General features: G+C 36.1%; 9 protein-coding genes across 14 annotated transcripts; 3 read left to right on the forward strand and 6 right to left on the reverse strand.

Annotated features, from left to right (window-relative positions):
- Positions 1-4,130: 4,130 nt before the first annotated feature.
- On the forward strand, positions 4,131-6,960 carry LOC116130942 (3-oxoacyl-[acyl-carrier-protein] synthase II, chloroplastic-like). The gene is made up of 13 exons (XM_031416624.1): positions 4,131-4,308; positions 4,486-4,703; positions 4,787-4,990; positions 5,133-5,243; positions 5,363-5,458; positions 5,571-5,616; positions 5,711-5,790; positions 5,975-6,043; positions 6,128-6,212; positions 6,299-6,453; positions 6,535-6,615; positions 6,699-6,758; positions 6,838-6,960. The coding sequence occupies exons 1-13, from the start codon at positions 4,131-4,133 to the stop codon at positions 6,958-6,960; spliced, it is 1,506 nt and encodes a 501-aa protein (XP_031272484.1).
- A 5,931-nt stretch (positions 6,961-12,891) lies between these two features.
- On the forward strand, positions 12,892-15,791 carry LOC116130937 (3-oxoacyl-[acyl-carrier-protein] synthase II, chloroplastic-like). The gene is given in 13 exon segments (XM_031416621.1): positions 12,892-13,016; positions 13,274-13,467; positions 13,550-13,753; positions 13,884-13,994; positions 14,113-14,208; positions 14,320-14,365; positions 14,468-14,547; positions 14,757-14,825; positions 14,913-14,997; positions 15,086-15,240; positions 15,322-15,402; positions 15,497-15,556; positions 15,642-15,791. Coding segments are annotated over 13 exon segments (1,371 nt in total). The 5' UTR covers positions 12,892-12,943; the 3' UTR covers positions 15,759-15,791.
- Positions 15,792-16,058: 267 nt separating this feature from the next.
- Positions 16,059-19,211, reverse strand: LOC116131014 (25.3 kDa vesicle transport protein). 2 transcript variants are annotated; one of them, XM_031416679.1, is made up of 6 exons: positions 19,107-19,211; positions 18,421-18,647; positions 17,732-17,892; positions 17,473-17,619; positions 16,943-17,019; positions 16,059-16,458 (listed from the first exon to the last, which is right to left on the reverse strand). In XM_031416679.1, the coding sequence occupies exons 2-6, from the start codon at positions 18,606-18,608 to the stop codon at positions 16,375-16,377; spliced, it is 657 nt and encodes a 218-aa protein (XP_031272539.1). In that variant the 5' UTR covers positions 18,609-18,647; positions 19,107-19,211; the 3' UTR covers positions 16,059-16,374. The 2 variants fall into 2 exon arrangements, with proteins under 2 accessions (XP_031272539.1, XP_031272540.1); XM_031416680.1 differs by lacking the exon at positions 19,107-19,211 and having other exon boundaries at positions 18,421-18,669.
- A 3,367-nt stretch (positions 19,212-22,578) lies between these two features.
- LOC116130987 lies at positions 22,579-26,097 on the forward strand. 5 transcript variants are annotated; one of them, XM_031416654.1, is made up of 6 exons: positions 22,580-22,841; positions 23,672-24,034; positions 24,113-24,206; positions 24,348-24,640; positions 25,020-25,364; positions 25,587-26,097. In XM_031416654.1, exons 1-6 carry the CDS (start codon positions 22,752-22,754, stop codon positions 25,860-25,862), a joined length of 1,461 nt encoding a protein of 486 aa, XP_031272514.1. In that variant the 5' UTR covers positions 22,580-22,751; the 3' UTR covers positions 25,863-26,097. The 5 variants fall into 5 exon arrangements, with proteins under 5 accessions (XP_031272512.1, XP_031272514.1, XP_031272513.1 ...); XM_031416652.1 differs by having other exon boundaries at positions 22,579-22,841; positions 23,672-24,206; positions 24,321-24,640; XM_031416653.1 differs by having other exon boundaries at positions 23,672-24,206.
- LOC116130989 lies at positions 26,059-27,224 on the reverse strand. The gene is made up of 3 exons (XM_031416655.1): positions 26,988-27,224; positions 26,834-26,903; positions 26,059-26,755 (listed from the first exon to the last, which is right to left on the reverse strand). Exons 1-3 carry the CDS (start codon positions 27,172-27,174, stop codon positions 26,179-26,181), a joined length of 834 nt encoding a protein of 277 aa, XP_031272515.1. The 5' UTR covers positions 27,175-27,224; the 3' UTR covers positions 26,059-26,178.
- A 1,647-nt stretch (positions 27,225-28,871) lies between these two features.
- On the reverse strand, positions 28,872-31,305 carry LOC116131006. The gene is made up of 5 exons (XM_031416672.1): positions 31,168-31,305; positions 30,373-31,062; positions 29,942-30,178; positions 29,762-29,853; positions 28,872-29,676 (listed from the first exon to the last, which is right to left on the reverse strand). The coding sequence occupies exons 2-5, from the start codon at positions 31,033-31,035 to the stop codon at positions 29,049-29,051; spliced, it is 1,620 nt and encodes a 539-aa protein (XP_031272532.1). The 5' UTR covers positions 31,036-31,062; positions 31,168-31,305; the 3' UTR covers positions 28,872-29,048.
- A 1,399-nt stretch (positions 31,306-32,704) lies between these two features.
- LOC116130986 (ABC transporter B family member 19-like) lies at positions 32,705-38,315 on the reverse strand. The gene is made up of 9 exons (XM_031416649.1): positions 37,170-38,315; positions 37,002-37,056; positions 36,717-36,892; positions 36,343-36,507; positions 35,940-36,235; positions 35,524-35,840; positions 35,206-35,429; positions 33,190-35,115; positions 32,705-33,104 (listed from the first exon to the last, which is right to left on the reverse strand). Exons 1-9 carry the CDS (start codon positions 38,313-38,315, stop codon positions 32,757-32,759), a joined length of 4,653 nt encoding a protein of 1,550 aa, XP_031272509.1. The 3' UTR covers positions 32,705-32,756.
- Positions 38,316-39,737: 1,422 nt separating this feature from the next.
- Positions 39,738-44,952, reverse strand: LOC116130943 (the record flags this gene model as incomplete). Its single annotated transcript, XM_031416625.1, has 4 exons — positions 39,738-40,147; positions 40,694-40,777; positions 41,219-42,629; positions 42,772-44,952. Coding segments are annotated over 4 exons (3,741 nt in total), but the record flags the coding sequence as incomplete, so codon positions are not given.
- A 1,203-nt stretch (positions 44,953-46,155) lies between these two features.
- On the reverse strand, positions 46,156-57,949 carry LOC116130991 (COP1-interacting protein 7). The gene is made up of 11 exons (XM_031416657.1): positions 57,809-57,949; positions 57,051-57,176; positions 56,777-56,959; positions 56,586-56,685; positions 56,466-56,496; positions 53,811-53,850; positions 53,084-53,236; positions 49,195-51,397; positions 47,642-49,052; positions 47,120-47,203; positions 46,156-46,565 (listed from the first exon to the last, which is right to left on the reverse strand). The coding sequence occupies exons 2-11, from the start codon at positions 57,107-57,109 to the stop codon at positions 46,501-46,503; spliced, it is 4,329 nt and encodes a 1,442-aa protein (XP_031272517.1). The 5' UTR covers positions 57,110-57,176; positions 57,809-57,949; the 3' UTR covers positions 46,156-46,500.
- Positions 57,950-69,758: the final 11,809 nt, after the last annotated feature.

Genomic DNA, 69,758 nt, shown 5'->3' on the forward strand with positions numbered 1-69,758 from the left:
ACGGGCGTCCTTTAAATGGGGATGCCCGTCCCTTGTATACGGACGCCCGTCCATATAATATGGACGGGCGTCTATGTGAATGAACGGCTGTCTAAATTTGATAGACGGCCGTTTACTAGAAAAAAATTGTAAAAAAAATCAGACACACGTTACACGTAGGCCGGTACAGAATTTTGGTGTAACTTTTTCGGTGTCCGTAGTGTTAGGGAAATCTCTCTAGTTTCTAGCCAGGCATGATTCGGTGCGATTTCGACCACCTGCTTTTTTCAGGAGAACGACTTTTTCTCCCCAAAGGTTAGGCGAAACGACACTTTCCCACCCACTAAGTTCAAAACGACATTTTCCCACTCTTCGTCAGGTTCTGTTAGTGTTTTCCGTTTTGAAGAAGGGTAATATGGTTAATTTATATCAAGCCACAAAAATGAAAAATAAAAAATTGAAATATAAGTTTTAGTTGTTGAATGGTTGCCACATGGCAGGGAGGTTGACTTTGAAAAAACAAATAACACCAAAAAGTTGATTGTATTCTATTGTAACTATATCTCTCTCTCTCTCCTCTCTGAAACTAAAACGCCCAGGCTTCTATTGCAACTCTCTCTCTCTGCTCCCTGGAACTGAAACGACTGACCCAAAGTTCTATTGTAACTCTCTTTGGTCTGTAAAACTGAAGCGTCTTCTCCCTCTCTTCTATTGTATCCCTTTCTTTTACTCATGGTACGTATTGGCTTCTTTTCCAAACTCAGTTGCCTTCTATTTTGGTGTCTTCTTGGACTGAGATAGAGTGATCATGGTTGTGGTTTGAATGCACAACAATTCTATTGACTAACAAAAAGCTGATTTTGTGTTCTTCCTGTTCTTGAAACTGAAGCAATTGGGGACTTAAGGTTGGCGACTAAGGATGACGACGGACAAAAAAAAGTTTGAAAGGGCGACCGACGATTGGCTACGATAATGAGTGAGAGAAAAATAACGACGACGACTAAGCCGAAAGTTGTGGGTAATCTTCTTCTTCTTCTTTGTTTTTGTCTTAGTTTAAAACAAAATTGTTGTGTGTTTTTCGTTTGGTTCTTAGTGGTTAAATTATAGAGCTTTTAGAAGGAACAAAAAAAAGGTTACTTTCTAGAGTGAAGTCCTTTTTGGTGCAAAATATGGATTCTTATAACGTCTATTAGTTTGTGGGGCAATTGTTCAACTTCTATCCCATTTCTGCTTAAGGAATTTCAGATTTTGCATTGCCATTGGTGCCTTTTGTCTTGATGAGAATCTTCACTTGAAGGTCCTGTGAAATTTTTGTTGCAACATTTTAAACCATTTAGTCTTTTGGATAGGAATATTGAAGCTGGACTTCTATGTTCAAATTAATTACATATAAGATTTATTGATAGATAATGGGAAAGACACATCTTGCATCAAATGTTTTACCTATATGATTACTTTCCACTTCTCAATGTATCAACATCCTAATTAACAAACAGTTATTGATAGATTATTCAAAAAAGTATACGGGATTTCTTGTAATAAGCCAATGAAGTCAAGAACTCGTCTCTAATCAATATGTTATCTCACTTTGAGCATTGTTATTTTTTATTTTTATCTTGTTTTGGTTAAGTAATTGTCTTGACTAAAAGACTTGTCTTTTTGTCAAAAAAAAAAAAAAAAAAAAAGGGTTTTGGGTCCCACTGATCTCTTTGTAATCCTTTGGTATTAAATTCTCTTTGACAAATATTAAAGAATGATATATTTTTTGTGTAGGGTTCATTCTAGCGATGATTTCAAGTGTAAAGCTAATTAAAAAGGAATATCATAAAGGCAGGAGATTGAAGTATTCTAGGAATTTACGGTTTTGGCAACATAAATTATTTTCGGAACAACTTTTGAAAGCAACAAGTAGAAGGGGAAATATATGAAATTTTTGTAATTTGGCTACTTGGTTTTACACTTTGCTTCTCTTTTAATTCTACAGTTTTTTGTCTTTGCACAAAGTTTGTGGAAACCTACTTTCTTGGTACTGAATTCCCTATCTTAGTGGTTTCAATTGACAATTTTTTTTTTATATAATTCGTTAGTAATACTAGTACTTTGTTTTATTTAGGTTTAATTGACAAAATTGAAATATAAATGAATGTGGTTGCAGCAACTATAAGGATAAAATGGTAATTTTACGAGTTTTAATATTTAAAAATCCCAGATAACTTCATACATTTGAAACATATTTTTAATAAAAAAAGTATAATTGTAACTTAATTTTCATAAAAGTTGAGGGCATACTAGTGATTTCTTTTTAAAGAGTGGGTATTTTGGTAATTGGTTTGTTGATATTAAAAAAATAAAAATATAAAGTCAATATATAAGGATTTTTTGTCTTTTAGTCAAATATTAACAGAAAACACTAACAGAACCTAACAGAGAGTGGAAAATGTCGTTTTGAAACTTAATGGGTGGAAAGTGTGTTTTGCCTAACCTTGGGGGTGAAAAAGTATTCTCCCCATTTTTTCCAGTTTTTTGATTATTTTTTCAAATTTTTTATAATTTTAATATTTTCGAATCTTTTTATTTTATAACTACTTTATTTTTAATTTTTTTTTCATTTTTTTTAATTTATTAATCTAAAATTTCCATAAAAACTAGAGGTGAAAAATGCATTTTAGTAAAGTTTGGGTGATAAAATGTTATTCAACCTCGTTAAAAAAAGGTAGAGTTAACGACATGTTCCCACCCAAAAAATAGCCCATTGACAAATTCATACCCACCCAAATTTTAAATACCATTTCAGTATCCAAAAAATAATTTTATTAGTAATTTTTGTTGTCAGGAAGGGCAAAATGGTCAAAAGCCCATAATTAATTAGGGCAGAATGGTCACCAAACAGTGGCTATCGAAGAAGATCGGTGCACATTAGCAGATGGCGTATGTTAGCAACATCAGATTCGAGAGTTTTTACCATTTTTCAGTCGATCTCAGCATTCAAAATCACTTCTGATACCACCCAGAGAATCCCCATCACCTCCTCTACAAAGCCCAAGCCTCCATTTGTCGTCATCACTCACCATTTCCTACCACCACCTCCATTCGCACGACTAACTCTTCAAGTCAGATTTTCAGTCAATTCCTTTGCCAGAAATTCACCCAGACACCACCATCACACTCCCCACAACCCACTCTACAAAACTGTTACCTCCATCACCGTCCCTTGCTTGCCAATCGCCGGCCATGAACAACACTACCTTTCAACTTCCAAGCCGATTTCTGGTTGTTTCCGATGTCAAAAATCATCCCTACCGCCACCAATCGACTCCCTAAATCTTCCTCTCCAAAAGCCCCAGCATTCTCGATCTCATTTGCTCACCAATCGCTGGCGATTGAAGCTTCCCCAATTTAGAGTTTTTTGAGTTTTAATTGGATTATTTGGGTTTTATTCATACCATTTTTGTGTTTGTTAGGTTGAAATACAATTGAAGAATGTTTGTTTGTTGATTTTCTGGTCGTCGGCGACAATTGCTGGCAATGGAAAAGGCTAAGAAGAGAAGAAAGAAGAGAGGGGTTTTTTAGTAAAAAACTTTGTTTTCCACCCAAATCAGAGGATATCCTAATATTTGAGTAGTAAAAGGGTGTTTTAAAAGTTTAGGGTGGGAAAATGCCAATGGGCCATTTTTTGGGTGGTAACATGTCGTTAACTCGAAAAAGGTATTATAATCTTTTTATAGTTTTACCCCCGTCAGGTAACACCGTAATAGATTCCATTGACGAATTGATGATGCGTGCAAAAAAAATAAATTTCAAAGCTACTGGTGAAAAAGTAATTAAGGAAACTTCGGGTGGGTAAATGTAATAAATATTGGTGCATGGATTTCAAATATTGGTGCATGAACTGACTAAAATTTGTAAGAACCAAACGTTACTTGCCAGCCAACTTTATTTTTCTTCCTTTTGTTTACTTAGATTCAGTTCAGATAATACATCCTGTTCATTTTGTCTTGGTTTGTTATTTGTTTTAGTTTCATGCTTATTCTATGATCTTCATTCTTACGTGGGAGGCCGGCACCTCTCTCCGTATGGGATTTTTGCTTTGTATTCATTCATATCATTTCACTTGATTCATGAATAATTAAGAACTAATCTTGTGTTCCTCAATGGCCGCTTATTCCTCTCTAACCTCTCCCATTTCTACGTGGCCTGTTGCTAATTACATATCATCTGTCGCTTATCAGAAAAACCACAACACTTTGAATTCCTCTACGTTCCAGTCTCCAATCAGACACAAGAAGCTTATGTCAAGATCAAGATGCAGCAACATTAATGGTTATTCCAGTAAGTGTTCTTATAGATCATAAAGTCTTGATTGTTTGTTAATGTAATAATTGACACTCCTGAGATATTATATAGAGTGGTCGATATGGATTAAGTAAAGGTGGATTCAGATTTCTGCTTCATCTCGTTACCATGGAACTAGACCTGTGTTAAATGTATCTAATATCTCGTAATAAGGACTATTATGCTATATTCTTTTAGGCAAAACTATAGCTGTTTCTTTGCAACCTGAGGAGGAGCTGAAGACGGAGAAGCAACAGAGGAAAGTTGCAGTGACTGGGATGGGAGTAGTGACACCACTTGGTCATCATCCAGATGTATTTTACAGTAACCTTCTTGAAGGTGTCAGTGGCATAAGTGAGATAGAGGGCTTTGATTGTTCAAAGTTTCCCACTGTATGTTTTTCAGTTATTTCAATTTCAATATCATAACTTCGTGTACAATATACATTTTAACTATACTGTTCTTAATCTCATAGAGAATTGCTGGAGAGATCAAGTCTCTCTCAACAGATGGTTGGGTTTCACCAAAACATGCTAAGAGGGCAGACAAATTCATGCTTTATATTCTTACTGCCGGCAAGAAAGCCTTGGTAGATGGTGGAGTTACAGAACAAATCAATGAAGAGTTTGATAAAATTAAATGTGGGATTCTAATTGGCTCTGCATTTGGAGGCATGAAAGTAAATTACCTCCTTTAACCATCATCTGTACGTCTATTCAATAAAATCTTGTAAAACGTGACGAGATTTGATTGAATAGATGATTTGTACTAGTTTTCACTTAAAACTCTCTCATTCTGACGGTATTCGAGCTTTTGAACAGACTTATCACGAAGGAATAGAAGCATCAAAGATTTCATATAAGAAAGTACGCCCCTATACGATACCTTATGCAACAACCAATATAGGCTCTGCTGTTTTAGCAATGGACCTGGTAAGTTCGATCTCTGAGTTCAATTCTTACCAAAAAAAAAAAAAAAAAAAATAATAAAAAGAAGAACAACAGCTTTTGCAAGTTGAAACCTTACCCTCTTACAAGCTTCAAATTTTCAGGGATGGATGGGACCAAACTATTCAATTTCTTCAGCTTGTGCAACAGGCAACTCTTGTATACTCAATGCAGCACATCACATAATCAAAGGTGACGCAGTAAGCAACTCACTTTCATCTCATTTTTCCATTAGTTAGAACTAATATTCAATTTATTTTAACACCATCTCTTTTGGATGAGATTAAATCCTGCTTTCTGAAAAAATTTCAGGATATCATGCTTTGTGGGGGTTCTGATGCAGCAATTATTCCTGCAGGTATCGTATTAATACTTCAAGTACTGGGGGTTCTCAAATCTTTTTCTAGTGCATGAACTTATCATTTTTAGTTTCTTGATTATTGGAGCTGCAGGTTTAGCAGGTTTGGTGGCCTTTAGAGCTCTTTCAGGGAGAAATAACGATCCAACTAAAGCTTCCCGCCCGTGGGATACTGTAATCCATCCATCATCTCTTCTTTTCTTCTTTGCATGACGTTCTATGGAAATCAGCATTGTTTTTAAAAGCATATTTCCTTAATAGGCATCAACAAGCATTAAAAGATAAAATTTATGTTGATATTTGAGAACTATCAGATTTCAATTAAGTTTGAGATAATTAAGATTTTGCAACTGAGCAGGATCGCGATGGAATGGTTGTGGGAGAAGGAGCCGGAGTTCTGCTTTTGGAAGAGATGGAACATGCTAAGGTGAACTTGCTATGAATCATTTCTGTAGTTGAATGGGGTTTTCCCTGTCATAAGGTCATGACTTTACTCTCAATAAAATGACAGAGAAGAGGTGCAAATATTTATGCAGAGTTTCTGGGTGGAAGCTTCAGTTCTGATGCTTATAATATTGTTGAGCCTCATCCTGATGGTTAGTAATAGTCTTGTCTTTCTAAAGTTCCGAGAACCTCATATCATGTAAAACACTTTTTATCTAATGTTTCTTTCTAAATTCAGGACTGGGTATAGTTTCCTGCATAGAAAAGGCCTTGACACAATCTGGGGTTGCCAGAGAAGATGTAAACTACATAAACGCACATGCTTCATCAACACCAATTGGTGATCTGATAGAATACCAAGCTTTAATGCAGTGTTTTGGCCAGAATCCTGAGGTAATATAAAAGCAACTCAGTCACTTAAGTTTCATATTATTTACTTCCTGCCATGCTTTATTTGATACCTAAAATTTCCAGCTAAAAGTGAACTCCTCAAAATCCATGATTGGTCACCTTCTAGGAGCTTCAGGTGCTGTAGAAGCAGTTATCACAGTTATGGTAATCAAATAGCTTGTGTTTAGGCAAAGTACTTTAGTTATTTCAACACTTTTTCTTAATTGGGTTTTTGTTTCTCAATGCAGGCAATAAAGACTGGATGGCTACATCCAAACCTCAATCTTGAAAATCCGGACAAATGTGTGGTATGCTCTCTGTATTTTAATCCATAATAAAGGTCTTTGTTTTTAGAGTATCTTAAACTGATTACTTAAAACATTTCAGGATAGGGAAGTGCTTGTTGGCTCCAAGAAGGAACGTTTTAACATAAAAGTTGCACTGTCTAACTCATTCGGACCTGGTGGACACAACTCATCCATCTTATTCGCACCTTACAAACAAATTTGATGTGTAAACTCATTGTATATGAAGGAAAATTAAGCATATTTTCAGCTTTGTAATCACTTAGCTGATGGATTACATTTTAATGGCAAATCCACCTCATAATTTCTGTTAACCATGCATGCCACGCTTCTCTTTTATCCCTTTCCTTTGTACCTTATAAATCTGAAGGACAATACTACATTTACAACTTAATCTCACAACTCTGATATGACAGTTCATAATGGATCCTACTTACGCAACAATGGGTCTCGTCTATCCAATTACAGGTTGTCACGTCGGAATTGTAAGAAAAAATTTGTAAGAGTAGGTTATGAGTCAATCTTTATTGAAATCTTAATGGCTTACAGATTCTCATTCAAATGACCAAATTGGAAACATCAACTAGTTTAAAATAATAAAACAAATATACTATGCTCAGGTGTTAGTTCCACATTGCCTACCAAGCCTAACACCCTAGCGTGAGCTTTCCCACATGTTGATCGTGAGGGAGCGTGTTATACTCAGGTGTTAGTTCCACATCGTCTATCAAACCTAACAGTCGACTGTGAGCTTTCCCACGTACTGAGCGTGAGGGAGCGTGTTACGCTCAGGTGTTAGTCCCACATCATCTACCGAGCGTCGCCTACTTACTAGGCTAGTGTTTGAGTTATCACCTTATAACATAAAATATAGACAATTATTCCACCAACAGTTAAAAAATTTGTCAAAGTTATTTTATAAATAAAAATTTGAGTAAATTTTAGAAGTTTTTAACCAACTTTCATAAATACTCAACTTAATCTTAAAATTAACAATTGAATAATAATACTCTTAATAAATATTGGTGCATGGATTTCATAATTTCAGAATTTGGTATAGAGGTGGGAAAGGCCTGGTCCAGTCGTTCCTGGGCCTGGGCCCTCAAGATCCAGAGAAAATTTGGGCCCCTTTTTGAGGGTTTGAGCCCAAATATTCAGGAACCGATCATGGGCCCATGAGATTACTTAGGGCCCCTCATGGGCTCCTATGGACCTAGACAATATCTACCATAGATCTAAACTTGGGATCCTTAGATGGCAACTTTTTGGGACTATGATTGATTTAATTTGAAATGAGTAATGACAGCTTACAACTAAATCGTACAACCCTTTTTCACAAGATGAAATAGTTTATAATTGGTCAGCTTATAAATAGGTTTCACTTGTTTGCTATGAGTTTTTTTATCTAATTATGAGCTGACTAATTATGAGCTGTCACGTCTAAAGTTATAAAAGAAAGTTATAAGAATAGGTTGTGAACCTAGCATTAATGATTTAAAATATAACTCTTGTTATTAAAAATAAATAGTAATAGTAATACTAAGGGAGGTTATCTATTTGATTTTATTTTTTTGTTATAATTTGACAATTCTTAAGAGAGACTGGAGCAACAATCTATGTCATAGCCCTCATTTAAATCACAGATGCTCAAATGTAAAATCTCATAAAAAAGTATACGTATATCCACACTATCCCTTATTTGTCCTAACCATTTGGATAACTCATAAATGGGTGGAGTTACCAAAGTTCATTAGTCATAAATAGAGTAAAAGACTTATTGGCCTCCTCTCGTCAAAAGTTCTAATAGTTTGGACCAAGTTTGTTTTCTGTTTGTTGGAAAATAAATTTGGGTAATAAAATGGTATTTTGAAAATGTTTAGTAGAAAGAGTGATTAAGCTATTATTTGGGTTGAAAAAAAGTCATTAACTCATCATAAATATTATATCCATTCTGTGCATGAAGGGACTAAAATTTATAAGCATGAACTGCCAACTTTCAGTGCATATAATGCATCCTGTTCATTTCGTCTTCGTNCGAGCGTGAGGGAGCGTGTTACGCTCAGGTGTTAGTCCCACATCGCCTATCGAGCCTAACACATGAGCGTCGCCTACTTACTAGGCTAGTGTTTGAGTCATCACCTTATAACATAAAATATAGACAATTATTCCATAACCAACAATTAAAAAATTTGTCAAAGTTATTTTATAAATAAAAATTTGAGTAAATTTTAGAAATTTTTAACCAACTTTCATAAATACTCAACTTAATCTTAAAATTTAACAAATGAATAATGCTATTCTTAATAAATATTGGTGCCTGGATTTCACAATTTCAGAATTTGGTATAGAGGTGAGAAAGGCCTGAGCCCAGTCGGACCGGGGAAAATTTGGGCCTGATTTTTTAGGGCCCGAGCCCAAATATTCAGGGACTGATCTTGGGCCCATGAGATTTCTTACGGCCCCTCATGGGCTCATAGGACTAGTTTTGGGACCGGTCCTATGGGCCTAGACAATTTTTTTTTGTAAAATTTCATTTAACCCCTACATTTATTGTTATTTTCATATTAAATATGAGGGTTTTGCATATTTTATAGTGGTTAAAAGGAAATTGGGGAGGGGGGTTTGGGCCAGGCCTGCGAACGGTCCCAAGCCGAGGCCTTCCTCCCTTGAGGGCCCAAGGCAAATTTGGGCCCGATTTTTGAGGGCCTGAGCCAAAATATTTAGGGATCGATCCTGGGCCCATGAGATTTCTCAGGGCCCCTCATGGGCCCATAGGACTGGTCCTATGGGCTTGGACAATTTTTTTTTTGTAAAATTTCATTTTAACCCCAACATTTATTGTCAATTTCATATTAAAAATGAGGGTTTTGGATATTTTATAGGGGTTAAAAGGAAATTGGGTAGTGGGGTTTGGGCTTGGGCCTACGAATGTTCCCAAACAGGGGCCCTCCTCCCTTGGGCTTGGTCCGATCCTAGGACTAATCCTTATAGGACTAGTCCTAGGACCGATTTTTTAGGCTGGGCTTTTTGTTTGTTATTGAATGGGCTTTCAATTTTGTGGTTTAAAGTTGCGGGGACTAATATAGTGAGTTTTACAAATTTTGACGATCGAGGTTTTCTTTGACAAAATTTGACCCATTTTTTGTGTTAGGTCCACAAATCTTCTATCCTTAGGTTGTCTTGTATTAAGTGACCTCACAATCCCATAAAAGAAGACAGAAGAAAAATGCATTTAGAAGTTATATTATAAGCGGGTAAATTTCATCCGCTCTTAACAAATCACAAAATTCAAAGTTTTATTGATTTTCAGAAAATATTAAATTCTTCTTTTATTTAGGGTTTTTGCTATACTTGGCGGTTTTTTTTTTTTTTTTTAATTTTTAATATCATTATAGTTTTTTAAAATGATTAGGCGATTAAGACTTAACGATCTCTAGGGAGGCCATGAAATTAACCTTTTTTATGATGAAAAAAAACACATTTTTAATATGTATAAGGAAAGCATTTTTATTATTTTAAAAGTATTAAATTCCGCTTTTATTTGGAGTTTTTAATTATATTATAATTTTTCATGCGTATCTAATAGTTATTAAAAAGATTAGGCGATTAGCACTTAATGATCTCTAAGAATGCGATGAAATTAACCTTTTTCACAATAAGAAAAAACACATTTTTAACATATATATATATATATATATATAAAGTGTTTTTATCAATTTACTCCTTTAAATATTAGTCTATAACATAATAAGTCAATCATACACATAAGAAGAAAATGCTCGGAAAGCACTTCGTATATATTTTCAATATGTTAACCTGACACTAGGGAACAGACAAAAACACTTTTAAACAACCCACCACCACAGCCACACGGCCCCACTTAAATCGGGATGATCAGATGAAAAATCAAACTTTAGACCGTACGTTTATGTATACTGTTAGGGCCAAAAATCGTCCTTGACCCAAATAGGGAAATAGGACTATTAGCGAAGACGGACCAGGCCCAGTCCTGCAAAGGCCCAAGCCATGTTAGTTCTCTTTTAACATGAGGTACAAACCGGCCCAAATCAAGTGGGCACAAGCCTCTCAAACCTAGCCCATTTCCTAGGTCCACGGATGAATCCAGAGCCCACAGCCCTGTCATAGTACTTTCATATTCCTAATCAACCTCCAATTCAAAGACGCCTTCCTATTCTTGACCACTTTCCTACTTAGCGAATTCTCTGATACAGAGTTACCTTCCTATTTGGACATGGGTAAGACAACTCACCACGACCCTAATTCTTCTAGGGTTTACATCAGAGTCAGATGAGGACTCCTGATCCTACCAGGATTGGGAGACCAGACGACCACTATATAAGCAGAGGCCTGCCCTCTCATAAAGAACATCGACATTACACCTTCACACCCGAGACTCTTTACTCGAGAGTTTCACTGATTCGCCGTAGTCACAGTCCCCGACTAGACTTCCGGTAATTTCTTATTCCTTAGCCCTCACTAAATTAGCCCCTTTCAGCCTTGCTGACTTGAGCGTCGGAGTGCGTACGGCAAACACCACCCTGGTGTTTCCCGTTCGCTTCACGCGAGTGTTTCTCTATGTGTGCAGGTATAACAGATCGCTAGTGGCCTCAACCTCACGGGATCAGACCCCCCTTTCCGTACAGGTAGATTTTTACATCTACATATACTATATCTAATTCGTCCTAACCAGTTGGGTTACCCACGGATGTGTCGCTTTTAAAGTTATCTAACAAAGAAAACCAATTCCAAATTTAATAATAGTGATATGTAATACTTATTAATAATAGTGGATACATTTTATATAAAACAATTTCACAGGGATAAATCAAAAAAACCTATATTGAAGATAATATCTCAAATCCAAAATGTGTAGTAAAAAATTGGTGATTGGGTAGACCCATGATAGTAAACTAGGACCATATGCACACGAACATCTCACCAAGAACCCGATATTGATTTAACTGGATAATTGAAATAGAATGGTAGGTCAACGAATGACTGTCTGCCATTAAGTAACAAATAAATACTCATAAAATCTGCTAAACTACGGACAACCATAGCGTAGCAGATTTTAATGAGCAGTTAATCTTGACAGCATAAATCTTTATTGCGGACCCACTACAATATCTACGATAGATCTAAACTTGGGATCCTTAGATGGCAACTTTTTGGGACTGTGTTTTGAAATGGGTAATGGTACGTCACCGCTTAATTTCACAACTTCCTCTCACAATCTTTGATATCACAGTTCTTAATTGGTCAGTTTGTAAATAAGTTTTACTTATTTGTTATGAGTTTCTCTACCTAATTACAAGCTGACTAATTATGAATTATTACATCTAAGGTTATAAAAGAAGGTTGTAAAATTGGGTTGTGGATCTAGTATTAATAATTTAAAATATAGCTCTTGTTATTAAAAAAAATATATTAATAGTAATACTAAGGGGAGGTTACCAATTTTATTTTACTTTTTTGGTATAATTTGACAATCCTTGAGGGAGATTGGCGCAACAATGCACTGCCATAGCCCTCATTTAAATCGCAGATGGTCAAATGGAAAATCTCCTAAAAAACCATCCTAACCATCTGGATAACTCACAACCGGGTAGGGTTACCAAAGTTCATTAGTTATAAATAGAGTAAAAAAACTCATTGGTCTCCCCTCTTCAAAAGTTCTAACAATTTAGATCAAGTTTATTTTCTGGTTGCTGAAAAATAAATTTAGGTAATAAAATAATATTTTAAAATTACATAGGTAGGAAAGTGTGATTACGCTATTATTTGGGGAGGAAAAAGTCATTAACTCATCATAAATATTATCATTCTGTGCATGAACTGACTAAAATTTATAAGCATGAACTGCCAACTTTCAGTGTACATAATGCATCCTGTTCATTTCGTCTTCTTCTGTTATTTGGTCTACTTGCATGCCTATTATATGATCTTCACACTTCCGTGGGAGGCCGGCACCTCTCTCTCTGCGGGATTTTTGCTTCGTATTCATTCATATCATTTCAGTTGATTCATGAATAATAATTAATCATCCAATCTTGTGTTCCTAAATGGCCGCTTATTCCTCTCTAACCTCTCCCATTTGTACGTGGCCTGTCGCTAATTACATATCATCTGTCGCTTATCAGAAAAACCAAAACACTTTGAATTCCTCTATGTTCCAGTATCCAAAGAGACACAAGAAGCTTATGTCAAGATCAAGATGCAGCAACATTAATGGTTATTCTAGTAAGTATTCTTATAGATTATAAACTGTAAAGTCCTGACTGTTTTTCAATGTAACACTCAAGACTTGACACTTGTGAGATATTCTATAGAGTGGTCGATATGGATTAAGTAAAGGTGGATTCAGATTTCTGCTCCATCTCATTACAAGAGCCACTGATATAACTCAAAACCATGGAACTAGACCTGTGTTATTTGTTACTGATGTATAAGTGTATCTAATATCTCGTGATAAAGGACTATTATACTATATTCTTTAGGCAACACTATAGCTGTTTCTTTGCAACCTGAGGAGGAGCTGAAGACGGAGAAGCAGCAGAGGAAAGTTGCAGTGACTGGGATGGGAGTAGTGACACCACTTGATCATCATCCAGATGTATTTTACAGTAACCTTCTTGAAGGTGTCAGTGGCATAAGTGAGATAAAGAGCTTTGATTGTTCAAAGTTTCCCACAGTATGTTTTTCAGTTATTTCAATTTCAATATCATAACTTTGATTACAATAACAATTTGACAATACTGTTCTTAATCTGACAGAGAATTGCTGGAGAGATCAAGTCTCTCTCAACAGATGGTTGGGTTTCACCAAAACATGCTAAGAGGGCAGACAAATTCATGCTTTATATTCTCACTGCTGGCAAGAAAGCCTTGGCAGATGGTGGAGTTACAGAACAAGTCAATGAAGAGTTTGATAAAATTAAATGTGGGGTTCTAATTGGTTCTGCATTGGGAGGCATGAAAGTAAATTACATCCTTTAACCGTTACTTGTACCTCTATTCAATAAAATCTTGTAAAACGTGACGAGATTTGATTGAATAGATGATTTGTAGTTTTGTACCAGTTTTCACTTATATTCTAGCTTTTGAACAGACTTATCAAGAAGGAATAGAAGCATAAAAGATTTCATAAAAGAAAGTACACCCCTTTACTATACCTTATGTAACAACCAATATAGGTTCAGCTGTTTTAGCAATGGACCTGGTAAGTTCGATCTCTGAGTTCAATTCTTCTCCCAGAAGGTTAAGAGAGTTTACTGGTATATAGTAGAACAGCTTTTGCAAGTTGAAACCTTACCCTCTTATAAGCGTCAAATTTTCAGGGATGGATGGGGCCAAACTATTCAATTTCTTCAGCTTGTGCAACAGGCAACTCCTGTATACTCAATGCAGCACATCACATAATCAAAGGTGACGCGGTAAGCAACTCACTGTCATCTCGTTTTGCCATTAGTTAGAACTAATATTCAATTTTTTTGGGCACCAACTTTTTTGGATGAGATTAAATCCTGCTTTCTGAAAAATTTCAGGATATCATGCTTTGTGGGGGTTCTGATGCAGCAATTATTCCTGCTGGTATCATAGTAATACTTAAAGTACTGGAGCAATTAGCATTCTCAAATCTTATTCTAGTGCATGAACTTATCATTTTTAGTTTCTTGATTATTGGAGCTGCAGGCTTAGCAGGTTTTGTGGCCTGTAGAGCTCTTTCAGGGAGGAATAAAGATCCAACTAAAGCTTCCCGCCCCTGGGATACTGTAATGCATCCATCATCTCTTCTTTTCCTCTTCTTTATACAACATTGAGTTTTTATAAACTAATAATCTCTCTTCTATGGAAATCAGCATTGTTTTTGAAAGCTATTTCCTTAATATGCATCAACAAGCGCTCAAAGATAAAATTTATTTTGATATTCAAGAACTATCAGATTTCAATAAGTTTGAGATAAGATTTTACAACTGAGCAGGATCGCGATGGATTGGTAGTGGGAGAAGGGGCTGGAGTTCTGCTTTTAGAAGAGACGGAACATGCTAAGGTGAACTTGCTGTGAATAAATCATTTCTGTCATTGAATGAGGTTTTCCCTATCATAAGTCATGAATTTACAACCAATAAAATGACAGAGAAGAGGTGCAAATATTTATGCGGAGTTCCTGGGTGGAAGCTTCAGTTCTGATGCTCATAACATAGCTAGGCCTCATCCTGATGGTTGGTAATAGTCTTTTGTCTTTCTAAAGTTCCCAGAACCTCATATTATGCAAAACATTTTTTATCTTATATTTCTTTCTAAATTCAGGGATGGGTATAGTTTCGTGCATAGAAAATGCCTTGACACAATCTGGGGTTGCCAGAGAAGATGTAAACTACATAAATGCACATGCTTCATCAACACCAGTTGGTGATCTGATAGAATACCAAGCTTTAATGCATTGTTTTGGCCAGAATCCTGAGGTAATATAAAAGCGCTCAGTCACTAATGTTTTCATATTATTTACTTCCTGCCATTGTTTATTTGATACCTAAAATTTGCAGCTAAAAGTGAACTCCACAAAATCCATGATTGGTCACCTTCTAGGAGCTTCAGGTGCTGTAGAAGCAGTTGCTACAGTTATGGTAATCAAATAGCTTGTGTTTATGTGATTCGGTGTTTTCCAGTACTCAGTATTTCAAAACCTACTCTTAATTGGGTTTTTCTTTCTCAATGCAGGCAATAAAGACTGGATGGCTACATCCAAACCTCAATCTTGAAAATCCGGACGAACGTGTGGTATGCTCTCTATACTTTGATTCATAATAAAGGCCTTTGCTTTTAGAGTATCTTAAACTGAATATTTGAAACATTTCAGGATGAGGAAGTGCTTGTTGGCTCCAAGAAAGCACCTTTGGACATAAAAGTTGCACTGTCTAACTCATTCGGACTCGGTGGACACAACTCATCCATCTTATTTGCACCTTACAAACAACTTTGATGTGTAAACTCAATGCCTATGAAGGAAAACTAAGCATATTGTCAACTTTGTAATCACTTAGCTGACGGATTTTATTTTAATGGCAGATCCACCTCATAATTTCTGTTAACCATGCATGCCACGCTTCTCTATTATCCCTTTCCTCTTACAAATTCTTAATCTATTGCGAATTCATTCAAATGAGCACTGACCAAATTGGTTCCAAACATCAATAAAGCACTTGGATAGTCACATAAATAGAATAGGATGAGAACAATAAGGTCGCTAGGGTGTTGAATGTAATGAAAAGAAGATATCGGATAGTATCAATAAAGCATGTTAAAGCCCTCAGGCTATAGAATTCTCTAAAATTTTGTATAAAATATATTTTCGCTCCTTAAAATATTCCTAAAGAAGTCCCTCTTTCACAATTCTAAATGATAGATTTAGCCCCACTTCTATGAGGTACCAACCGAACAACTCATCTTAACTGGATTATGTCATGAACAGAAAAGAGTGGTCACCGCAATCTTAAGTCTCTGAGTCTGGAAATCAAGACATGCACACAAGCAACCAATACTGCAGCAGAGACCCAGGCAAAATGTGCAATTATCAGAAACAACAAAAGGCAGTTGAATCACCAGATCTTAGTTTTGAGCCAAAAGAGGACGAACACCACTCCTAACACAATGGCAACAGGGGCCCACTTCCGAATCAAAGCCTGCAGTCAAAGTGTTAAAGAGCTTAGCATATTTCAATTACAGCACAGCAATTATGCATCTTTAGAACTTCTTCAAATCATATTGCAACAGCATTAAACTGCTTAAGGCACCCAAATTCAAAATTGAAATAAACAAATCATATTAATCTAATCTCACAGTTGGCAAAGTGATTGTTTAAAAGTTAAGAAGTCTTCATGAATTTCAACAAAGAAACCTATCATTTATTGTTTCATCATCAAATACATGTCCTGATTTTTAAGACCTGATGGAGTATTTCACAAAGACTATACACTGAGATTTTCTCCAACAATGTCTTTGTAAAACACAATTTGTTCACAAAAATCTATGCAGGTACCTGAATTTGTGCCAATTAAGAAGCATTTTCTAAGTTCAATCACAAGAAAATCCAAATACCAGAGCCAAATGGCCCACAAGAGCACAATAAACTTCATCTGAGTTATCAAATAAATTAAGATAACTAACCTGTCGATTCAAATCCTTCGCCTTTTCAGCATATATGCGTGACTCTGATGTTAACCGACTGGACATTTCACTAACCTCTGCAAAATTAATAATTAAAACATAACTTCAGCACAAGCATACGAAAGGCATACTTTACAAGTACATAGGGCGGAAATTGGATGCCATAATTCACACCCACAACTAAAAGACATTGAATGATTTAGTAACAACAATAGGGTGGAGATTGACAATTTTTCACCAAAATAAGACAGAGTGAAATTATGCAGACTACTTGACATAGACAACCATGCAGTGTTAAGATACATTCATCACTACAACAATAGTGCATTTCCAAATATCTCATTGAATTCTAAACCAGTAATCAACTTCAAAATCGAATACGCATCCAAAAAAGCAAATATACTCTTTCATTTTGCACTATTTAAATCATAATGTTAGGTACAAAAACCATAAAAATTGTATTACTATAAAAACAAAACAACACATGATATAACAGATTCAAATGATTACAAGAAAAGGAACTATCTTACGGTCCAACTTTTCACCAACACCAAGAACTTCCTGCACATTGCGAGTCATTATCTGGTGTACTTCATATAGTTCATCATTCAACTTAGCAATATTCCGCTGAGTACGAGTGTCCTGGTACAATTTCTTTGTTTTCTGTATGAATGTATCTTTAAACATGAAGACAACAAATAAAATCAAGCCCAGAGAAAAGCAACAAAAGCCATATTAAGAGAAAGATCAGGCACATGCTAAGGAAAGGTTAAAAGAAGTGACACCTACCAAATTTAATGAAAGCATAAGGTCTGGCTGCAGTTTCAATCTGTGCCCCATTAACACGCTCAAATTCATTCTTTAGGTCTTCCAGATACTGGAAGGCAAGCTTCTTGGGGTAAGCACGGTCACACATTGTCAAGTAACAAACACGTCCTTCAATGATATAACTAGAACTTGGGTCAAGGAAACACTAAGATTTAGGTGCACTTCCTAAAAATTAGAACACTGATGTAAAGAACTTACAGAAACCAAATTTCATTTCCTTTTCCACAAGCCAATTGTTAAGTAAATGTTTTCAGTATAAATTAATAACATAACTTGCAGACTAATGTTGTTACCACTTTTCACATAAAAGTATAAAAATTAATTCAACAACCACAGCTACATCAACTAAGCATCTCATCATTACTATGAAACTACCATTTATAAAGCAAAAGCATCCTTTACCCACCCCCAAGTCCAGATCTAGTAAAGATACAATCAAGAGATGGCATGACACTCTGCTCGAGAATACTACTTAGTAAAGGACTAGGAATTAAATGGAAAATGAACTCTATAGATGAACACACTATCTAAGAAGCACAACTAGCATTACATGATTAACAATCAGAATTTACATCAACTGAACATGCACGATGATAAACAATTAAAAAGCAATAACAAGAACATCTGAATAAAAGAAAACACAAGGATACTGAAAAACATAAGGTCCTGTCTCAACCGACATCCTTGAAGCTTCATTCTGACCTTTAGAAAGATTCTTAAACAAAGCCTTCACTTGCTGCTTGTACATCTCAGCATCTCTCAAATCACGCCCGTCATCCAGTCCCTCTGCCAATGGCAGCCCATCAGTAACACGCGCAATCATAGTCATCTTCACCATTTTTACCTCACTTTACAATTCCTCAGCTACACCAATTCACTGTTGCCCCAATTCATTGAGCCATCAAAAACCCAGATCCATAAAATGGTAAACAACCAAAATTAGCATTTCCCATCATTATTTTAACATGTAGTACACAAATTAAAAACCAAATACAACTTCCAATATTTCATTTTCTTTGTCCTACTTACTTCCTAAGAACGCTTAAAATCTCTCAATTCCCAAATACCATTCCAATGCACCACACAATTTGCATAATCACAATCAAAACATAACTCATCAAATCAAAATTCACATGATCCAACACAAACCCATCCAAGCAAACCCTTTAAGCCAATCAAATCAAGCAATCACAAACATTTAAAAATACCTATCAAGTAAATCATGCAAAGCCTCTCCATTTCAGCTGTTTCAGTCTCAAATTTTGCAGAAAACCCCCTAAAAATCAGAGCTTTCCAACTCAAATACAGAAATAAAAACATACATGCGTATAAATACCTGTTTTGCATTTGGGTTTTTCTCCGCGGATTCAACGATCTGAGGAAGAGAGAAGACGAGGGCCGACAGAGCGAGAAGTTTATACAAATTTAAAGGGTTTTTTCGTAAATGAAAATTTGTGTTTCTTTATATTGTCCGGTTGCAGAGTCAGCGCTGATATGAGTTGTACATTGAGAAATTGGGGGTGAAATTCAAAAGTACAACCTGGACCTGCAGTGTTATTGTTACTAATCCTAATTCTCAACCTTAACCCCCTTTATAATTAACCAATATTATACTTATAACTTTTTCATATAATTTAGACGTGACATATCGTGATTGGTTAGCTTATAATAGATCTTGTCTGCCTAAATACAAACTCACCAATCGCGAACTATCACCTTAAGATTATATAAAAAATTATATGAAAAAGTTATAAGTATAGTTTTATTATAATTAAATTACTAAAATTTGTTTTTTCATATTTTTAAATAAAATAAATTTAATATATATTTTAAGACAATGATATCAAAGATTATTAGGAAAGTGCTTCTTGTTCTTTCTAAATACATATCATATATATCCAAAAAAATATTTTGAAAAGAATATTTCAAATATTTAATTGTATTTTTTTATTTAAAAAAAAAGGTCATTAACATCTTCAAACATATTCATATTCAATGGCTATTTGATGTGAGGAAAGAGATTGTTATTAGGAGAGTTTAATTGGAAGATTAATTGAGAAAATGGTTAGATATTTAGCTGGAAAACTAACTAACAACTAGTATCTTGTTTGCAATAATTTCATGAATGAATGATAAAATGGGTTTGGATAGAATTCACTCCCAAAAGTTAATTCAAAAGAGGAGGAAGCATAATCACGTATATATACTTGGCGATATGTGACAAATACAACTTCTAACATGGTCCCTCACATTTGTTCTGCGAGACCAATGTCCAAACCCAAACAAGGACATACCATCGCCCCAAACAAATGTGGTTTTAATACTGTTGATGCTTGATTTTGACACCAACGACTCACACGTGCAAAGTACTAAGCGGACTTAGAAATTACATGTGATATGAGAATATGCAATGAGAGAATAAATGAGAAGCGGTTTTTAAAGTGGTTCGAATGCTCCAAAGCGAATCATATGTCCACTGCAGTTGTATTAATAGATGGATACAATCAGGTCGTGTATGGCGAGATGAGTTACAATTTAGAGAGAAGATAAAGAAAGAGAGAGAAAGAGTGTGTAAGTTTTTTTAGAATAAGATTAGCCAATCCCGTAAATGAAAGGGAAGTCCTCTATTTATAGTGGGAGAATTCAAGGTAATGATTACAAGTCTGCAAGTGGGTAGGTGTCGTGCAAGTCTTTCCTTGCATCCTATTGGTTATCTGCCCGAAAAATATCCTCAAATTGCGTAGGACTTGGACAGGTGGACGATCTCTAGCCACTAGCAAGCCTAACATTCACTTGCTACACTGACAAGAAGCACACCTCTTATGTCATTGCGCAACGTGGCAACATCTGGATGACATAAAACCTTCTTGAATCTTGATTGACTCTTGCGGACGAGAGTCCACATCAGTCCTAACTTTTTAGGCATAACAGATACTATGATAAAATAGGTTTGGATAGAACTCACTCCTTAAAAGCTAGCTTAAAAGATGAGAGAATTCAACCACATAAATACTTGACGGGATAAATATAACTTCTAACAATGAACATGCAAAAAATGTGAAAATTATTGGTTAATGAACATCAATTGGTCACAAAACTAATCCACTCATTCTTGGTGGGATACTTAATTGAAATAAAATAAAAATATACATATCTAGCTCATTTCTACCAATAACCCTTATAATGTTAGCCATTAAGCTTCAATGCCCATACATCACCACATTCTTCTATCATAATTTTGTAAAAAAAGATGAAGAAAACTTTGTAAAGGTAATACATTAATTGCTTTTTATCTACACTTTCCCTTATGAGAAAGATTACAAATGTCACATCTCAACCCGTGAGGGTTAAAAGGGGTGGTCTTGTATATTAAGGCCCTGTTTGGCTTAATATTTTTATCCATATTCTGGATCCTATTCTCCAAATAATGTTTGGCACATTATTTCAGAAATATTATCCTATTTTTTAATTACTTTTAGACCCCATAAGGTTATTAATTTCACTAAATACCCCCTGAAAAAAAAGTTTAAAAATTAACAAAAACACCCCCATTAACCCAACTTGTCAGATTCCGACAACCACCGTCGATGATTGCCGGAATCTGTACAACGGCCTAAATTCCGACCATAAATGGCCGGAAGTTCACCGATCTGGCCTTTTCCGGCCAGATCCACCACGGATCTGGCCGGAAAAGGCCAGATCTGGCCGCAGCGACGGCCAAAGAAATGGCCGTCGTTGACGGTCAACGACGGCCAAATCTTGGCCGCTGACGGCCAAAGATGGCCTTCATTTGGCCTTTTCCGGTCGTCGACGGCCATAACAGACCGTAGATCTGGCCTTTTCCGGCCAGTTCCGTGGTGGATCTGGCCGGAAAAGACCATAAAGACGTGTTACGGCACAGATCCGACCGGTCTGTGCCGTAACGAAATTTTCCGGTCAGATTCCGGCGGTGGTGGCCAGAATCTGGCACTGCAGATGGTGGGGGTGTTTTTGTCATTTTACATATTAGGGTCTTTAATTAAATTAGTAAACTTAAGGGCTTTTTCATAAATTTTTAAAACTTGCCTCGTAATACTCCCCTATCCAACAACCCAATACTATCCTTAAAATCCTACCCAAAATACTAAACCAAACGCACTATAAATTTGTATGATTTTTGTTTGAGGAAAACCACTCATTTAACCCTAACAGATTGGGGCGTGACAACAAAGATTAGAAATTGAATCCTTGTTTGATGGTCTCTCGTTATAAATAGCTCAATAAATAACGTCTATTTTGGCATTACAAGGTCTCACGGTTTTATTCTTGAACTTCAAGCCTTATCCTCACATAGAATAATTTGAAACTTCACGATACAACACATCTCATCACGATAAAGCTTAATGTGTTATAAATAACATAAGCAAATATTATCTATTTTGATATTACAAATTTTACGGTTTTGTTCTTGAGTTTGAAACTTGAAATCCATCTATTGACACTAACCTTAGTACCTCACACAAGAGCAATGTGAGATTTCAAATCTTACCCCCTCTAGTTTTTTGTATTTCTCAACTTTTATTGGTATAACAAACTCTTACGAAAAAGGCAAGATTGATAATCATATATAAATGATGTAATGTATTAGTTTTTTTATAATTTCCTTTTTTAAAATATTTTATAAAATTCAGAAGTTAAAAAAAGAAAAAATTAAAAAAAAACAAACATAGAGAATCTAAAGAGTCTTGGAGACTAAGTTTTTTCCTGGAATGACTCAAAAGCATTTAAATTAAAAGCACTGTTTTTTTTCTCTCTCCCTCCGTGGATCATCACTTCACTTTCCTGAGTTTCCTCTGCCTTCTCTATAAATTTTAACCTAAGTTATTTTTTATGTTCTTCTCCCAAGCAACAACAAGACCGTAGTTAAAATTTTATAATCTGTTTATCTCCACACTTATCTTCCCGCCAAATTCCATCTTCTGCGTTGTGTTTTTATAAGATCATGAGTCAGCAGAACACCAGAGGAGGATATTCGGGTTCTAGAGGGAGATCTTCACGTCCAAATAGTGGTGCTTTTCACCATCAAAGACATGTAACTTTATCAACTCACCACCTCTTTTGCTTTTTGGTTTTAAGTAAATTATGTTTTTTCGTGTTTGTTTTACTTTGATTTTGAGGATTCTTAGTTAAAGATTTGGTTTTGAGAGATGGGTTTGTTTCAATTTTTTATTTTTAGTTGTTGCTGAGAAAGAACTGAGGTTGAAATTAATTTTTGGCTCAAGGGAATATATGGTATTCGGAATAAAATTCGGTAATGTTACAGTTCATAAATCTATTGATTGATTTATGAAGTGTTTGTATTCATATACTAATTATATTTTATCTGTTTATATTTATGATGATGGTGTAAAAGTTGATACTTTTTGCGTTTTAGTTTGTTGTTTTTGAGATTATCTTGGTTGTTTTGCTTGTGTTCAATGCCCTTTAAGAACCTGACATGCGTGTCAGATTTAAGACTTGTTAGACATTTGTTTTCATTAGACTGTTCTTAATTACTAATTAACTAAAAAAAATTTAAAGAGCTGTTTTCTTTTGGCTTTAAGAAACCTATCACCAATGAATTTCTAGAATTAACAAATTTTGATTGCCCATATGTCTTTTCACTCTGTATTTCTTGTTTGCATGTTACAGTGAGTGAATGTTTACGGCTATATGTTTTTGTATCCTGAAAGCCGTTTTTGCTTTTGTTCTTGTGACGCCCAATCCACTTTGTAGTTCTTCTTCGTCTGTAATTCAAGTCTTATGCTTTATATATGTATGTATATAAGGCTATATATGAGTTACTGTTATGGAAGTACTTTTCATAATAAAGTTGTTTCTCTCTTTTTTTTTTTTTTTTTTTTTTTCTGGGGAAAAATGTAGGATGGAGTGAATAAGCCTTTTGCCAATGATTCTTTTGGCAGTAAGGATGGAATGTCTCAATGTAGAGGGAGATATTTGCATAATATGTCCCGAGGCAGTGGTTCAAAGCAGTTCAATGGTAAACCCAGCTCGAAATATGTGTACCGGCAGAAGTCACCTGCAACTGATGTTATTCCAAAATCTCCAGAGGCTGGGGGAAGTCAATTGAGACAGCCAGAGTGCTTTGTGGCTTGTGGGGATGGTCTTCATTCATTTACTGCTCAGTCTGATTCTAAGAACCCTACACCTGATCTTATTCAAAACTCACCAGAGGCTGAAAGGAGTCATATGAAACAACCTGAGAGCTTTTCATCACCAGAATTGGTCAGTGGAGCTGATCTTCCTATATTGCCTGTTCATTTTGATTCTAGGAACATACATCTGAATATGACTAGAATGCAGATCAAAGAAACCCCGGAAGAGGAGACAGAGGAAACTGCAACTGTGAATAATGATTTCTCATTCTCAGGTGAGGTAAAAGATGAATGGATGGGAGGTGAGCCCTTAGTACCTGCCATACATCTGAATATGACTAGAATGCAGATCAAAGAAACCCTGGAAGAGGAGAGAGAAGAAACTGCAATTGTGAATAATGATTTCTCATTCTCAGGTGAGGTAAACGATGAATGGATGGGAGGGGAGCCCTTAGTACCTGCCAAAGCTGATATTCAAGAACAGGCTTTCCAAGAAAAAGATGTCAAGAATTTGGCAGGCATTGGAGGTTCAGGGCCTTCTGTGCAGCAGGCGGTGATGTTTCCCTTAGATATTTGTCCACCTAAGACTGGAAGTTGTATTTCGCTTAAGCCTTCTCTTCTTGAAACAAATAAACTTAAACGAAACCAAGTCAAGCTTGCCATGGAAAGGCAATCTGGAAATGTGTTGAGGCCTGGGATGGTATTATTGAAGAATTATTTATCTATCAGTGATCAGGTACTGCTCTGCTCTTTTTTCTTTTTCTCTCTTTCAAGTGATATGGTCCCTCTTTCCCACTTATTTTGATACAGCCCATTCTATTAAATTCCAATACATGATAAAGGCTCCTGGCTACTGAGGCTTGGTTGTTATAGCATCCTCAGTCATCATTATGGTAGTGGAGGCTTTGCCTGGGTTCAAAATTGATTTGTATACCAACCCACCAACATATATGTGTCACCAAGACATATATCACCATATAGTTATCTCTTCTAGTAAATTGGAAATATGTTTTCTTTTATTAGGAAAATATGCTATTCTGCCAAATGAGTTGTCATTTATTATGGTCTCCCTTGCCGTTGTCTATTAATTTATTGTTGCTCCAATCTTCTTTTAGGTCAAAATATTGAAAGAATGCCGAAACCTAGGGCTGGGACCTGGAGGTTTCTACCAACCTGGTTACCGTGATGGAGCGAAATTGAATTTGAAAATGATGTGCCTTGGTAAAAATTGGGATCCTGAGAAAAGTGCATATGAAGATATTCGGAGTGTAGATGGTGCTAAACCACCCATGATTCCTGGTTATTTCGATCAGTTGGTTAGGAAAGCAATACAAGATTCCCATGCTCTCATAGGAAGAAATTCTGGAGTGTGGAACGTAGAAAACGAACTTCCAAGGATGTCCCCTGACATCTGTATTGTAAACTTTTATGCAGAAAGTGGGAAACTTGGTCTCCATCAGGTTTGTAGTGAGAAACATTATCATTCTTATTACAGTAGTCGCATTGTAACTTGGGTTCTTTATTTTTTGCGCTATTCGGAGGAAGTGTGTTTAATGTGTTACTCAAAATGAATATGGTATGAAACATTTTAGTTTGTCAGAACACTATCATTCAGATTGAATTTGTGAACTGATGTAAAATGTTTGTGACTGTTGACATCTCATACTTTCATGCCAATGCAGGATCGAGACGAATCTCAAGACAGTCTGGATAAACGTTTACCTGTGGTCTCCTTTTCAATTGGTGATACTGCCGAATTTTTATATGGTGATGAGAGGGATGTAGACAAGGCACAGAAGGTAAATTTGGAATCAGGAGATGTTTTAGTATTTGGTGGAAAATCTAGACATATCTTTCATGGTGTTAGTACTATCAGTACAAAAACTACCCCGAAGGCTCTGCAAGAAGAAACAAATATCATTCCCGGCCGTCTGAATCTTACTTTCAGGCAGTATTAATTGTTTTATGCTTGTAGCTGGGTCTTAGGTGATTATCTGTAAGGAAGACGTCTGGTCTTGCTGTAATTGATAACATAGAAAAGTTTGAAGCGGTATGTGTCTGACTTGGATACGCTATGGTAAATGAATGTTTATAGTCCGCAATCAAGAAGAACTACTGAAATATCATTACTGAGTTCTGATTAGAAATGTCTTTTCTTGCTTGTACAATTTCTATGTTGATTGATATGCTACGGGGTTTCGAATATTGAACAACAATCTTTCTCGATTCACCTTATTAAGTCATTAATCACATACTATCAATTACTTTCATTTACTAACAATCTTTGACCCTCCTTGATCCGCATCCAATCAACTGCATCAAAATTGGAGTTGCCTTCATCCTGCTGCTGGGGCAATCGTTCTCTGCGGACTGATCTCTAATGTCTGCCGATGCATCAGCCTCAATACAGTCCATCAAACTCTCGATGGTTTGTGAACTAAAACGTGAATGTGGTGGAGAAATCTCTTCTCTAGGCAGCTCTGCAACGCAATCTTTATTATCTCCAACTTCTGCACTGTTTAATATTCTTCCTCTTTTAAGAACATCTGTATGTGTTGATGCATTCATGCCTATCATAGCCTTGTAGATTTTGTGTTCATTAAGTTCGTTCAGCGAACTCCGTGAATGGCTTTTTCTTCTAACTATGGCAGGAGAATTGGAGTCCTCACTGGAATTACTGCTTGTTTCTGAGGAATTTGTGTTGACAGCTGATAACTCCGTTTCATAGGATCGAAAGCTTATAGACTTGTCCAGGAGCTGTGATCCTTTGAGAATGTATTCGTTTCCATGACAAGGATATATAAAATCATTCTCAGACAAGTCTTGCCACACATACCCATTCTTGTAGCTCCTGAATAGAAAATGAATCAATACCAAGGAAATTTAGGCGTAAAGAGATGAAGGGTGCAGTTTCTTCACAGAAGTTTACCTTTTAGAAGACCAGACATACATGTTTGCCATTCCTTGACCTCTGAGAAAGTTCAGTCTCTTTGTCACATCTAAAAAGCAATTATATTTAGTTCCCAGATAAAATTTTCAGTTATATGATCCGTAAATGAATATGGATATATGTATCAAATTACCTCTAAGATAGAGTCCTTCAGGAGAAGAAAGAGGGACCTCCATGAAATGAGGATGCTCAAGCTGGCCCTTTCTTGAAAGATAGTACACAACAGGAACTTTTTGCTCACTCTTCAGCTTTGGTTCAACCCATATTTTGGTTCTCTCAGGGCTTGTTATCTCAGCTCTCCCTCTTGAATATTTTGCCATTGTGCCTCCAAAGATAAGAAATGGTTTTCCAAAAGAGCACTACAGGAAGTTTCAATTCATATGAAATTCTCAAAAGAAGGTTTGTATAACACCCTTTTTATAGCAAACTAGAATCTGTCTGTTTTGAGCAAGATCAATATATTTAGATAACTAGGCAATTTGTTAACATCATAAACAGTTTCATGACGCATAATGTGGAAGAAAATTGAACACTGAGGACAATTTCATGAGACAAGTGGTGCAAGTGTAGGGCCAAAAGCCAACATGTTCCTTAAACAAATTGTGTCTTACTATAAGCTCAAGGACCCAAGTGAGATTATGACAAAAATCTCAAATTTCAATATGCAAAGTCAAAGCCAGTCCCGTGAACCCATGACACACTCTCAACAGCATATTCAAACTCATTGTTTGATCTTGATGCTTCACCATATCTATCATTACTACTATTTTATTCTTGTTTTATGTATATATAGTATCACATATTACCTGAAACTAAGGATTCTGCAGCCAAATTTACCTTCCAAAAGATTTAAAAATTGCAACTTGGGAAGATTTAGTCATGAGCTTTCCATCTTAAACAGTTGAAACATTTCTACTGGGTGAAAGAAGTTTCCTAAGTTCAATTCAGATTAACTTAAATCTCATTACTCGTTTATGACAGTTTATCTATAGGTTAAAAGAGTATCTTAAATATTGTGTTTATACGGGTTTTTATTTTTCAAATAGTCAAAATTGCTCAAAAATAGGAAGCATCCCACTTTAGATCTGTCTTAAAATTGGTTTGTGAGCAACTTTGAGCAAAGAAAAAATTTAATTTGTGCAAGGAAGAGATTTATTTATTATATAATCGCATTATTTGCAGCTTGAATGTCATCATGTGACAAACCAATTCACTTTAAAGAATAGAATATATAATTTTATATTCACTCTTTTGGTTCTCTTAGAGTTTCATTGCTTTTAGCTCTCCTACCAGGCCATGGTGGGTGGTCTTCCACAGCTTGGGAAAGGCTAGCTACTTTAAATTGGCATTTGGTAAGCCACAATTTTCCCATATCTGGCCAGTGTTTATTTACCTCTTGGACCCCTTTTTGGCAGCCAAACTTCAACAGTCAATTATCCAAAGCTTGTTGGACCAACATGCTTAAAGAACAATACATTCAAAAACGCTTATTTCATAAGCAAACCCCACAGGATCAACCACCACTCATCAACCAACAAAATGCATTCTTGCCAATCTCATTCGTGGGATCCAGGTCAGCATCAGTAATATTCCTATAAGTACACCTCACAACTTAAAAAATATAATGTCAGTTACATGTGTATCCCATTATTACCCATTATGACCCATGCTTTGTGTAGATAACATTAAGCCACCCCTCTATGTGTTATAGTATGTGTTTAACCTGTAAGTTTCACCAGAAATGTGGCTCAGGAAAGGAGAGGGGGAAAGTTTGAGCCATGCTGGAGAAGCAGGGCACATGCTAAATCTGTTAATTTTGGGATTTAGCATGTGCTCTAGCTCTCCAGCTTGGACTTTCTCCCTTTAAAATTACAAGCTTGCAACAATGGAGGAAGTTCTTCAGATTAAAGGGTAAGTTTAATTTCTTTGTAGTTAATATTTTAACTTGATGTTTAAGAGATGCATATTTGAAGAAGTCTATAATGGAATTAAAAATGTGGCACATCAATGTCACACTATTACTAGAGTTGGACCATGGATGGCCTTATTATTTCAAATAAGTTTATACATGAATTGCAATTTATATATTTATGATAGACCAAACTGTCAATCAGTATAATCTTAGATACTATAAGTTATTCATCAACATTATATCACAAATAAGGTAATAAAAATTATTTCCCTTTCAGTTGAATCAACCTCTATCAGACCTGTTCTCTAGAGCTGAGGCTGCTGAGTCCACATGAAGGAGCAAACAGGCATAAACCTTTTTCTTCAACCCTTCAATAGTCTCAACTAAGGCATTATTTTCTGAGCTCAAGTTTCTAGTTTGTTTATCCAACCATTCATTAGCATGCTTGAGTTGTGATAATGTGACAGCAATGTGGTTATCTTGCTCCATTAACATTCTTCCTGCATTGTATTTTCCTTTCTTCTCCTGATTTCCCCCTCGAAAACCAGCATCCAACGCTGCCTCCAAGAATTTGAAGAACCAATTTCTTGTTTCACTTATGAGGTTCTCTCTCATTTCTTTGATCTCTTTCGCACCATCTCCTTTAGCCCATTCAAGTTTCTCATTTCCACTCAACTCTATTGAAGTCTTAGTAGAATACTTCAATGTGCTCTTACCATTAATTAGACTTGTCTTTTTGCTAAACTTTTCTGTCTCTTGAGAAGAATGGTGTGTGGATGACTGAAGTGATTTATCCTTTAATGGGGATGTGACATTCGGTTGATCAATGAGCTGTTGGAGTGTGAAAAATTTGGTGAGAGAGGTGTGAGGGTTCTCTGGTGAGGCAGAGGAACATAGATCAGCAAACAGACTGAAAGAAATGAACAAAGTTAGAAAATCAATGTCACAAAATACAGTTCAATTCAGAAGAGAAAAACAAATATAGATGCATAAACCTGAGGCACTTGACAAGATTTGCTGATGTAGATGCCTCCTTTTGAGCTTCTGCAGCAACCATGGAAGCTAAATTTCTCCTCCTAAGCATTCCCTTGTAAATAGATAAAAACAAACAAGAGAAAATAACTATCATGTAACAACAAACAAGAACCTTGGAGAATGTGGAATATTTTACATACCTTTCCTTGCTTCAAGAGATTGGCAGGCAAAGAGGCCCACGATATCATCTCTGGAGAATGAGTTTTATCTTTACTGTTTGACAGAAAATTCAAGGTCATGTTTTCCTGTCTACTTGAGTTGTGCTTTGCAGGCATTTTCTTGGAAGCCATCACGGCCTCCTTAATGTCAGAAACAGCCCCCTCTGGCCTTGATGAAGCTGCAATGGATCGACTTTGCAAAGGAGTCTCCGGGCGTGCCTGCAGTACCAGTACCAAGCCTTGTCACTAACCTAGTTCGTTTTATACTAAAAAGAGGAGCATACTTTCCTTATGATGTTAATTTCGTTTCAATCGTTCAATACATGATGTGCTAAACATCGTAAGGGACATAAAGCAGGAAGGTACCTAGAATTAGCAAGTCCTGGAGCTAATAATTTGTGCATGAATCATACCTGACCTTTAAGCTGATCTTGGTGCTTGCCTTTTGATGAACCGTTAACCTTCTTACCAGCTCCACCATTATCATTCTCATTACCCTTTCCATTACTATTTGAATCCAAGCCACTAGCCTTGGAATTCACTGTCAAAACACCCTGCATATACCTGGATGAAACACCAGCCTTCTCTTCTTTAATCACAATTTTTTGTTTTCTCGGACTCTCCTCTTTTGCTTCTGACACTTCCTTTATTTTTAAACCATTAACAACTCCCTCGTTCTGATCAACAGCTGCTGGACTCTCTGATGGCTCTAGAATTTGCATCAAATCTTTAGGATTACCAACAAAAGGGTTGCGCCCTGGCACCGGTCTAACGCCAACTAGAAGAGGAACCGGTGTCCCAGCTTCAACTCTATCAACATAAAAGAACTGTCCAAGTTGCAACTTATTGTTCAGTATAAGCTCATTGTCTTCCTTTGATAGTGAAACATAAGTTGAATGTGAAGAGTCTGATACTTTGATAAAAAAGCCTTGATTAGGCCACAATTCTGATCCTGTTAAAGCTGGCACAATGCTGATAACTTGCAGAAGCACTGATCTATACTCGCCGCGAACTTTTACATTAGAGTTCACACTCTGCAGAAGCTTTAACAGAACTCCTGGTGTAAGAGATGCCATTGATATCCACTCTTGAATCCCAAAGTTCTAGCAAATGTTGCATCAAGGTGTTAATAGACATAACAATAAGAAAACTTAAAAGCTTCATGCACCCAAAAGAGCTTAGAATAATTTGAGTTAAAGATATTATACCTCACAAATAGAACACCAGAAAAGGGTGTGAAAATGGGAGCTTCAGAAAGTAAAATGCATGGAGTTGTAACAAGAAGTGACCATTGTCAATGAGAATTAATCTCTATAGCTTTGCATGTCAGGCAAGTTAGCATCAACTTCTCTTGGCTTCAAAGCCAAGGAACAATACTTACATGTGAGAATTTTGTGCCCCTTTTTATGTGACATGAAGTGACAAATATGCCCATGTGTAAGATCATTATGTGAGGGGATTGTTGTTATGTTCAGTGGGTGTTTATGTCATTTTGTTGTGGATCACTTTCTGGTCGCATTTCTCTTTAAGGTAAGAGGAAATGGAGTTTTAAGAAAAGGTGAGGATATTATAATGTCACATTCTTGTATTAAAATTCAGTCTATGATTTGACCAAAAATTTTTGTATGTGTCTCTTAAAAGAAGAGAATTAACAAGGGATACTGCTTAATTAAGATTTTACTTTTAACTAGAAACTGTGATGGAGATTCAGCCAAAAGCCAAAAAAGCTTGAAAGTTTCAAAAATAGAGTAAACAACTCTTTTTCCCACCCAAAAAGTTTCAAAATATCACTTTTCCATCCAAAGTTTATATTATGTCACTACCCAAAGCCGATTCTGGCCGATTTCGGCAGCGAAAATTCTTTATGTTACACCATTTGAACCTCCAATTTCCTCTCTACAAAACCCCTCTCACTCAAGCATTTGATTTCTCGTTGATTGTCGGTCACTGTAAAGTTAGGGCTTCCTATTCTTAGTTGATTTCCAACTGCTTCTGACGACGAATATTTAATCGGTCACCACCATTCAATCCACTGGCCTCTACTCTACAAAACTCCTCTTACCTTAGCTCATGATAACTCGTTGAACACCAGCTGAGAAAGTGAGGTGTATTTTGAGTATTAACATAATATAACATTTGAGTAGAAAGGTGATATTTTGGAACATTTTGGGTGGAAAGGTGTCTCTTACAGAGAACCTTGGGTGGGAAAAAGAGGTTTACTCTAAAAAATAAGTGTCAAATTCGGTCCAATCAAGTTGATAATGTGCGCCCAAATATTATCCACTTTAGGTGGATGCCGACACTCGAAGCAGAAGTCGATATCGCTTGCATAGTTGGTTTGCTTTTGGACTTTATGCAAGCGTCTTTCATCCACCCTGCAGCTTTCACCTAAAACGTATCTATTGATTAATGAGGACCCAAATCATATAAGTTAAATCATAAACTTATTCATTATCGATTTAAAATGTAATAATAAAGTAGTTTGAAAGGTAATATTTGATTAAACTTGTGCATCAAAGCTTGCATTGAGTAGACCTTAACTAGAACTCAGAAACCAAAAGCCAGATTAAAAAATTTCCAGTGGACACACAGCAGAAAAATAGAAAGCATACCAACCGTTCAGTCACCAAATCCATTACCAAAAATGTTGCTCCTAACAAGATTCTATTCTGAAATGATTTATATAATTAATAAAATTGATCCAATTTAGAAGGAATACTAGCAAGTTAATCAAATTTGCTGTGGACCAAGTTCATCAGTTTACACATTTACTCTTACAATAGAATAGACTAGTTGGTCATGCAAATGCATTGGCTTCAGTTTCAGCTCGGACCAAGCTAGCATAGACACCATTGAGGTGGGAGGCCAAGAGGGTGTCATGGCTGCCGTACTCCACCACGGCGCCATTTCTTACGACAGCGATCGTGTTGGCTTCTCTGATTGTTGAGAGGCGGTGAGCCACCACAATGGTGGTGGCCCTCTTGGATACCTTCCTAAGTGCATCTTGAACATGCTTCTCTGACTCTAAGTCTAATGCACTACTTGCTTCATCTAGAAGCAACACCCTTGATTTTTTGAGTATAGCCCTTGCTATTGCAATCCTTTGTTTTTGGCCACCAGATAATTGAGCTCCACTCTCGCCAACCTGCATAATAACAAACGGAAGCTCAGAATCAAAATCATTCGTACATGACCCTTCACTTGAACAAGTAACTGAGAATTAGACAAACCTGTGTTTCATAGCCTTGAGGAAGGCTACTGATGAACTTGTGTATGTAAGCTTCTTCTGCAGCTTCTTCAATTTCAGCCCATGAAGCATTTGGGTTCCCAAGTGCAATATTTTCTCTTATACTCCCAGCAAATAATGCAGGTTCTTGACCAACCAAAGCAATTTGCCTCCTCAGCCACTTAACATTGACCTCTCTCAAATCCACCCCTCCAATCATCACCTTCCCTTGATTTGGATCATAAAACCTTTGAATTAGCCATATGACAGTTGATTTTCCTGAACCACTTCCTCCAACTAATGCCACCATGCTTCCACCTTTGACCTTTAAACCAAATTCTTTTAGCACCAACACTTCAGGCCTAGATGGGTATGCAAAGGTTACCTTTTTGAAGTCAACCTCCCATGGTTTGGATCTTTCAACTTTCTTACCTCTTTCCCTATCATTGTCGATCATTGGCCTACGTTTAATGATGTCAAGAACAGAAGGAATAGCTGTACCTGCCATGGATGTATCCGGCGCCAGACCAGCCAATTGTCCAACAGAAAATGAACTTAGCACAAGAATGAGGAAGATTTTGTATACCTCCCCAAAATTTCCTTCGTTTATTGTCACAAGGTAAGCACCAAACCAAAGAATCATTGTGTATGCACCATACATTGCACCTTGAGAGAAACCAAGTGTTAGGCCTAGAATTTGTGACTTCTGTACTGATTTTTTCCTTGGTTCTGATAAAGCTCTATCAAAGGACTTAACTAGCTCGTCTTGAGCAGAAAATGTTGTTACTGTTCTTATATTTGAAACTGCACCAGAGGCAATGCTGCTAGCTTTAGCATAGGCATTGTTATCTAGTTTTGGTCCAATGTTAATGATCAAGCTCAAGTAGCTTGCACCAAGAGTGAAAGGAGTGAGAGCAGCAGCCAAAAGTGTGAGTCTCCAATTAAGGAAAAATGACACTCCAAGACCAACAGCAGCTGAGCTAATACCCATGAACAATACTGAGAATCGATCACCAAGGACTGACCTGAAGCTGAGGCAATCAATTGAGAGCCTTGACGCAAGAACTCCTGTGGAATTCTCTTCAAAATCAAACCAACCAGGTTCTTGTTTCAGTATTGAACGAAACAAAAGGTCTCTGACTCTCATTGTGAGCCTTGTTCCAGCCCAGCCACAGAAACCTTGCTGGAGTGTCATGAAAGTTATACACCCAAAACCAAGCCCCAGCAGTGCTAAAGAGAGGTAACCAACATCTCTTTTCAACTTCGATGGGGTATCATCGAAGTAAACCTGTAGACCTTGGCCTAGAATCAAAGGAAAGATGGAGAGAATAGCACCTGCCAGCATGCCCATGACAAATCCTGGTAAAAGCATGGTAACCTCAGGTCTTTGTAGATTCCACATCTCCAAAAGTTTGAATTTTCTAGGCCTTGGTTTTTGTTGAGCTTCCTCGTCTACTTGGTTCTCTTCTTGCATAGATTTTAAGTACTTAGATCTTGAAATCTCATTTTCATACTTTGATCTTGATACATCATTAACTGATTTCTCATACATGGAAAACTCCATGCTCTTAGCGGATTTTTCTTTTGATAAAGGTTTTGACAGTGCTTGAGAAGCGAGCTTGACAAGATCATAATAGGCCCCAGTCTTTTCCATTAGTTGACGATGATCACCAATCTCAACAACAGAGCCACGATCAAGAACAACAATTGTGTTGGCATTTTTAACTGTTGCCAACCTATGAGCAATGACAATGGTTGTCTTTCCAGCAGAGATCTTGTCAATGGCTTGTTGCACAATGGACTCAGACTCCGCGTCTAAGGCACTGGTTGGCTCATCTAAGAGAAGGATTTTAGGGTCTTTGATCATGGCGCGAGCCAGTGCAATGCGCTGTTTTTGGCCCCCTGACAGTTGAGTTCCTCTGTCTCCAACCTGCTTGCATTTGTAGCATATAAACAATTTATTATGCAAATGTACGTAATTTTTTAATTTATGTTTGTGAGAATGTCAGTGTCATTGTACCTGTGTTTCATAGCCTTGTGGCAGCTCAGAGATGAATTTGTGAGCATTGGCAGCTTTGCAAACGGCAATTGCTTCTTTTGTGGTGGCATTCTCCTTACCCATCATAACATTTTCCAATATGCTGGTGGCAAAGAGAACTGGTTCCTGGCCAACCATACCAATCTGCCTTCTTAGCCATTGGACTTGCAATGACCTTAAATCATGGCCATCCAAAGTGATCACACCTGCCAAATTGTTAGAAACCTTAACTAAATTAGCACTCTTAATGATGCAGTTCATGTTGGAACCTTTTTAACTTTGTGATGACAAGAAGCTTACCCTTAGTAGGATCATAAAACCTTTCTATGAGAGCAAAAATAGTGGATTTGCCACCCCCACTAGCCCCGACAAGTGCAGTAGTCTTTGAAGATGGTATAACTAAATTGAGAGACTGGAGAATTACAGCATCCGGACGAGATGGATATACAAAAGTAACCCCCTTGAACTCAATCCTTCCCCGGACACTTGATATTGTCCTGCCAATGTGGTTGTAAGGATCTATATCTGGAACTCTGTCTATGATTCCAAACACACGACCAGCTGCTACAGTGCCTTGTGCGAATTGAGCAAAATATGACAGTGACAATGCCAAGCCCCTGGAAATTAAATTGACAATGTTTCATCTCTTATCTTGGAGGAAAAACTCACAGCTGTCTATACAAAATATTGAAATGATAAAACAAAAAGTTCATTACCTTCCACCTACATTGACACCAAAGAAACAAGCAATGGCTGCACCTCCAGTGATTTCTTTCCTAGCAACTAAGAGAGACCCATACCAGAAAGCTAATGCCCATGTTGCATAAGTAACCAAATAGATAACTCCTATTCCCCCACCCTTAGCAAATCCTATCTTTATTCCAAATGGTAAAGATTTTGACAATAAATCAGCATATCTCGAACCCAAATGATCCTCTGCAACGAAAGAAAATACTGTTCTGATTGAACTAATTGCTTGCTCTGCAACGCTGCCAGCTTTTCGATATGTGGCCTTCAATTTTATTATCGAAAAATACATACCAAGTTAAGAACAATTAGGTTAACTAATAACATGATGTAATGTACTTTGAAAACATGTTAGTCTATGCTACTTTTTACCTCTTCCTTTGAAGCTAGACCGACATAAACAGCCTTATAAGCAAGGCCACAGAACATCATTAATGGGGTGACAGAGAAAACTACAAGCGATACTTTCCATGAGCGTGTGAACCCAACTGTATAACCGCAGATGAAGGTAAAGATTTGATGAATGAAATGTGCCATCTGCATAAGATAAAATGTTACATAGTAAATCAATGCCTTTTGAACTCATAGGACAGATAAATTTATCTTCAAATAGTATAGAGTCAAATGGAACAATTTTTCAAATGATAAGCTACTCCTTCATAAATAAATTCAATTATGGTAAGAAGTGCCATAGCACAATCGAGATTATTTGTAAGCAAAATAAGAGAGGAAATTAAGGGGTTTACCTTTTCTCCCATAACTTCTTGGATTTGTGCAACATCACTTGAAATTCCATGCATAAGCTCACTAGTGCTGACTTTAGTGTCAAAAAAACCGATATCCTGCCGCAGAACTGCTCTTAGATACATGGTTCTTATTCGCTGAGTTGATCGCTCCCCCACCAATCGCCAACAGGTGATCTCTGCCATTTCAGTGATCAGAACTATCAACTATTGCACTTCAAATGTGTGTATAACAAGAACAAAGTTCTGTGAAATTAAAGTTAATGCTATAACTAATCTTTCTCTCACCCAAGTATGCTCCCACCACCACTATTGCTGCAAATCCAATCATTTGTAAACATATCTGAAGATCAAACAGAAAAAAATAAAAACATCAGAAATTTTTTTCAGTTATTATCACTTTTATAATAGTATCATCCTCAGCGGCAAATATTAAGAAAAAATCGATATTCATACCTTGTCTACACCCTTCATCATCTGCTCAGGTGATTCAGTAGCAATTTTATTCACAAAATTTCCAAAAAGAAAAGAGTACCAAGGAAGAGATCCTCCATTAATCAGAGCCCCTAGGCAACCCAAAATTACAAGAACTATATCCAGTTTTGTTGAGTACTTAAACAAGCTAAACAAACTGACTGGCTTTGCTACTTCTTGATCATCATCCTCTTCATCGTCCTCATCATTGTCAACTGAAACCAGTTCAACGTCCTTGTAGCGATCATTACCACCGCCATAATGATGACTAGTTGATTGCCAAGCAGTGTGACCATGACGCCTATGCTGCAACTCATCTTCAAAATTGTCCATTTTGTGCCTCATTTGATGGCGCCCACCATGTGAAATACCATGATGATCAACATGACTAGCACCATCCCCATCATCTTCCATATAAGAACGTGATACTGAATGCCAGCGGGGATCATTATGTCTATGGTGATGATGATCAGTGTTTGATAAGTGAACCTGCTTCTCCACATCCTCCATTGTGTCATAATCAATCATACTCAGTTCATCTTCATTAGCCAGTGGACTAACAGGTCTACTACTAGTTCCCTCCTTAATAATTTGCAGTCTAGATATTCCCTGATGAGACTTACCATGACCACCCAAATTGTGTTCCTTGCTAAACAAGGTACTGTCATTATCCTTAGCAACAAAGCTTTGGAGTTCAAGCCTCCCGGAAGGCACTGCACTATAGCTAGAATCGTCGTAATACGGATTTGTACGGCTCTGAAATCCACCAGAAGTACACGAAAGATAAAAGTCATGAGCTGATCTTCTAAAAATATTACTGTTCACTGGGGTGGTAGTTGCTGTCCAAGGGCTTAAAGCTGCTCCCAAGGTTCTGCTATCCTGCCAACCAGAAGGCTCAAATTGCCATGAAACCTCCCCTTGCCAGGACATGTCATCATCCCTGGCAAAAGGTGTGGCTGGAGTAGGAGGGCGTATTCTACGTGGAGCATGATTGCTGGATGACGTGTGGCGAGAGCTGAATGGTGAAGTAGAACGTGACACATAGCGTGCACTAATGGGTGTAGTGTGGCGTTGGCGGCGATAGGTGTGAGAGGAGGAGTAATCAATATCGAAGGAAGAGTCAGCCATGAATGAGAAATGTGTGACAAGTTCTGAAGAAAGAAAGTGAAGAACAAGGAAAGATGGTAATATAGAGATGATGGAGAAAAGAACAAGGGTGCCAACCTGGTATGGAGTTAAACACTATGAGGGTTAGTTTAAGTCAATGGAAAATGCATACTCTTTCTGTTTTGTAGTATAATCAAAATTCTATAAAGACAAAATTAATCAGTGGTCAGAAAAGAGTTTCGATATTCCCACTCTTGTATGCGTTTAAGATTCTTAAGATAATCAAAGTGTATGCCTGCAAAGGCTACAAAGGTGCATAGAAGTTTCAATTATTTTGCCTGGAAAACATGCCAGGCCGCCAGGCCGGCCTTCTCAATGTGTAAATGGTTACAAATTGCAGATAAACACAGCTCATGACAATCTATCAATCAAAAGTCATTTACAAATCTAATAAAAAAATCCCATTTAATCTGTCCTTTGTTGATATCATCTGGTTCCATAGTGACTCTGACGTTTGTGAATGTTTTGTCCGATAGAATTCTGGCTCTTCCTATATTTACAGATGCCAAATTGTCATTGTCTCTCTATTCCTCTCTACTATATGTCACCAAAGGATCAAAATAACATGGGTTCTCCATTTGTCATCAAAAAAATTGCTCAAAAGGGTTTGTTGCAATGTATTTTTTCTTAAACATGGTCTCTTTGACCAAGCAAAGTATTGCTTAGATCTTGGTCCCCTAAAGGCTACTTAAAAAGGGTCAAACTTGTTTTTGTGTTTAAAATACCAGATATAGAGAGGTATAATATCATATAACTGCTATTATAGTTGATATTAAAACTGAAGAAATGTTGTAATTTTGGTCCATTGAAGTTCTTATCTTGTTGCCTACACATATTTGATTGTTCTAGCCGTCCTACCAAACAAGAGACTTCAATGTAGAAAAGATTCGATGAGATAAAAATATAATAATCAAGCATTATACAAATGCTGGTTTGATGATAATGACAATTAAAGAAAAAAAAAATCATGATCTTCTGTAAATTTTAACTCTTTTTGTGATTGTTTAGGGAACCCTTTACTGTACTTACTGCAGAACCAAAAACACAAATAGTAAACAAGTGTTTAGGCTGCCTTTATACATTTGTGAAGAAACCAACAAGGTTCAACAACGGAGCTAACAAGATTTGAATGTAAGCACACTGGCAGTCTGGCACCGGTGAAAATACCGAGACATTTCAATAATAGGGCATATTTTTAAATCAACATTACTCGTATTTAAACCGATTGATCGGATCATGATCTAATCAATCCTTTAACTTGATTCAAAAGTCCAGCAGCTCAAGAAATGTAGTAGTACCAAATTGTTATTGCTATAAACTGCATAATGTAATTGAGGCCAAAACTGTTTATTCCAATAGATGATAAAATTACAGCAACAACAATGGAAGGAAAAGAAATGAAGATATAACAAAAGAATAGTTGAGTTTAACAAGCTAATACTCCGCATAATCACATCACTCTTCTTAAACTGCCAACGACATTGATTCTAACAAGAGTTTGATATACATCACGAGAAAGGAAGAGTTGCAAAAGAATACTGAATACCCTGGGCTACCAAAATCACAATGACAATACGCCAATAGGCGTATATCGTTCAATACAATATACAACATATATAGATGGCTTTATCGTGCCTACCTCAAGCATATCTACTTTATATTATATCGTCCTTTACACCCTACTGTTTAACAATGATACCAATCACTCCTGACTTCATTAAGTAAAATTTATCGGGGCTTCGAGTCACTTCCCTTGCTTCTAAATGTTGAGAGTGAGAAAAATGATCGTGGTGCTGCAAAATTTAGATATAGGTGTAAGTATGAATTGTAAGAAAGATGCTGAGCAACTTTATCACCAAGTAAACATGTTTTCCTTGACATTTTCACAGATTGACTCCGATATTTTCAGGAGTTTGATCACAGAATTATCAATTATATTCATTGATGAACCTAATCACTGAACAAAAGGGATTGTTTTCTTCACCTCCCCTAAACTTTGATATGTGTTCCCTGCTTAGGTATTACAATAGATTCTCTGTAACTTCAGAATTCAAAACCTCAAGAAGGATAAAGAAATTTCTATATGATAATAACTCTTCTATAACTTCAGGTTTAAAAGTTTGGACTTAGGACCACAGATACACTAAAATTCATTCTTCAATATTAGTAATTTTGAAGGGTGTCATTGATTCAAACTGGAGCGTATGCAGGGACAGATCCATTGGATCATAGTGACTGAGTCAGCAAAACCATAAGTATTCAGGAAAGTCTTTGGGAATCACACTGAACTAAATGCATTTATTGATTACAGCAAAATGAGAAAACTGTAAATCAATCACCTTTTATGGAGCTTCCTGACATATGGTCCTCCCTCAGCTTGAAGTTTGCTGGAGGCGCCGGGATAGAGCTATGTAAGGCTTGAACTGCAAGGAAAGAGAGTAACCATCAAGGTAATTTTACTCTTAAATTAACTAAAATATACAGAGTAGAGACTGAAAAACACAAGTTAAACTGTCATAGAAAGAGAAGAAGATTCAAATCCTAGTGCTTAAGACCCTGAAATAAAAAATAATTATTTTTTTAGTTTAAGTAGTTTTCTCTATATTTATGTATATACATACTAAAAATAAGAACATTCATTGTACATTGCAGGTAAGCTAAAAGACATAACTTCAAATAAGCTGGTCTGAGAAATCTTTTCCTCCGTTGAAGAGAAACTCATCAACATTCATCTCTATCGTGTTACAGAGAAATTTAATATATACTGCATGGGCAAATCTTAATACTATTCCAAATATATGCAAGAATTTAACCAATAACCATGCCTAGCAAATAACTGCAAAATGACTAAGAAATCAAGTTACCCTGTTCGTTGAACAACTCGCTTTCATTGAAGCCATCATCCGAAGGATGACCCTGCATGAACCCCATTCTGGACTTCCTCAAATCTTCTGAAGAACGATTGGCAAGATCCCTCCCATCTTCTGTGTCATCATCTCCTTCAGAAGTTGTAGCAGAAATCCAGTCGACCAAACTTTCTGTACCACGACTTTTCCTTCCAAACTTCAATAACCTCTTAAACCCTTTAGTCACATCCTTCCGGGACTGATTATGGGATGAATTCGAAGCAAGGAAAGGTTTCTGTGCACTGCCCCATTTTTTCCTCATGCGAGCAGCATCAGCCTCTGTTTGGGTAAGAGTATGGGAATTCCACGATGCAGGACTCCCAATTGGAGAGTCCATAGAGGCATCAATATCTGAGGTCTCATGAGGGTAAGAAAATGGATGATGCATGCGTGAGTTCCATGACACAGGACTTTCCCCTGGCGAATCTTGCAGAGACCCTACAGCATGGAATGTGGAAGGCAAGGGAGCAGGTAATTCAGCAACTGAACTAGGGTCAACTTGAGAAAGAGATCTCAAGGAATCACCATTTTCAGATCCAGAATTACCCACTTTGTCTGATTCCTGGCTCAGTCTTGATTTTCCATTATCTACGTCAATACATTCTTCAACCTCCATGGTTTCAAGCTCTTCTTCTTGATCATCCTCTTTGGCCATATCAGCTGAATCTTCAGCCTCAAAAGTCTCGTCATATTCTTCTTCATTTCTCAAAGCCTCTGCTGCCATTGAAGCTTTTAGCTTGGCGATACTAGCTCCAGCACCAGGACCTATGCCATTACCCTTTCTGAGGAACGGCTTTGACTCTGAACTTTTCAAATATTTTTCTTGGGGGCTCTGCTCACTTTGTTCTTCATCAAATTTCAAAGGTGCCAACACAACATCATCAGAATTTAAAGGGGCCACATCAGAAAACTCCATAGGACCAGCAGAACTTTTTCTTAAAGAATTTGACCGCCTGGGCTTTTCTTCCTTGACAAGAGCTACTTCTTCACTAGTACTCTTGCTGCGGGCATAATTCCTCACCTGTGAACGGCTTGTCACTTTGCTGCCAGAATAAGGCTTTGTGTTTTCTTTTCTGAAGTCAGAAAAGTTGGGAACAGACTGTGCCAGAGGATTTTCTGATTGGGGTCTACGCCTTCCGGAACCAGAATTGGAAATTTTGCCCGATGACCGTGGAATTGGTGCTGCAGCCGTGCGAGGTGTAGATGAAGACATACTTCTATTAGGCAAAAGCTTCTTAGCTTGAGCACTTTTAGAAGCATTATCCCCAAAAGATGTCTCAATGAATGATCTATCTTGTCCATAATATTTCTGCTCAAACATTTCAGAAAGATCTTCATCTTCTTCGCTATGAATAGAACTTATAGGATGCTGTCAAAAGATTCACTCCATCAAAATTCTCTACATATAAAAGAATAAGGAAACTTTATAAAGCAAAAACCACAGAATAAACCACCAATATTGATTTTGTCAGTTTCAACACTTGCTACCCAAAAACATAAGCATGAAATACCTGCTCAATCTTCATAGTTGATCGAGAATTGAAGGATCTCAGTTTCTCAACACGCCGAGCAGTAGTAGCAACTGAATCCTGTCTGTCTAAGGAACCAGAAAATTTGGCCTTCATCTCAGCTCTGCTTCGCTCAAGACTGTCCTGCATGGCTTTTAACTTGGCTTCCTTTTCTACCCTTCTAGAACTCCACTCTTCCCTTAGTTTTGCATCTCTTTTCTGCATATACTTCTCATAAAATTTTCCTCTGGACTCATCAGACAAACCAAGCTCAGAGAAATTCTGCCTCAGGGAATCACCATAATCCTGATTGTCTGACATTTTCATTGGTGGAGTACTGAACTTTGCCATATTACTTGAACTCCCAGATCGTTCGATCACAGTGCTTTTGTCAGGCAATTGAGCAGGAGATATCTCAGACACTGTTGGTTTTCTGTAATGAGACTCTGCTACCTGCTCAATCTGTACGTCAGCAGGCTTGCTTCTCCTTGTGGAACTGGACTGATCCCCAGGAACTCGGAGCTTGTGTTCTGCAAAAAGCTTTTCCAACTCATTTGCCTTCATTTTCAGCTCGTCATTGAGTTCCTGATTTCCCTTTGACTGCCTTGATCTCTGAACTTGCTCAACCGGCAGTGTAGAGACAGCAGCAAAACCCTCTTGACTCTCTGAAACCTTTTTACCAGAAAAAACAGGCTTGCTATTTCCATAAACTGAACCACGTTCATCTCTCCTACCTTGCAACTTCTTAATCTGTTCAGGACCTGCAGCAACCTGTTTCTGAAACTTCATTCTCAGGTTTCCAGAATCTTCTGCTTTGATCTGTTCCCTTCCAAACACCAAGTCCTTCTTCCCTGCTTCTTCAACTTCTGTAAAAGATTTCCATTGTGGGTGAGATGCCAACTGATCAGCCGCAGACACTTTATCACGAGCTTCCCTGACTTTTACTCCAACACCACCTTCAAACTGTCCTGAGAGAGACCGTGTATGACTTTGAGAACCCCTAAAACGTGATTGAGACACTAGCTGATGTATCAGTTCAGCATCCTCTACTCTATTCCCAGTTTCACTATCAGAAGTAAAATCCCCCACTCTACCCACAGATTTTCCGGTCTGGATTCGCGAAGCAGCTTGGTCCTTCACCCCAACAGTCTCCTGGGAACTGGCTTGAACTTTAAACCGATCACTCTTCTCTCCACTACCTAAAGAACCCTTCAACTTCTCCTGAGAAACCCCTTGATCAGTCACACTAACCAGGTCATCCCTATCTGTGAAAGACTTGAGTTGATTCACTTGTGAACCCACTTGATCCTTCCAATGCTTGCCCCCCTTTGATCCCACCTGCTCCGGAACCCCCCCAACCCTCACTTGCCCCTCGCCTTGATCTTTCAGTCCAGAATCAGCAACTCTATCTCCACTGCTCTTAAAATCAACTTTCTCAGAACTTGCCGAATCAATTAAACCTTTTTGATCTTTCTGGTCCTTAATATCATCTGATACATCTGAAAACAAATTACTTTTGGACTGAGAAACAGACAATGAAGATGGTGTACACAAGGGGCTATCTGAGAAATTATTTTCCTTTCTTTCATTGCCTAAGTCAATGCTCATGTCACTTGCGCCACTCCATCTTCTCAACACAGCTTTCTCAGCCGGGCCAGTGAGTGTGTTAGCAGATGAAGACAATACATCAGATGAAAGTCTCCTTAGCTCCACTGATTTTCCAACAACAACAGGTTTGCTACCAGAGCCTGATGAGCTTTCCTTCTGTTTGTTTTCAAAAAGGTTGATTCTGTCTTGCACACTGAGTCGCCTAGAAGGAGGTTGACTCGTTGATGACTCAGTTAAAGCATCCTCTTCTTTCTTCTTCTCTTCTTGGTTGTTTTTTTCCTCTGAGTTCCCTTGTTGCTGCTGATGTGTTGGGAAAATGGACTTGGATAGCTGACATGTGGATAGTTTTGATTGGTTAAGGTGGTCTTGGGTTTGTGTTGTACTCTGTTGCTGTTGCTGTTGTTGGTCTTGGCCGGATGGATTCTGGGATTTATTTTGAGAAAATAGGTGGGGGCCACTTTGGTCTTCAGCGGGGTCATCAATTGACATGTCAGATCCCCATGACGCTCGGACCGCTTGATCATTGACACCTGGCTTCCATGGGCTGATCAGAGGGAATGTGGAAGCAAGGGAGCAGGTAATTCAGCAACGAACTAGGGTCAACTTGAGAAAGAGATCTCAAGGAATCACCCTTTCAGATCCAGAATTACCCACTTTGTCTGATTCCTGGCTCAGTCTTGATTTTCCATATCTATGTCAATACATTCTTCAACCTCCATGGTTTCAAGCTCTTTCTTGATCATCCTCTTTGCCATATCAGCTGAATCTTCAGCCTCAAAAGTCTCGTCAATTCTTCTTCATTTCTCAAAGCCTCTGCTGCCATTGAAGCTTTTAGCTTGGCGATACTAGCTCCAGCACCAGGACCTATGCCATTACCCTTTCTGAGGAACGGCTTTGACTCTGAACTTTTCAAATATTTTTCTTGGGGGCTCTGCTCACTTGTTCTTCATCAAATTTCAAAGGTGCCAGCACAACATCATCAGAATTTAAAGGGGCCACATCAAAAACCCATAGGACCAGCGAACTTTTTCTTAAAGAATTTGACCGCCTGGGCTTTTCTTCCTTGACAAGAGCTACTCTTCACTAGTACTCTTGCTGCGGGCATAATTCCTCACCTGTGAACGGCTTGTCACTTTGCTGCCAGAATAAGGCTTTGTGTTTTCTTTCTGAAGTCAGAAAAGTTGGGAACAGACTGTGCCAGAGGATTTTTGATTGGGGTCTACGCCTTCCGAAACCAGAATTGGAAATTTTGCCCGAGGGACCGCAATGTAGAAAAGATTCGATGAGATAAAAATATAATAATCAAGCATTATACAAATGCTGGTTTGTTGATAATGACAATTAAAGGGAAAAAAAAAAAATCATGATCTTCTGTAAATTTTAACTCTTATTGTGATTGTTTAGGGAACCCGTTACTGTACTTACTGCAGAACCAAAAACACAAATGGTGAACAAGTGTTTAGGCTGCCTTTATACGTTTGTGAAGAAACCAACAAGGTTCAACAACGGAGCTAACAAGATTTGAATGTAAGCACACTGGCAGTCTGGCACCGGTGAAAATACCGAGACATTTCAATAATAGGGCATATTTTTAAATCAACATTACTCGTATTTAAACCGATTGATCGGATCATGATCTAATCAATCCTTTAACTTGATTCAAAAGTCCAGCAGCTCAAGAAATGTAGTAGTACCAAATTGTTATTGCTATAAACTGCATAATGTAATTGAGGCCAAAACTGTTTATTCCAATAGATGATAAAATTACAGCAACAACAATGGAAGGAAAAGAAATGAAGATATAACAAAAGAATAGTTGAGTTTAACAAGCTAATACTCCGCATAATCACATCACTCTTCTTAAACTGCCAACGACATTGATTCTAACAAGAGTTTGATATACATCACGAGAAAGGAAGAGTTGCAAAAGAATACTGAATACCCTGGGCTACCAAAATCACAATGACAATACGCCAATAGGCGTATATCGTTCAATACAATATACAACATATATAGATGGCTTTATCGTGCCTACCTCAAGCATATCTACTTTATATTATATCGTCCTTTACACCCTACTGTTTAACAATGATACCAATCACTCCTGACTTCACTAAGTAAAATTTATCGGGGCTTCGAGTCACTTCCCTTGCTTCTAAATGTTGAGAGTGAGAAAAATGATCGTGGTGCTGCAAAATTTAGATATAGGTGTAAGTATGAATTGTAAGAAAGATGCTGAGCAACTTTATCACCAAGTAAACATGTTTTCCTTGACATTTTCACAGATTGACTCCGATATTTTCAGGAGTTTGATCACAGAATTATCAATTATATTCATTGATGAACCTAATCACTGAACAAAAGGGATTGTTTTCTTCACCTCCCCTAAACTTTGATATGTGTTCCCTGCTTAGGTATTACAATAGATTCTCTGTAACTTCAGAATTCAAAACCTCAAGAAGGATAAAGAAATTTCTATATGATAATAACTCTTCTATAACTTCAGGTTTAAAAGTTTGGACTTAGGACCACAGATACACTAAAATTCATTCTTCAATATTAGTAATTTTGAAGGGTGTCATTGATTCAAACTGGAGCGTGTGCAGGGACAGATCCATTGGATCATAGTGACTGAGTCAGCAAAACCATAAGTATTCAGGAAAGTCTTTGGGAATCACACTGAACTAAATGCATTTATTGATTACAGCAAAATGAGAAAACTGTAAAACTGTAAATCAATAACCTTTTATGGAGCTTCCTGACATATGGTCCTCCCTCAGCTTGAAGTTTGCTGGAGGCGCCGGGATAGAGCTATGTAAGGCTTGAACTGCAAGGAAAGAGAGTAACCATCAAGGTAATTTTACTCTTAAATTAACTAAAATATACAGAGAAGAGACTGAAAACCACAAGTTAAACTATCATAGAAAGAGAAGATTCAAATCCTAGTACTTAAGACCCTGAAATAAAAAATAATTATTTTTTTAGTTTAAGTAGTTTTCTCTATATTTATGTATATACATACTAAAAATAAGAACATTCATTGTACATTGCAGGTAAGCTAAAAGACATAACTTCAAATAAGCTGGTCTGAGAAATCTTTTCCTCCGTTGAAGAGAAACTCATCAACATTCATCTCTATCGTGTTACAGAGAAATTTAATATATACTGCATGGGCAAATCTTAATACTATTCCAAATATATGCAAGAATTTAACCAATAACCATGCCTAGCAAATAACTGCAAAATGACTAAGAAATCAAGTTACCCTGTTCGTTGAACAACTCGCTTTCATTGAAGCCATCATCCGAAGGATGACCCTGCATGAACCCCATTCTGGACTTCCTCAAATCTTCTGAAGAACGATTGGCAAGATCCCTCCCATCTTCTGTGTCATCATCTCCTTCAGAAGTTGTAGCAGAAATCCAGTCGACCAAACTTTCTGTACCACGACTTTTCCTTCCAAACTTCAATAACCTCTTAAACCCTTTTGTCACATCCTTCCGGGACTGATTATGGGATGAATTCGAAGCAAGGAAAGGTTTCTGTGCACTGCCCCATTTTTTCCTCATGCGAGCAGCATCAGCCTCTGTTTGGGTAAGAGTATGGGAATTCCACGATGCAGGACTCCCAATTGGAGAGTCCATAGAGGCATCAATATCTGAGGTCTCATGAGGGTAAGAAAATGGATGATGCATGCGTGAGTTCCATGACACAGGACTTTCCCCTGGCGAATCTTGCAGAGACCCTACAGCATGGAATGTGGAAGGCAAGGGAGCAGGTAATTCAGCAACTGAACTAGGGTCAACTTGAGAAAGAGATCTCAAGGAATCACCATTTTCAGATCCAGAATTACCCACTTTGTCTGATTCCTGGCTCAGTCTTGATTTTCCATTATCTATGTCAATACATTCTTCAACCTCCATGGTTTCAAGCTCTTCTTCTTGATCATCCTCTTTGGCCATATCAGCTGAATCTTCAGCCTCAAAAGTCTCGTCATATTCTTCTTCATTTCTCAAAGCCTCTGCTGCCATTGAAGCTTTTAGCTTGGCGATACTAGCTCCAGCACCAGGACCTATGCCATTACCCTTTCTGAGGAACGGCTTTGACTCTGAACTTTTCAAATATTTTTCTTGGGGGCTCTGCTCACTTTGTTCTTCATCAAATTTCAAAGGTGCCAACACAACATCATCAGAATTTAAAGGGGCCACATCAGAAAACTCCATAGGACCAGCAGAACTTTTTCTTAAAGAATTTGACCGCCTGGGCTTTTCTTCCTTGACAAGAGCTACTTCTTCACTAGTACTCTTGCTGCGGGCATAATTCCTCACCTGTGAACGGCTTGTCACTTTGCTGCCAGAATAAGGCTTTGTGTTTTCTTTTCTGAAGTCAGAAAAGTTGGGAACAGACTGTGCCAGAGGATTTTCTGATTGGGGTCTACGCCTTCCGGAACCAGAATTGGAAATTTTGCCCGATGACCGTGGAATTGGTGCTGCAGCCGTGCGAGGTGTAGATGAAGACATACTTCTATTAGGCAAAAGCTTCTTAGCTTGAGCACTTTTAGAAGCATTATCCCCAAAAGATGTCTCAATGAATGATCTATCTTGTCCATAATATTTCTGCTCAAACATTTCAGAAAGATCTTCATCTTCTTCGCTATGAATAGAACTTATAGGATGCTGTCAAAAGATTCACTCCATCAAAATTCTCTACATATAAAAGAATAAGGAAACTTTATAAAGCAAAAACCACAGAATAAACCACCAATATTGATTTTGTCAGTTTCAACACTTGCTACCCAAAAACATAAGCATGAAATACCTGCTCAATCTTCATAGTTGATCGAGAATTGAAGGATCTCAGTTTCTCAACACGCCGAGCAGTAGTAGCAACTGAATCCTGTCTGTCTAAGGAACCAGAAAATTTGGCCTTCATCTCAGCTCTGCTTCGCTCAAGACTGTCCTGCATGGCTTTTAACTTGGCTTCCTTTTCTACCCTTCTAGAACTCCACTCTTCCCTTAGTTTTGCATCTCTTTTCTGCATATACTTCTCATAAAATTTTCCTCTGGACTCATCAGACAAACCAAGCTCAGAGAAATTCTGCCTCAGGGAATCACCATAATCCTGATTGTCTGACATTTTCATTGGTGGAGTACTGAACTTTGCCATATTACTTGAACTCCCAGATCGTTCGATCACAGTGCTTTTGTCAGGCAATTGAGCAGGAGATATCTCAGACACTGTTGGTTTTCTGTAATGAGACTCTGCTACCTGCTCAATCTGTACGTCAGCAGGCTTGCTTCTCCTTGTGGAACTGGACTGATCCCCAGGAACTCGGAGCTTGTGTTCTGCAAAAAGCTTTTCCAACTCATTTGCCTTCATTTTCAGCTCGTCATTGAGTTCCTGATTTCCCTTTGACTGCCTTGATCTCTGAACTTGCTCAACCGGCAGTGTAGAGACAGCAGCAAAACCCTCTTGACTCTCTGAAACCTTTTTACCAGAAAAAACAGGCTTGCTATTTCCATAAACTGAACCACGTTCATCTCTCCTACCTTGCAACTTCTTAATCTGTTCAGGACCTGCAGCAACCTGTTTCTGAAACTTCATTCTCAGGTTTCCAGAATCTTCTGCTTTGATCTGTTCCCTTCCAAACACCAAGTCCTTCTTCCCTGCTTCTTCAACTTCTGTAAAAGATTTCCATTGTGGGTGAGATGCCAACTGATCAGCCGCAGACACTTTATCACGAGCTTCCCTGACTTTTACTCCAACACCACCTTCAAACTGTCCTGAGAGAGACCGTGTATGACTTTGAGAACCCCTAAAACGTGATTGAGACACTAGCTGATGTATCAGTTCAGCATCCTCTACTCTATTCCCAGTTTCACTATCAGAAGTAAAATCCCCCACTCTACCCACAGATTTTCCGGTCTGGATTCGCGAAGCAGCTTGGTCCTTCACCCCAACAGTCTCCTGGGAACTGGCTTGAACTTTAAACCGATCACTCTTCTCTCCACTACCTAAAGAACCCTTCAACTTCTCCTGAGAAACCCCTTGATCAGTCACACTAACCAGGTCATCCCTATCTGTGAAAGACTTGAGTTGATTCACTTGTGAACCCACTTGATCCTTCCAATGCTTGCCCCCCTTTGATCCCACCTGCTCCGGAACCCCCCCAACCCTCACTTGCCCCTCGCCTTGATCTTTCAGTCCAGAATCAGCAACTCTATCTCCACTGCTCTTAAAATCAACTTTCTCAGAACTTGCCGAATCAATTAAACCTTTTTGATCTTTCTGGTCCTTAATATCATCTGATACATCTGAAAACAAATTACTTTTGGACTGAGAAACAGACAATGAAGATGGTGTACACAAGGGGCTATCTGAGAAATTATTTTCCTTTCTTTCATTGCCTAAGTCAATGCTCATGTCACTTGCGCCACTCCATCTTCTCAACACAGCTTTCTCAGCCGGGCCAGTGAGTGTGTTAGCAGATGAAGACAATACATCAGATGAAAGTCTCCTTAGCTCCACTGATTTTCCAACAACAACAGGTTTGCTACCAGAGCCTGATGAGCTTTCCTTCTGTTTGTTTTCAAAAAGGTTGATTCTGTCTTGCACACTGAGTCGCCTAGAAGGAGGTTGACTCGTTGATGACTCAGTTAAAGCATCCTCTTCTTTCTTCTTCTCTTCTTGGTTGTTTTTTTCCTCTGAGCTCCCTTGTTGCTGCTGATGTGTTGGGAAAATGGACTTGGATAGCTGACATGTGGATAGTTTTGATTGGTTAAGGTGGTCTTGGGTTTGTGTTGTACTCTGTTGCTGTTGCTGTTGTTGGTCTTGGCCGGATGGATTCTGGGATTTATTTTGAGAAAATAGGTGGGGGCCACTTTGGTCTTCAGTGGGGTCATCAATTGACATGTCAGATCCCCATGACGCTCGGACCGCTTGATCATTGACACCTGGCTTCCATGGGCTGATCAGATCTGGTCGTCTTTGACACACTGAGCTAAATTTGGTGCAAGCTTCACTACACAACAAAAGAAATAATACATTAATATAACTGTTATAAAAAAACAATTAAAAAGTCATATAAAACAACAAAAAGGTTAAAGTAACTTAAAATTTCAGATCTTTGAAAATAAGAAAGCACCCCTATAACTGCTATACCTGCCATGCTGTGACAGATCTATAATATTAGATCTTTAACATAAGATTCCTATAAGGAAGGATTTTGGTTGGTGGGTTTTTGTATTATAAGATAATACCCATTTGTCACAAACAGTAAAGTCAAATAACATGTACATCTCACAAGCCAAATTTGGGCAGCATGTGAATATGCAGTGCAGAGATTTTTATTTCTCTGTACAATAGCATACGTACATAACTGTGGACCCAGTGTTCAATATAGTAAGTGCAAGACACAATCATGAATGGGTTTTCCCAGGTGTCCTCCAGCAAATCTGAGTTTGGCCCTATGGACCCACTTGAAGGGATCCCAATGCTCAAAACTGGAAAAAATAACAAACCAATAAAAAACGGGTTTTTTTAACGTGTACGATAGAAATTTTTATGGGATATGATTTTAAAAAGTATCTCAAAAGTTTTAGACCCATAGTAAAGAACATAAATAAGAGATCCCAACAGTAACTGAGATAGATATCTACAGTTATGGATATGAACTTGGTAACAATTTGAGCTTAAGCAAGATTTTGTCACATAGCTATTTTTGCATATTACTGATCCCCACAAATGACGAGAACCAACATGCGACAACCGGCAGGCCATTCATTGATTAATTAAATGATAGAACTCACTCAACCATAAATCAAATCCAAGTACCCAAATAGAAAACTAGACAGAAAAAACAATTAAATCCACCACTAGAAAACTTATGGCACCTCCATGACATGGAATATGATTAATCTCCTGGACCACAATCCAGCACCGAACAATAGTATATGGACATGGAACGAACTTGCATGAAACATCCTTATTTTCCCACTGAAAATCTTAATCACCCTATGATAGATCCCAAGTCCTTGTCCAGCCAACCCATCTAATGTACAAGGTAAGATCTCATTTTCTGAATAGTACAGTAGTCCTTCATAACATAGTGATATATTAGGCATAGTTTTGGACCACCGTGGATGCGACTTATAACCATTTCTAACAGCTAAACAGCTTGACAAGGCCAACTAGTAGCTGAAGCAGAACCTCAGCAGGGCCACTTGAAAATCACATGACAATGAGATACTTCAATTTTGAGTTATTACATATTTTATTGTATAAGATGCAGCCATTATCAAAATCATTAACTTTCTCTCTCTCTCTTCAGACATAAATATAAGCACACAGACACAGAAGTGGAGATTGGATTTACTAAGTTTAGTCTGTAGAGTTTAACATTTATTGTTTGCTAGAGTTTTAAGTATTATTTTCAGCCACTTTCCAATAAGCTTAAACTTCTGAGAGTTAAATAGTAACTCAACATAGTATCTGAGCTCATTCGACCAAAGTTATTGTATTTGAACCATTTAATCCATGTAAGTCTATCAACAAATTTATCTATGCAAAAGAAGGGGCTATGCTAAAATATAAATATTGTTGTTAGTTCAAGTGTAATCTCTACTGTTAGGCTCTGTGCCATCATCTTAAGCTTTCCAAGTTAATGGTTTCTCAATATAATCAAAGAAAGAATTTCCAGAGTTCTTACTTTAAGCGAAGCGCACCAAACTGATCAGCAAAGTGGTGGAGTTCAGAAACAGTTTCAGGGTTGAAGCCAGCAGATGCTGCACGAGCATAAGCTGTGTTTAAGTCCTGTCTAACCGCAACCAGACGCACATCAATTGCCTTCAAAAGCTCCTTCCTGTAGAAATTGGGAAAAGAAACAAGGTATGAGTTTGAAGCAACTTAAAGAAAAAGTGAGAAAGTCTAAATTCAGTATTTCATGCAAACAACTTCTATCATAATCTTTGTTTTACATGACAAGTAACTTATATTATAACATCAATCCATTTTCATCATCAGACAAGGTCAACCTTGTGTATGACAGGTTTCGATCACCAATTCTTTCGTCAGGAAGCAAATTATTCAATTTCATTTTATTTTCTGACAATTAATGGCTTACTATTTTTTACAACACAATTAAGTCCCTATGACAGCCCCCAAATATATTAAAGAAGGCATGTTCCCGCCTCACATTCCTCAAACATGATATCATTTTAAAAAATGAGTACAGTTCTTATAAGATTACTCAACAGCAATGCCTTCAATGGCTGACAATTACATGGATCCAGCGTGCATACAAAAATTGAAAATAACAACTGAAAAAGCAACTGTTGCTGCAAATGAAAAAACAGGCCACAGCTCAAGAAAATTATCAGAAATTTTTAAAAAGTGGTCCAATATGGATAAGTGAAAGATAAAGGAGAAACTTTTACTTTGTTGCATCAGCTGCTGCATTTCCAGTACCATCCCCACCTACAGCAAATTGCCAAATGTTGTGTCAGCAAAATAAAAGGAACTTCATTCAGAATTTAAAATAAGAAAAACTTTGTTATTTCTAGCGGCTAGGAGAATAAAGCTAATGAGAGGTTCTAAGAATTTGGGATCAACAGTTTCAGAAAGATGAGATGCCATGGTGCAAGAAGGAAAGAAACAACATTATATCCAACAAAGCAAACATCAAAGAACCGCTAGCCTTTAAAAAATCAAAATAGTGATTTAAATTGTCCAGGCCATTGACCTATAATTGACAGTTGAATCTTTAAGTTTGGAGGACAACTTTTTGGCTTTTAGGAACAAAAATTTCTCCTTTTTTTTTTTTTTTTTTTGTGTGTGTGTGTTCTTTTTCTTTACAGAGTTTTTTTTAGTATGTCAAAATCATCTCATTAAGCTAGTAAGTGAATGGTTAGAACTATGAAGAGATTAAAAAAAAAAAAAGAAAAAAAAAAAAGGTACTTATTTAGTAAACAAGGCAACTTAACCTTAACCCCTAGGGGCCATACCCAGTCTCTCATGCACTCACTCTACATGAGAGAGACTCTGGAAGATCCTAATCACCAAGAATGCCAGAGAAATGTTATTCAGAACTCACAAAGATAGGAAAATCTAACACGCTATAATATTTCTCAGCCCATCTTGAGTTAAATTGTGTAACCTTTACCAATAAAGTCGTGTGAAAGTCTCTGCAAACACACTTTTCTGTGTGCAAGCTTTTGAATTCTTGCATGTGTACCAGTGTGGTGGATGAACTTTCAGCCGTAAACAGCAACAAGCAAGCATTGCCCAAGTACATTCTAAACATGAATAAAAAATTTCCCAAAATAACTTTACATAACCACTTTTTACTGTCATTGGTGTGAAAAAAATTTAATCCCAAGACCTCTTACATATCTGCAAAGATATTACCAACTAAGAGAATTAATTAATGACATAGAGAACAAGAAATTTTCGAAAAAATTAGTTTTTTGATAGGATGGTTAGATATGTGCATTATTGTGAAAAAAACTAAGCTAGTGGATCACCCATCCACTACAACAAAAATAACCCATCTACAAAAATAAACATTTCAAGTATATCAGGCATATGCTTTTCTCCAATTGGTATGGTCTTCCTCCGTCTTCCTATTACTCAACAAGTTTCTCTCTATCTAATTGCCAGTACATAATGAAATGTAGCAGTGTAGACGACACAGACACAACTTTACAAACTTTACATGGTAGACAGTACCAGACTAAGAACACTGTTTCAAGAAGCTTTTGAATCAACCACACATCCCAAATTCATATAACATCTCATTACTTAAGAGAACAAGCTTCTGAAGCAACAGCAAACCGCAAATTCATGTAAGAATATGTTTTTTATGAGTCCATGCCCTGAAACCACCTAATGTTAAAATAGCACAGCAAAGGGAAATAGATTTTCTTACAAGTAATCAAAGATCATGTCATGGCCTCGCTAGAGAGCTTAATAGTAATATTGAGTCCTTAGTTGTTAGTTTAAGTTTTTGTGTCAAGTGGTTTCCTATTATGGTATCAAGGCAAAGATCATAAGGTTGGATGAAGTCGTCCAAGAACTAAAGACATTCACCAAAACATATACATTGAATTTATCATTTCTAATGCATTTAAGCATCAATACGCTATATATCTAATAATGGAAAACAGAACCTTGTACTTGCAGAAAGGAAATTAGAGATAGTACATTCCAGAAGCAAGTAGAATTTATATCCGAGTTCAATGTAGCTCAAGCTTTAAATGAAAAAATGACAACAAATCACCACAAGCAATTTGATTACCATCACTGACTTCTCTTAGGCATCTCTTGGGTATTACAACTTTTCACTAAGAGGGAAAAAGAATATGTGATAATCAAAACACGTGATCGGTGATCTGCTAACCTGCTGCTACATGACTATGAATTAGATACATGTTACCAGTAATGTATAACTTCAATGAAACTATATGTGACTAAACTCATAATACATAGATATATTTCTTCTTATTTCCAAAGTCTAAAGTTCTGGACAAGATAACCAGGCCATCAAAATACAGCTTGTGTTACCAAATCCCAAATCATGCTTGAAAATAACCATAATCGTATACTATGTCCTACACAAAAATTATTCCATAAAACTCCAATCTTTAAAAAAGTCGATGACATATTTCTGTTTTCCTTGAGAAGATATTTCCATTTTAAGTGCAAGATAAGATATTTCCGTTTTAAGTGCATGATAAAAATATTTCCATTTTAAGTGCATGATAAAAATATTTCCATTTTAAGTGCATGACTAAATTAAACCATTTGTCTGCATCTTTATTAGAAATCTGTTAATATCTTCTGATTGATTACATCTTCACAAGCAGTGAAATCTCAGCTATAAAAAATACTAGTTATGGTGGCATTTTTCAATCACAATGCAAAGTACTATTAAATATCGTCAGTTAGTATACTAAGATATTATATCATTCCTGTAAGATATTATATCATTCTTGGCAGATAAGAATAATAGGCTTATGATGCAATGTAGTCAGACTAATCCAAACATGGAAGGATAGGATTAACTAGATGAAGCCAAAAACAAAGATACACACCTATTGCGCGAGAAAGTTGATCCCTGGATCCCTGAAATACAAGAAAACCCACATTCAGCCCAAAAGAAAGCAATGGTACTTCAAATTAATATCTTCAATGAAGAATCAGGCAATTAATACCTGAGAATAAATTTTCCTAGCTGCTTCCAACTGGGACATCTCCGCATCAAATGTATTGACCAATTCCAAAACCTCAGGTGTAGTAACAAACCGCACAAACCTGGAAACAAGAAGTGCCAATCAAATCAAAATATGAATCCAAGCCATTCATCAATGGAGCAACAAATGTCTCAGCTGGCACCAAGTGTAACCTTTCAAGTGTTCCTTTCGTGAACCAAGTAACGGCATTGTCACGTTTTCCAACTTCAAGCTTAATTGACTTAACTGCCCTTGCAACCTGTTCCTCTGCAACCTTTAAATGTGTCACAAATGGCTTCACTAACCCTGAGGCAAGCTTCTCGGTGTTCCCATCAGTTGATACAAACAACTCACATCTGCCAAAATGGAAAGCATCAAATATTGTAAAACATACCAAGCCAAATATCATGAAATTAAACATAAATATTTATTAAAGAATTTCCTTACCTTGAGCGCCTTGGTGAGAGTTGGAACACCGCATAATCAAGAGGCGTATCTGCCTTCATCTTCTTCCCTCTCCTCTACCTATACTATATTTACACTACTTCTTCCCTAAACTCCTCATATACTTCACTGCACAGAGGAGCCCAGATCCCCAAATTATTAATCAATCAATTGCCCAAAGCAAAACACTTAATCAAATTTACCTAACACCACAGTGCAAGCTCTGGAGGAGAAGAAAGTAAATAAAACCAAAAAAATTCCAAAATTACAGCTAAAACTAATTACCGAAGCACTTTAATTACAGATTACACTAAAATTATCCCAGTCAAACGAAGAAATCAATACTAAATTAACCCACATTTCAAATCAGAACTAGATTCCATTAACAGAAGTACACATTAAAACAACTGAATACTCAATAGCTAATAAGCAACTATTTTTTCAAACAAATGCAAACCAAAATTCGAACTTGGATCTTAACCCAAAACCCCAACTCAAAAAACAAAAAATGTACTAATATAGAAACCAATACTTGACATATAATTAAATCAGATCTGATTCCATCAAAATCAAACTCAAATACAAAACAAACCATAACCCACTTGCATTTACACCACTAAAACCATAATCGAACACCAAACCATCCAGAACCCATTTCCACACCCAGATAAATGAACATAAACTGCATGTAAAAAAAAAATCAAAAGTTTTACCAAAAATTAAAACAAATGTAGCTTGGATCGCCCCAAAAAAAAGCGTACCTGTGAGGAGAATCAGTGAGATCTATCTCAACATTCAGCTTCTATTTACTCTTTTTGTATATTTATATGCTACTGACAGTCTGACACTAGTTTCTTTTTCTGATGTTTGTGGGTTATGTTTTTTGAGTTTGAAGAAATGAAAAAAAAAAAAACAAAATTAAAAATAAAAATAAAAAATAAATGAAAAAACAAAACCCTATAACAATGACAACATTGTTTTTGCTTTACTCCTCTCTCTCTCTCACTTTTACATTACTTTGAATCTCTCTCTCTCTCTCTCACTATTCTATCTCTTGTCTTAAAGACACAGTAGAGAGAGACAGAGAGAGTGCGCTTTGGTTTGAGATTTTTGTTTTGTTTCAGACAAAAGTTTTTGTTTTGAGTAATTTTCTTGTAAATATTATTTATTATTATTATTATGAGAATTTTCTGTAAATTTACCTCTTTGCCCTTGCTTCCTCTTTGCTTCAAATTACTATCATACCCTTGTTGTGAACTATATATTATATCATAAGAAATCATATTTGTCCTATTTATTTCCTAAAATAAATTTTAATAATATGAAATGGTTCTAACTGTCAAACCTTATTTATTGAAATTATTAATTAAAATTGATTATAGATTAAACTATATTAATAATTTTTATTAATTTTCAAATTTTAAAGCTCTTTTAACTAATAAAAAAAAAATCCTAAATTTAATGCACTATTAAGAGTAGGTTTCAAATTCAAACCATCACTCAAAAACAAATAAATAGTTTTTAAGGTAAAAATCTTACCTTAAAAAGAATATTAAAATCCCACTTTATTACTTTTAATAGANTCCTAAAATAAATTTTAATAATATGAAATGGTTCTAACCGTCAAACCTTATTTTTTGAAATTATTGATTAAAATTGATTATAGATTAAACTATATTAATAATTTTTATTAATTTTCAAATTTTAAAGCTCTTTTAACTAATAAAAAAAAAATCCTAAATTTAATGCACTATTAAGAGTAGGTTTCAAATTCAAACCATCACTCAAAAACAAATAAATAGTTTTTAAGGTAAAAATCTTACCTTAAAAAGAATATTAAAATCCCACTTTATTACTTTTAATAGATAACCAAAAAGCAACCTAAAGTTTTAATTAGCTTTGAAAATCCTAAATTTAATTATTGAGTATGGAGGGTATTATGTCCTCACAAGTATTTTCATCAAGGGTATTTTGGGTATTATCGGTGAAAAAAATTAGGGCATGGTCAAATGTCCACATTTTCATAATGTCTAAGTTGTTAATTAGATATTCTAATTTTAACGGTACAAAAAAATACCCATTTAATATAAAGTTTTGAAAGTGAAAGTGGAGGGCACAAAAATTCGAGTTAAATACATTGTGGTCCCTAAGGTTTAGCCCAATTAAATCAGATCCACTAGAATCTGAAAGTAATCTTAGGTCCTCATCAATTAATAACCTTTGTAGAATTTTATTTTATTTTTTATTTTTTTCGAAAAGTTTAAAATACCCCTAATCTTGTCTTATATAACTGATATTAAAAATTAAAATAATTAAGGATCATGGATTTTAAATACTATTTCCAAATTTATTTGGACTTTAGGTACCAAAAGAATTCACAAAAATTATATAGCTTGTTATTTAAGTTGTGGTTCACTATACATGTTTGTCCTCCTACAAAGTCCACCACATATTATTGGTGTGGTCTTCTCCACTTAGGAGTTGACATGTGTCACCGGCCACCTTTCACCGAAAAATTAAAAAGAAAAAAGATTAAAAAAAGTTTGGAGGGATTATTTTTATTTGTGTTGATGTTGATGTTGATTGAATGTTATTGATTTTTGTGGTTTGAAAGTGGGTATTGTTTATAATCGTGAATTAATTAAGGATTAATAGTGAATATAATATGATGGGTGTGGCTAACAATGACATGGGGGTTGATTAAACTATACTCCTTATGAAAACATGGAGAAAAAATGTATATATTGTTTTTAATATAAATAATTATAATATATTGATTCAAGATCATACATCTTTTTGAGATAATAATCATTATTTTCATATTATGAGACTATGAATTTAATACTAAAATGAACTCAAATTGTTAGAAGTTATATTTATCTCACATCGCCAATTTGATATATGTTATGATGTATATTTGTGGTTGAACTCTCTTATTTTTTAAGCTAGCTTTTAAGTATAAATTATACCCAAATCCGTTAATTATTATGATATCATAATTAACGGATTTGTTAGGTGCCATTGGAATTTGTGTATGACTTTTTTCTTAGCATGCCATTTAAAGTCTATTTTTCCATGTTGATTTTATGCCAAAATTATATGGCTTCGTTTGGTTGGTTTTGGGGAATACTACTTTTAGTATTCCCAAAAAAGTTAAACAGTAAACTACCCAAACACTCACAATATTATTCAACTTTTTTTAAATCCTCTAAATTTGTTAATTTAATTAAATACTCTTAAATATTTTTTAAAAAATTATAAAAACACCCCAACAATCCACATTTACTAGATTCCGGCCACCACTGTCAGAAAATGGCCGGAATCTAGTAGGATGGCACACTATTGGCTGAATCTGGCCGGTAGTATGCCGATCTAGCATTTTCCGGCCAGATCCACGATGGATCTGGCTGGAAAAGGTCAAATCTTTGGCCGTAACCAGTCGGTAACGACGGCCAACAAACGGTCGACGTTGACTATCAACGACGACCGTTTGTTAGCCATCGTTGACGAGCAAATACGGCCAGATCTGACCGTCAATGGCCAGATCTAGCCGTAGATCTGGCCTTTGCCGGTCAGATTCACCGTGAATCTGGCCAGAAAAGGGCATATCGGCTCACGACCGGTAAGATCCAGTCGGTCATACGCCGATACGGTGACTCCTGCAGTGGTGGCCTATTGTCCGTATTTGAGGGTGGATTGTGGGTGTTTTTGTTAACTTTTAATGTTTTATTGTAGGGGGTGTTTTGTAAAAAAACAAACATAAGGGGTATTTTATTAATTTATAAATCCTACATCGTAATACCCGCCCAATTCAACTTTTTTTTAACTTTTTTCAAAAATACAAAATTGTGAACCAAACGGAGTATACTTCTATTGACACTATCCCTCACAAATGGTGTAAACCTTCAAACTAAATGGGAGGATATGTTTTGAAAATTATTTTTTTCAATGAGTAATGATATATGTAAAAAGTTGAGATCCCGATTTCGGATCTCGATTGACATAGTTGTTTTTGTACTAAAACTATAGTAACTATACGATGATGGATACTATCTTACTTTTACATCAATTAGGATTTAAAAATAAAACGTTATTACCTTTGACCTATTAAAAGGTTTAAGGAAATATCAACAAAAACCTCAAAGGTATTAAAAATCATTCGCTACCTCTTCTCGTATTTCATAAAATTATCGTTTACCTCTCGTGACCATTTTAGTTTTGACTGTTAGATTCCATTGTCGAATTTGAGAAGAGGTTATTGATGATTTCTCGTACCCTAGAGGTCTTGTTGATATTTTTTGAAACCTCTTCAAATAAACTATGTTTTCCCATGTTCTCATCCTCTTTAAATCAACACTTAAAGCATATAAAAAGAAAGATAAAATGTCTCTATTATAACATTAATTACTTCAATTATTTACAACTAATTATGTGACTTCATATTTTCCAAAATAAAGGACCATAATAATATATTTTATTTCTCTAAGATTTTCCCCTTTTAATCTTAAGTTCTCTTCATTAATTTTGATTGATCTTTTGAAAATAATTAGCTTAAGTAAATGTATTATTCCCAAAATTACAATAGCTATAAATAATTTGTAGAAATTGTTGGTGGTTAACAAATCTTTGAATTAAAATTAATAAACTAGCCTTACCAACTTTACTTTACCATATTTGTGTCAATTATATATGGAAATCTAAGTATCTCAATAATAGCTTAATAGCTACTTGATGTGAAATGCCATAAAATAATCTTGTTAAACATCCTAATAGCTTCATTTTCAAAGGTTTGAAACATTTTCTTAAAGATGTAAGAAAAAAAGAAATAAAAGTTTATTAAAATGAATCTTAACTCTTCAACCAGCTAAGAAACATATTTAGGTAGAACTTTTTCTCAAAAGTTAGGTTGAAAGAGGAGGGAGTTCAACCACATATATACAGTCTACTAAATTAGCAATGAGGGACAAATACAAATTTTAACACTCTCTCTTACGCTTGGCGTGCATAGCCAGATTTCAAACCCATCAGGACCCACCATCGCCCCAAACAAAGGTGGCTCTAACGCTATAATGTATTTGGGAGATCAATAAGTTTTAAGTCTTCTATCTATTTTCAAGAATTATTGAATACTCATGTTAGTTTTTTTTTTTTTTTTTTTTTAATTTTATAAATGAGTTTTTGATAATTTCAAAGGTTTCGGTGGGTACTCATTGTGGCTTTGAAATTTATCGATCAATTTAAGACATGAAAAATTAACCCACAATTAAGGCTTTGTAAACCCTTAACACGTTGAATCAATCATCCAATTAATTAATAATTAATATCTAAAGATTATTAATAACAAAATTGGGAAAGCAAGATCATTTAGTTTGATTTTAATGTTAATCCAATAAGAGCAAATATCTGAATTTACATGATGATCAAATTGAGGGTGGAGATACACATGTTTTTGTGGTCCTCACCATGAAGATCACTAACACAATTTGGTTGACACGTGTACTGTCTTGTGTGTCTTCCACTAAGCAAAATCAATCAATTGTAGTGATTAGTTGGGCCGTGGAAAATGATTTTAGATCCAAGGGTCCAAATTGCATTATGAATGGCCCACAACATGATTAGTGGGTAGGGCACATGGATTTTCTTGACTTTGTGAAGATACATTTGAGTCACTATGATGAATGGTCATTGTGGGGGTTTTGGATGGTGGGAAAATTACGAAAAAAAAATTAATTTAGGGCATAAGTTCAATGAGTTATGCCAAACTTAGAATTTAGGCTCATACGAAAGTAGTTTTTTTTTTTTTGGGAGAAATATGTTAAGAAAACGTGCAAGATTTTAAGGTTGGTCACTTATCACAATAACTTTATAATTTACTTAGTCTTTTGGGCTTAGAGGGTATTCAATGGACCCCAGAGATTAGTTGAGGTATACATAAGTTGGTCGAAACACCCCAATTACCAAAAAAAAGTACAAGATTTTGTATTAAGAGAGACCTAAAAAATCTTGATCGCAACTTCTTTTTTCGTAAAAAAACAATGACAAAATCTTGGAAATAAGCATTGGTTAACTCTGTGTCAACCATTATAGTAATACAGAGGATGCAAGCGTTTTCCATAATGATTGGGCGTAAAACATCTATCAACCCTGGATGCAACTTAAAAGATGTATCAAATTTGTATTGAGAGAGATCCACAAAATATTGATCATAATCTTCTTTTTCCATAGAAGAAGCAATGACAATATCTCGAGAATAAGCATTGGTTAACTTTGTGTCAACCATTATAGTAATATAGAGGATGTAAGTGTTATTAGGATGATTGGGCGTAAAACATCTCTCAACCTGGATGGAACCTAAAAGATGTATGAAATGTATTGAGAAAGACCAAAAAAATGTTGATTGTGATCTTCTTTTTTTATAGAAGAAGCAATGATCGATATCTTTTAAAAAGGTATCGGTTAACTCTGTGATAATCATTACTGTAATATAGAGGATGCAAGTGTTATTAAGAATGATTGAGCGTAAAACTTCTCCCGAGCTTGGATGTAAACTGATTTTGAAAGTTTTATAACTTTGAACTAATTAAGAATATAAATTGTTTTATTGATTATATATCGATCGCTAATAAAAAACCATTATTGGTTTTTAAATTCATTAAAAACCTTTTCCAATTGTAATTCTATTGAAATATTACCCTAGAAGAGTCAAAAACAATTTTTAAAACTAATAAAAAAATGTTTAGAAAATGGAAATTAATTGATTAAAACAAACAAACAAGGATAAGATTGGATTGGACTGGCCCGGATCCGACAGACCTGTAGTAACAAGATTCGGGTTGTGGTTATTCAGGCAAGATAAACTGTTTAAGTACAACATTTGGTTTTGGTTTTACATTGGCATGACTAATTTATTTATTAATTACATTTCAAAGATTATTTATTTATATTTTAAAACCCCTTTTGATAATATGCTATTAACACCAATTTTTAAATGTATCTAACCAAATACCTTATAAGTTTAACTTTTAAAAAAAAAAAAAAAACCCTCTATTTTCATAATTTACCCTTCAAAAAAATCAATTTATAAAATTAAAGCTATAGTAATTGTTAAGTTTTGACATTCTTTAAAATAGATTCTCAATTTCTAATTTTTGTGATACTGTGATATGAAAAATATTTCATTTCTTTAGCCACTGAAGTTAACTATATCCAGGAGATATTGTCTTCAAGTTGCGAGAAAGACAATCATCAGGTTTATCCAATATATATATGAAAGAAAAAACAGATAAGAGAGAAAAATCTCTATCCCTGGATCAAATTCCTCACCTTGTATCATTTTCTATGACTGATCACATGAAGCAAATTCCATATATGGTATATTTTTTTATTGAAAATAATAAATATATAAATTATTTTTTGGCTTTGAAGGAATCATAATTTGATTTTCTTCTTTATCTTGCCGACAATTAATTGGTATCATTCAACATTTGAACTTGGACTTTTGAGGTGAACTTTAACTTGTTTACAAGTATCCACATGGATTTTGTTCTCAAAAAGTTTGATATTTTCCATGCTTTTAGATTTATATATACATATTGATTAGCTTTTGAATTATTTTCTTTGGTTAAAATAATTAATATTAAAATGTGCCAATGTCAAAAGGGCCCTAAAATTTCAATTTTCTCATCATTTAGACCATATTTGTTTTGACTATTTATGCATTCATCAAAAGTAACATTTTGTGATGATTGAGTTGGATTTGGATTTGTTTCCAATGTGTAAAGAAATCTAAATTAAGTCATTTAATTTTGTGAAACATTACATCACATTCAACAACAAAGGAGACAAAGCCTAAATTATCTATCTTGTCTTTGGGCTAGCTTTGTACCTTAAACTTCGCCTAAAGTATAGTTTAAAAGTGCCTTACAAAATCTAAAGCTTCTTCTATATCTTTTAACCATAGAAGACAAATTTTCAATCTTTTTACTTGATGGCTTTACCTTTATTCACTATTAAACCCACATTTTTGGTGCCCAAATTGTTTAAATTATTGATTTGCTTTTGAATAAGGTCAATCCATGGCCTTACTTTCTATGTGTTTTCAAAATCTATGTTAATTAATTAATTATTCCATTTTTTTTTTTATATGGTGCTTTGAAAATGTGTTTCATGTTATGATGGATCGAATATTGGTGATTGATCCTTTCGGTGGTAGTAATTGGTTAAGAGATTATTTTTTAATACAATAATACTATGTATACAAAGTTAAGATCGTAACTGATGTGGCTAATGATCTTTTAGTATCACATCAAATGTAGGATTTTGTGGTGTGATATTGTATTTCTTACAATTAATATAGTGTTCACACATTGATAACCACATAGTTAGATCCTAATTTTGTATATCTAGCATCACTCTTTAATATCACTAAAGAATTTATACGATCGATTCTCTTGAATTCCTCATGTCGGTACTCTTTTTTTAGTTCTTATTGGTTGAAAATCTACAAAAGATACATCGATGAACTCCGACAGCCATTTGCCGTAAAAAAAATATGGCTCCGTTTGTTTAATTATTCCCTATCCTATTCCCAAAATACCTGTTTGCTTAATTATCTGGGCAATACTATTTTATTTTTTTAATTATTTTTAACCCCTTAAGTTTATTAATTTAATTAAACAGCCCTAGAAAAAAAGTTTAAAAATTAACAAAAACACCCCCACCCACTCATAGTTGCTAAATTCCGACGTAGAAACGACCTGAACCGGCCAGTAATTCGCTGATCTGGCGGCCGGCGATGGCCAAATTTGGCCTTTTGTGGCCGTCGAAGGCTAGATCTGGCCGTAGATCTGGCTGGAAGAAGCCATATCGATGCACGATCGGCCAAATACGACCGGTCTGTGTCGTAACGCCATTTTTCGGTCAGATTCTAGCAGTGGTCGCCGGAATCTGGCACTTTGGGTGGGTGGGGGTGTTTTTATCATTTTATAAAAATTTTACATATTGGGATGTTTAGTTAAATTAGCAAACCTAAGGGGTTTTTTTTTTTTGTTAATTTTTAAATTTTACCTCATAATACTCATCCTATTCAACTGCCCAATATTATTCCTAAAATCCTATCCAAAATAACAAAACAAACATACCTATATATTTTTTAGGGCATTTTGTTTTTTTTAAGGATTTTAAACCCTAGAAAATATGGATTTTTGTTGTAATGCTGTTATGCTAGTGCAAAAATGTAATGGGAGTTAAGGAAGTAGTTGAATTGACAAGGGGGCCAATGCTAAAGGGCCTACTCCCAAAACTTGTAAATTCAATTGAAAACGTTGATCTCTTGGATTGGGCCATCTAGTGATAGAGTCTTTTTTTTTGTTTCTTTTTAGGTGGAATATAAATAGTCTAGAATTGCTTGAATATTGAGCTCATCTCTGAAATATATATACATATATGACACGACTTTGGGTGACCCAGAGGTCTTATATTTGAGTCCCATAAAGTGGACACTTATTATATTTGTCATATACTTAACCCATTGAGATTGTAGGATGTTCAATGGACTTCGAGGATTAATTGAGGTGTATGCAAGCTGGCTGAGATACCCCGATTATCAAAAAAGAAAAAAGTATGATTAGTTGAGATAGACGCAAGTTGACCAGGATATACCGGTTACCAAAAAAGAAAGAAAGTAAGTAATGGTCTAGTAAGTAATTACGTTGTTCAAAAACCAGTTTAAGCTAGTATCCCGAGTACCAAAAAAGAAAAAAAATTGGATTAATTGAGGTAGACGCAAGCTAACTCAGATACCTCGATTACCAAAAAAAAAAAAAAAAGGGTAAGTAATGGTCTAATAAATAATCATGTCGTTCAAAAACCTGTTTAAGCTAATAAATTGATTACCAAAAAAGAAAAAATAGGATTAATTCAGATATACGTCAAGCTGACCGGATACTCCGATTAGAAAAAAAGAAGGAAAAAAGTAAGTAATACTTTAGTAAGTAATCACTTCGTTGAAATACCAGTTTAAGCTAATATGTGAGTACCAGTGTCAGAAATATAATTTCAATCAATTCAATTCAATAATATTACAATAATAATCAAAGAACTGGAAAATTTCTTCACATGCAAGAAGCTTCAGTCTAGTTTCATTGAAAGAGGGTTCAGGATACACATTCCATATGTACAAAAAAAACCAGAACGACCAGACCCAACAACATTATATACAAAAGGGTCTTCATCTTCGTCATCATCATCATCAAAAGAAAAAAGAAAAAAAAAAAAGAAAGAAAGAGACTCTAAACTCCCAACTAAGAAGCAAAGTTATCTCTGAATTTCCTCTTTCTGAAACTCAAAGAAGCATCATTGATTGGTTCAGCTAGCTTGTTCTGCCATGGCTGATCCTCCCGCCCTGAACCATCTTATTCATGTAGTTGCTAACATATAGCTTAGGCTACATATTTATATATAGATATAGCTATATTAGATACAATTTCCACAAAGGTACGGTTCTCTATGTACAAAAGTGTGTTGCTGCCGATTCTTTCTTGCAAAATCGCCATTTTTAACTCTCCTCAACGATCCAAAGCACTTATCACGATCCTGTAACACACACATCGTACTCATTAGAACATGAAATATTGTAGTTTTTCATAGATCGATTTTTTTTTTCAGATAGAAGATAGATATGTGGGGATGTGAAGAGAGAGCTCACTTTCTTATTGTTTTTCTTAAGAAAACAATGGTGGTTTTAGGGATTTTATAGAGGAGGTTCAGAGAGAGATGATGATGAAGAAGAGAGTTTAAAACCAGAAAATTAATGGCTAAAGTCATTGCAATGGCTCCGGCTAATATGGCTTCACTTTGAGCCATCAAAATAAAATAATTATATTTATATAATTGGTCAATTTTTTATGGAATTGATTTCAAATTCATCACTCTAATTATGACTTAAGAGAGCTTGGTCGGTTTATTTACTAACTATAATTAATTTTTAGATGAGGTTTTTTAGAACAACAAATTAGAAAAAAGAAACTGTATGGATAAAATTTCATTCTAATTTCAGTTATTTGTTCTAACTATATTTAGATGATATAAATTAAGATTATATTGGGTTGATCTTATTGCTTTTGTCCTTCAATCTTTAATGGGTATGATTTCATCGGAAGGATGTTGCATTGTTCCTTGTAGTTGGATGACAAGTCCTTCAGGTGTTATATCCGAAGGTCTTGTCTTTAAATTTCAAGATAGTCTTGTCATCCAGCTACGAGGAAGCCGTTAATTATTTATTTGAGGGAGAACGACATTTTCCCAACCCAAGGTTTGGTGAAACACTTTCTCACCCTTCAAGTTTCAAAATAATACTTTCCCACCTACCGTTAAGATCTATTAGTAAACTTTGTCATCTGACATGGTATAATCACAGTAAAGACAAAAACACGCTTTATTATTTGAATCTAAATCTAAATCCATAGTTTGGAAAAAAAAAAAAAAAAAAAAACTGAACAAATATTTTTGGCCGGAATCACACCTATGTTGTGCTGTCAATTGCTACTGCTGCAAATCGCCGGCGAGGCCACCAAATAACCCATGGATGCTCAACCCAAATCCATCACTAAGTAATATAAATCCGGCCAAAAATCCACCATCAAGCAATCACTTATTATTATTATTTTTTTTTTTTGAAATGCACCATCAAGCAAACACGAATCTGGCAAAAAATCCATCACCAAACAACCTAAAAAAGATAAACATTGGGTTTAAGGGAGAAATCAATTTGGAATTGCACCCAACCAAATAAACCTTGGATGCTCAACCCAAATCCATCACTAAGTAACACAAGTCTGGCAAAAAATCCACCATCAAGCAAACACGAATTCGGAAAAAAATCCATCACCAAACAACCTAAATTCGATCACCCAAACACCAATCAACAATACACAAACCATTATTCAACAACACGCAGCATTGGGTTTAAGGGCAAAATCGATTTGGCCGAATGTGATTTGGTTGGAATTGCACTCGGCCAAGTGCAATTCAGGCTGAATTGTACCTGGTCAAATGCGATTCCATCCGAATCGCATGGAAAAGATGACGGTCATGTGAAATTTTGGGGCAGTGGGGTGGAGAAGGATAGGAAGGGGTGGAGAACGACAGTGGGGTGTGGAGACCGGCTGCTATTCGGTAGAAATTGTCAGAAGCTAAAGAAGAAGAAGCAGTAAAAAGGAGAAGAAGAAAAGAGGCCAAAGAAGCAGTATAATCTGCCAGAGACTGGCTTAGAGAAAGAAGAGAGAAACAGAATAACAATTCTGTATATTTTTGTATATCGATGTTTTTGTACAAAGTGTCAATTTATACAAGTATACGTATCTCTAAAAGGCAAACATATATCATGCCTTAAAGTTGTAATCTCACATAATTAGGCATGAATTAAGCAATAAATTAAGTAACATAATATTTGTCATGATGGCAAATATTAGTTTTCCTAATTTAACAATATTCATATCTTCACACTCCCCCTCAAGCTTGTGGTTTGTAAATGTCATAAACACCAAGCTTGTGTAATAGATATGAATGTTGTCTGCTGCACAATGGTTTTGTAAAGATATCAGCTGGCTGTTCCGAAGTTCGAATGTGCTGTGTTTTGATCATCCCTTCTTGTATTTTCTCTCTGATGAAGTGGCAGTCAATCTCTATATGTTTTGTTCTCTCGTGGAAAAC

This window comes from Pistacia vera, unplaced genomic scaffold (assembly GCF_008641045.1).
Source record: "Pistacia vera cultivar Batoury unplaced genomic scaffold, PisVer_v2 Contig227, whole genome shotgun sequence".
Lineage (NCBI taxonomy): Eukaryota > Viridiplantae > Streptophyta > Magnoliopsida > Sapindales > Anacardiaceae > Pistacia > Pistacia vera.

Excerpts from the sequence above, each read along its gene's own strand:
- LOC116130942 (XM_031416624.1), top strand. The coding sequence starts at position 4,131 with ATGGCCGCTTATTCCTCTCTAACCTCTCCCATTTCTACGTGGCCTGTT. Across the intron at positions 6,213-6,298 it reads TGTTGAGCCTCATCCTGATG|GACTGGGTATAGTTTCCTGC; the intron begins GTTAGTAATAGT and ends TTCTAAATTCAG. Across the intron at positions 6,454-6,534 it reads GTTTTGGCCAGAATCCTGAG|CTAAAAGTGAACTCCTCAAA; the intron begins GTAATATAAAAG and ends TAAAATTTCCAG.
- LOC116131014 (XM_031416679.1), bottom strand. The coding sequence starts at position 18,608 with ATGGTGAAGATGACTATGATTGCGCGTGTTACTGATGGGCTGCCATTG. Across the intron at positions 17,020-17,472 it reads TGTTGGTGAAAAGTTGGACC|AGGTTAGTGAAATGTCCAGT; the intron begins GTAAGATAGTTC and ends TTAATTTTGCAG. Across the intron at positions 16,459-16,942 it reads CGAAGGATTTGAATCGACAG|GCTTTGATTCGGAAGTGGGC; the intron begins GTTAGTTATCTT and ends CTTTGACTGCAG.
- LOC116130987 (XM_031416650.1), top strand. The coding sequence starts at position 22,752 with ATGAGTCAGCAGAACACCAGAGGAGGATATTCGGGTTCTAGAGGGAGA. Across the intron at positions 22,842-23,671 it reads CTTTTCACCATCAAAGACAT|GATGGAGTGAATAAGCCTTT; the intron begins GTAACTTTATCA and ends GGAAAAATGTAG. Across the intron at positions 24,641-25,019 it reads ATTTATCTATCAGTGATCAG|GTCAAAATATTGAAAGAATG; the intron begins GTACTGCTCTGC and ends ATCTTCTTTTAG.
- LOC116130989 (XM_031416655.1), bottom strand. The coding sequence starts at position 27,174 with ATGGCAAAATATTCAAGAGGGAGAGCTGAGATAACAAGCCCTGAGAGA. Across the intron at positions 26,904-26,987 it reads TGAAGGACTCTATCTTAGAG|ATGTGACAAAGAGACTGAAC; the intron begins GTAATTTGATAC and ends ATTGCTTTTTAG. Across the intron at positions 26,756-26,833 it reads TATGTCTGGTCTTCTAAAAG|GAGCTACAAGAATGGGTATG; the intron begins GTAAACTTCTGT and ends TTTTCTATTCAG.
- LOC116131006 (XM_031416672.1), bottom strand. The coding sequence starts at position 31,035 with ATGGCATCTCTTACACCAGGAGTTCTGTTAAAGCTTCTGCAGAGTGTG. Across the intron at positions 30,179-30,372 it reads AAGATCAGCTTAAAGGTCAG|GCACGCCCGGAGACTCCTTT; the intron begins GTATGATTCATG and ends CTGGTACTGCAG. Across the intron at positions 29,677-29,761 it reads AATCTTGTCAAGTGCCTCAG|TCTGTTTGCTGATCTATGTT; the intron begins GTTTATGCATCT and ends CATTTCTTTCAG.
- LOC116130986 (XM_031416649.1), bottom strand. The coding sequence starts at position 38,315 with ATGGCTGACTCTTCCTTCGATATTGATTACTCCTCCTCTCACACCTAT. Across the intron at positions 36,893-37,001 it reads GGTGGTGGGAGCATACTTGG|AGATCACCTGTTGGCGATTG; the intron begins GTGAGAGAAAGA and ends CTGAAATGGCAG. Across the intron at positions 36,236-36,342 it reads GTCTAGCTTCAAAGGAAGAG|GCCACATATCGAAAAGCTGG; the intron begins GTAAAAAGTAGC and ends ATAAAATTGAAG.
- LOC116130991 (XM_031416657.1), bottom strand. The coding sequence starts at position 57,109 with ATGAAGGCAGATACGCCTCTTGATTATGCGGTGTTCCAACTCTCACCA. Across the intron at positions 51,398-53,083 it reads TTTGGTGCGCTTCGCTTAAA|TGAAGCTTGCACCAAATTTA; the intron begins GTAAGAACTCTG and ends TTTGTTGTGTAG. Across the intron at positions 47,204-47,641 it reads CGAGTTGTTCAACGAACAGG|TTCAAGCCTTACATAGCTCT; the intron begins GTAACTTGATTT and ends CTTTCCTTGCAG.